General features: G+C 45.8%; 4 protein-coding genes across 5 annotated transcripts in view; 1 reads left to right on the top strand and 3 right to left on the bottom strand.

Moving 5' to 3' along the window:
* The window catches only part of LOC103713360 (U-box domain-containing protein 4), a 2,187-nt gene extending 1,241 nt beyond the window's left edge, over positions 1–946 (bottom strand). Inside the window, exon 1 of the mRNA XM_008800258.4 lies at positions 1–946. This exon is cut by the window's left edge and continues 630 nt beyond it. Coding sequence (XP_008798480.2) covers positions 1–666 — 666 coding nt within the window. The 5' untranslated portion in view covers positions 667–946.
* Positions 947–28,619: 27,673 nt separating this feature from the next.
* On the bottom strand, positions 28,620–30,238 carry LOC103699464 (cytochrome b561 and DOMON domain-containing protein At2g04850). Its single transcript, XM_008781481.3, has one exon. The coding sequence runs from the start codon at positions 30,119–30,121 to the stop codon at positions 28,901–28,903; it is 1,221 nt and encodes a 406-aa protein (XP_008779703.2). The 5' UTR covers positions 30,122–30,238; the 3' UTR covers positions 28,620–28,900.
* Positions 30,239–32,847: 2,609 nt separating this feature from the next.
* LOC103713376 (N-acetyltransferase 9-like protein) lies at positions 32,848–59,762 on the top strand. 2 transcript variants are annotated; one of them, XM_039127394.1, is made up of 7 exons: positions 32,848–33,129; positions 33,222–33,293; positions 36,092–36,179; positions 58,830–58,962; positions 59,056–59,094; positions 59,330–59,395; positions 59,480–59,762. In XM_039127394.1, exons 1-6 carry the CDS (start codon positions 32,907–32,909, stop codon positions 59,381–59,383), a joined length of 609 nt encoding a protein of 202 aa, XP_038983322.1. In that variant the 5' UTR covers positions 32,848–32,906; the 3' UTR covers positions 59,384–59,395; positions 59,480–59,762. The 2 variants fall into 2 exon arrangements, with proteins under 2 accessions (XP_038983322.1, XP_038983321.1); XM_039127393.1 differs by having other exon boundaries at positions 59,330–59,760.
* A 5,087-nt stretch (positions 59,763–64,849) lies between these two features.
* On the bottom strand, positions 64,850–66,012 carry LOC103713361 (cytochrome b561 and DOMON domain-containing protein At4g17280-like). Its single transcript, XM_008800260.4, has one exon. It carries the CDS (start codon positions 65,616–65,618, stop codon positions 65,052–65,054), a length of 567 nt encoding a protein of 188 aa, XP_008798482.1. The 5' UTR covers positions 65,619–66,012; the 3' UTR covers positions 64,850–65,051.
* Between the last annotated feature and the right edge of the window lie 5,228 nt (positions 66,013–71,240).

The raw sequence follows: 71,240 nt of genomic DNA, 5'->3' as shown, positions 1-71,240 counted from the left end.
CGCCGGATCCGCGCTCCGGAGGAGCGGGATCAGCGCTGGGATCGCCCCCGAGGCACCGATCAGCGCCCGGAAATCCGACCGGTGCTTCGCCATGAGCCTTAGCTTCGCAGCCGCCGCCCCCTTCGCCTCCACCGGCGCCGCCACCGACTCCAGGCGCTCCACGCAGGCCCTCACCGCCGGCTCCAAGCTCTCCACCGCCGCTGCGCTCTCCGCAATATCCGAGGAGGAGAATCCTGACCCGAGCACCTCCAAGTCGTCCAGATCCGACGGCGAGCTCTGCGGCGCCTCCGATATAGGGATGATCGAAGCCAGCCGCTGGAGCTCTCCAGATATATCCGAGTTGAAGCTGGAGCACTCGGAGAAATCCCGAGAAAGATCGAGGAGATCGCTGGCGTCCTCCGTGGAGGCGGATTTGGCGGCGTCGGCGGAGCCCATCCCCACCGCGAGCTCCCGGAGCTTGAAATCCACCACGGAATCCGTCAAATTCTCCGACACCGCCGCCGAGTTCCCACTCGCCGGAGCGTCATCCAAGGAGCAATTCCGGTCATCCTTGTATAGATTGCACCTCACCGTCCTCATCGATCGCCCATGGGACTTCTGGATCCTAGTCGAAGAAGAGCAGGGGCTCTGCGACGAAGGGATCTGGGATTCCGCCAGCGATACCATGACTTCCTAAGAAGTCTACCCCGTTCTGACGAGCGAGAAGAGGAGAGAAGGATCAGAAGGGAAATTTCCAAGGGAAATACATGGAGAATGAGCTCCAGTGAGGGGCGTTAATGGAGATATGGGAGGAAGGACGGCTGGACGGGTGGTTGGACGCGTCGGCGCTGGGTAGAGGGAATGGTTTTTATTGTGGGGGCGTGGAGGGAATTGACGAGAATGGGCTTTCGGGTTACCAGTTGACGGCAAGGGTCTCGACGCTCGTGTGCGGATTTGAAAGGCGAGTAGTGCAGTGTTCGGAGTGTTTCCAGGAGGAATCTTTGGGGAGGTGGTGGCTGCCGCTGGATGGTGGGCGCGTGTCCGTTGAATAGGGCGCTTGGGATTGCCGTGAGAGGCTCTTACTCCCGAGGATCCCCTGCTTCCGGTCACACAGCGTCTAACGGATCGTCCTCCACGGATGTTCTACTGACCTGGCACGTGTACTTCACGTAAATATTGATCTGGCGGTGAGAAAGTTTTTTTTTTTGTTGTTAATTAAGCTTAGAAGTGCAAATAGTTCGGATCAGATCGGGTCATGAGTAACCCCAACCCAATTTTGTTTTTTTGTTCGAATCCTAATTTTGGACCCAAATCCGACCAAGATCGGATCAAATCGGGTCTACCACCATAATTTTTGACCTAACAGATCATTCAGGTCGGGTTGGATCCATATATAATCAGGATCCAATCCAAAAAATTTAGGTTCGAGTCAAGTTCAATTCGAGCCAATCCATCTATGGTTTCAGAACTTATGTTTGCACATAGGGCTGTCAACGAGCCGAGCCGAGCCGAGCCTACGGCTCGTTCCATAAAAGTCTAGGCTCTGGCTTCGGCTCGAGCTCGGTATCGAGCGCTGTACTGGGCTTGGGCTCGGGCTCGCTTGGCACAGCCCAGCTCCGGCTTGCGCTCGTAAGGCTCATTTGCCCGAGCCCACCCCGGCGCCCCATCCCCATCGTTCGTCGGAGGAGAAAAGAACGAAGGAAATAAAGAAAGAAAGAAAGAAAGAAAAGAAGAAGAAGAGAAGAAAGAAGGGGGCGGCCGCAAGCACCGCTGGCACGGGCATCGGCCGCGGGTCGGCCGCGAGCACTGCGGGCGCCGGGGGCTCGGTCGGCGGGGAGGGAGTGAAACTTTCACTGTGAAAGCAGGGGGTAGGGGGGACCTCGACGCGGGAACGGCCGGATGGGGCGGCGGCGCTTCACGCTTGTTGCCTCCCCCGCCGGGGGCGACGGCATCGGGGGCGGAGAAGGGAGAGGAGGAAGCGGCGAAGCTTTTCGGAGAGCTGGGATCGGGTGTACGACGTCGTCATCATCGTCGTAGTCGTTGTCAGAGAGAAGGGGGCATCGGCTTCGGGCTTGGGGGCGAGCCGACGAGGAGAACGGAGAAGAAATCGAGAACGGCGAGAAGAAAGGAGGGCCAGAGGCAGAGGGGTAGGGAATGTTCTGGAGATACCGAGAAGAAAGGAGAAAGAAAATAAAAATGGGTTAACGGGTTGGGTTCGGGTTAACGGGTTGAGTCTGAACCCGAACCAATCCAATTCGATTTAAAGAAATTAAATGGATTTGGGTTAGCTCGGGTTGGGTCTAATCTAAATCCAACTGGGTTCAATTAGATTGGGATTTAAATTGATTGAGCCAAATAAAATTTAATTGGGTTGAGTCCAAATTTAATTGGGATCCAATTAAATTGTTAATTGGACTGATCCCTTATTTGGGCTTGTGAGCTGCTCAGGCTCGGATTTAAACGAGCCTCATTTTAGGCTCGGGCTTGGGCTCATTTGAATAACGAGCCGAGCTCGAGCCCGAGCAGCTCGGCCCGTTGACAGCCCTATTTGCATATCCGTGGGCTGCAGCCCACAGGCCCAAATAATTTTACAGATTCAGGTCGTGTCGGATTGGATCGTAGGATTTAAAATCCAAAATTACTCAAATTTCAAATGAGTCAGATCGGGTTTGAATTCAGTAAATCCAGATTCGAGCCGAAAAATGGAACGAGTCTAATTTTAAGGCCCGGCCCGGCTCCACGGATTCTCCAAAATGGATCGAGATGGATCTGAGCGGGTCGGGTCGGGTCTAAGCAGGTCAACCCTACCCATTGCAGCCTTAATTAAAGTTGTTGCCATCTTTTAGAAATCAAGAAAGAGAGTGATTGTCTTTCTATATCATCTACCACATGTGGTCCTCCAGAATGCATGTATCGTCAAAAACGTGCGGTTGTAGAATATATCCAAATTGTTTCTTCCCGAAGGATCGTGATCTCTCACATAGCATCTTGTGCGTCGTTAAGTATGACTTCTCCTGGAAGCTTCTACTTTTTAGTTTTCTTGAAATCAACTTTGATGGCAGTGTTTTGGATCGTGGTGTGAATGGTGGAGCTGAATTTGTTCGGAACAAAGGATCCATGTTTGTGGCTGCAAAAGATGCCGTCTATATAATGTTAGGATCCCATTAGCAGACATAAGAGGAGCCTACGAGGGCTAGGGTTATGCAGTCATAGATCCGAAAGTCTCCAGTTTAATACTTGAGAGACACTTGAGGATGGTTATAAGTTACTTAGCTGATCGGCAGACCCACGCTGAGGACTCCACCACACTTTGGAGGACTTAAGTAGGATAATTAGCACTTTGCAGTCATTTAACGCTATCCATATTTACAAAGAAATGAACAATACGGTGGATTGGGTGGCCTTTCATGTAACTAGATATTCAAGTTCAGTCATTTGGGACTCAGCTAAGGCACTACCTACTTAGTTGCATGATATGTTGCAGGCAAATGCTTGTAGTTGTATATATTTCAGGATCGTGTAATCATGCTTTCTTATCAAAAGAAAAGAGAGAGTGTGTACACGCGCGAGATTGAGAAGATGGGTTTGAATCGATCATATCATTATGAGTGGCTTAAACATCAACAAGCAAATAAAAAAGCAAGTGAGATGCACGTAAGCATGGAAAGAGAAATAAGCTTCGGAATATTTGGTTAACAATTTTACTAAACCACATTCTTATGAAAATTTAAAATTTAATCCATTAAAATAGAAGAATGAGAGAGAAGAGAATTGTATTTCTGCCCGTATGTTACAATGTATAAAAGCAACCTTTATATAAACTAAAAGGCTGACAAAGTTTAGTAAGGCCGACTAAGTTTGGCACAATCAATCGAAGTGAAATTTAGTAACACCGTTTAAGTTTGGCACAATCAATCACAAATCAATCAAGATGAGATTTGGTAAGGCCGACTAAGTTTGGCATAATCAATCAATTAGTGAATTCTAACATATATAGTTAAGATCTCAACAGTGAGGACCCTGCCATCAGCAGAGTTCCAATGGTGGGAGTGCTGCCATTGGATGCCTTTAGATGCATGTAGGACTTGGCTGCAATAGAAAGCTAATTGATAGCAAAATGAGTGGCCCAGATGTGTGTGCCACTTTGCATCTGCTAATTTAGGTGGCAAAAGCGGAGCTCCAACTAAGATTGCAGTGTGCAGTGAGAGGATGCATACAAATGGTTGAGGTGTTGGGATGCATACTACTAGGTTTAACATGGTAGGATCTCTAGAGCTTCTTCAACCCTAGATAGGGTTGGTGGTGGTAATTGTCCTCACATGCTCAAGCAGAAAGATAACAATTAAAGGAGGAACTGAGCTCCTTCCTAACTTAGAAGAAAACTCTCATCAACTACTCTAGTGCCGACTGGGACTAGGTACCCCTACATTGTGGACTTTTTTTTATAGAATGAGACCTGATCAACTGTTCCAGATCTAATCTAGCTAGGGAAATAGATCAATGATTTAGATATAAAGTCCAACTCCAAGCAGTATATCTTACTTCTACTTAAAATCAAATTAATTTTTTTGGATAGAAATTTAAGAGCAAGTAGAGCTCAAGAATGAATAGAAGTTTGAAAGCAATTAAAATTTTGAAAATAATTAATTATTTATCTTTTAAAATTCTATATTCAAACTCAAATCAAAATCCTAATTAAGCATGCGTGCATCATATAAGCAATAAAAGGAAAATCTGTTAGCACAATAACTAGAAAAGACCAGGATTTGGTACCAGGATCTACTAACATAGGCAAGAAAGGCCTAACATTAGCTTCAAAGCTACCCAGCGAGTGGCTAGACTAGCTAAGAAATAATGTAAACTACTAGGCAAAGATTAAACTAAACCCAAAAGTAAAAAAAGTAGAAAATAAATTTGAAAATCTAAAGGATTAGGGAAACTATAGAACTAAACTATCTAAGGATAACTAGTAGCTTATCGGCTCGACTTCACCGTTGCCGAGAACTTCACCAACACAACTGACCGATTGCTATACCTACTAGCCTCGCCATCGATCCCCAGAATCCACTAGGAAATGCAGAATTAATTCATTGGGCAACAAGAAATTGGAGTGCAAACACGATTTAACATGCACACAGGAAAAGCAAACTCCATTGATCAACGAAGATAAGGGGTACATATGGGTTATTATAAGCTACAGCACCCCTTACAAGTGATAAATAAAATAGTTGCCCTTAGAGTCCAAGAAAAACTCAGAAACTAATTAGTCCTAGATTTACAAGTAAACTTGTTGTAAGGGCAATTCTATATTAAAAAAACATCTAAGTTGATGGTGGACTATGGGTTTTTAGAACAGTTCAGATGATAGTTTGTTATTGGATGGGAGTTGACAATAACAAGTTTGTCATTAGATCAAACTGTAATATAGTCCAAATCAAGATCAACTTTAGGTTCTTCAGACGATAAGTTCATGCCATCAAATACTTTGAATGATTTGTAGACTTCCATCGATTGCAATATTGGAATCCGACTCGTACTCAAAGTCTTTAAGGGCTTCTAGAAGGATTCTATTTATTCTAACAGTAACTACCTTGCCATTAGATAGCTTCTAATGGATATTATACCTTCATTGAAATATTCTGAGTTGGATTCAAATCCTTCTGCTTCTAACAGTGAACTTGGCATTGTTAGATCTATTCAAACAGTAACTATGGGGCCATCAGAATGACCTGGGTTCGATCATAGCAGGTCTTCTTCTAACAATGAGCATTGGACCGTCAGACTATTAGTTGCATTCTGAAGGCAAGGTGCTTGCCATCATATGAATTATAGACCTATTGAATGGAATATGATGGTGATCCACTTACGCTTGTTTTGGCTTGTCCCGTAGGGTTAAAAGTTTAGAGTTTCCAAAACTAGATCGTCTCTAGTTCAAATTGAAGATATCCTTTCCGTGTTGAGCAGGAAGAGGATGTGAAAAATCAAATCTTTTGTTTGTTTACATGATTTGTTACTATTGTAATGGTAGCACAACAAATGTATTTCTTAAAAACATGTTTAAAGGTACTGGTGCATATTGCGTTATATTATATGAACTATATTATGGCACCATTAATTGCCCTGATATGATATCCATAATAGGGTTAGTGAAGTCCTATGTATGTATTACTTCAAATCATATAATCTAACTACTTTATGCCAAGAAATGTCTTGATCTTCTTAAAACTTGGGAATAAAACTTTCTAATACACACTTTTCAGTCTCTTGTAACTACTACTTTCCTAATCTTTGGTCTAAGGTTATAGCATATATTTAAGAATGTTTTCGCTCTTTACTAATATTTATAAAATCAATAACATAAGTTTAAAAGGATTCATGGTTGAATAAAAGAGAATGGTTTTGTTTAAAGAGTGATGAGCGAGAAGTGAAATATTAAGATTTATAACATAAAAAATAATGGAGTATAGATAAAGATACTATTAAATTGCATGATAGCTTGTTTTTCTAGAATACTATGTAGACTCCTTGGGTGCTCCTGATATGATTGCGCTCTTTTCTCTCCGTCAGGGAGGATTGGATGACATAAAAATCCTCCATCAGGAAGGATTAAATGACATAAAAAATCCTCTTTTTAAACTAATACATACGATGTGGGGGCATATCACTAGCGTCTCTAACTGAAAAAGAAAAAAAGATAGGAATAGAGCAACATGGGTACTAGTACCTCGATCTTCAAGGACTTTTATTACCATCACACCGTCTGTTTAGTAAAAAGAAAGATAAGGTATAGCCGAGGCTACAATTAAAGTACTATAGTGCTACTCCTATTGGTGAATTAAAGTCTTAATGAGAAAATAAAGCAACAAATTTAAAGATAAAAGCAAGAATAAATTAAAGATAAATAGGTTTCATTGATCAGCGAAAGGATCTCTCTCAACATTACAATTTGATATGGTTTCTATTAATTGTTGGAATAGGTGTCACTACTTAACTTTTGATACTTATCCTTCCTAGTTTATGTCACATGGGCTACTAAAGATATTTATAGTAGTTATCTTTCCTTTACTACCACATTCTGAGCAGTTGTACTACTCCTCATATGTTCTAGGTAGTGTTATGGATAATAGTAAGATAGGTAAAACTACCCCACTCGTATATATTTTGGATAATGGTAAGACGGGTGTAACTACCATTTTTACTCCACTAAAACTTTATTATAGGCTGATAACTCTCACTCCCTAGGTCTACACGATATTAGGCCTACACTCTTGGTCTTTTGGCCTGCACCTTCCTTGGTGCATCATCCTTTAGATCACAATCGATCTAGATGTTGTGTAAATAATGCCTCCCACATCTCATCAATCGAGAGTCAGAAGGTTGATGGATAGATCTAATGCCACATCTATCAGTCTAATCTTTGCCCTTAGATATCATTCAATTTGGCAAATTTGAAGACCATGGAGAATTTAGTATCAGTGGAAAGACTTAAACATGAGCAACAGTTAGAAACTATGGAGGATTCAATAAAGGTAAGATTCATCACCGTACTTGCCTCTTGGCCTATGGGTATGGCAGATACGACTAATTTGGAGGAAAATGTTTCTAGTAGTATGTTTGATTCCCCTCAACATTTAGATTTAGCGTGGAGGAGGTGGCGGTACCCTCAAAGGTGGTTGTCCTCTAACTCTTAGAATAGGGACAAGTTGCTTTGCAAGCTGGTTGAACTATTATCCTCCATCTATTGCCGCTAGAGAATGTTCGATTCTCGTAAAAGGGACCAGTCTCAGCATGATTCCACCAATATTTTTCTTAACAACCATCTGCAGATCGAGATAGATGAAGCCATCTTGAGCTCAAATATAGTCCTAATGTTGACAGAAGTATCATTAATTGCCAATTTGGTCTAATCTCTTTTGTATTTGCTTGAGAGATCTTTTTCCCATAGCATTAGTTTGTAGATTCTAAGAGCTCCACGACATAAGGCTTGACATTTTTATTTTCCAAAACTTGACCTCCAGTCGCGGGAAGAACCAAAGGCGGGCTTGTTTGAAGCAGAACAGAGGGAGCTCATGGCGCGGTTTTTTATGCACCACAAGCTCCTTCGACAGCAAGAGATCTTCTGGAGATAGAAATCGATGATATAGTAAGTTATGGAGGAAGATCGGAATACTAGATTCTTCCATCAATCAACTATTATTTGGAGACAGAGAAACATGATAGATAACATCAAGGATGGCAATGAGCAGTTGATAGTTGACTTTGATCCCATCAAAGGGGTGTTGGAAGAATTCTTTAGATCCAAATGGATGGACCAATCGGGCAGCAAGAGGTCACCTAGCGGACCGGCATCATTGGTGAGGGTCTTAGAGGAGGAGAATCCAAGGTTGGTCAACCTAATCACCGCCTCGGAGGTCCAGGAGGCTCTTTGGTCCTTGGCCGAGGATAAGGCCCTAGGGTCGGATGGTTTTTCTTTTATCTTCTTCAAAAAATACTAGCACATTATCAAGTAGGATGTGATTACAACTATTCATCTTTTCTTCACTCATGCAATGATGCCTTGGGACTGGAAGCGGACCTTCACTCTGATCCCGAAGAGGCAGGGTGCCTTAGAGCTGAGCTATTACCGACTTATCAGCTTGTGTAGCATTCTGTATAAAGCTATCGCGAAGATCCTAATGAGAAGGTTGAAAGGCATCCTGCCCAGCTCATTAGTCCTGAGCAAGGAGCCTTTGTGGGCAGGCGTAGTATCACTGACAATGTTCTTATTGCCTAGAAATTTATATTTGACCAATAGAGAGCTTCAGGTAAGAGGAGTCTGATGGGCATCAAGCTGACATGGAGAGAGCCTACGATAGAATGAGCTAGAGCTTCTTGACTCACTCCTTGGAGAGCTTTAGATTCGACCAAGTGTGGATCAGATGGATTTTGGGGTGCATTTGAGCTTCCTCATTTGCTATTATAGTGAATGTTACACCCATAAAGTTTTTGAGTCCTCCATCGGCCTACACTAGGGATGTCCGCTCTTGCCCCTCTTGTTCATCATCTATGCGGATGTGCTATCTAGAGTGCTCCTATATGCCTCTAAGACTCGGGCGATAGAGACCTACTGGCTGGTGGTTGGCTCCTTTCACATTTCGTATATTTTGTTTGCAGATGATTGCTTGCTACTGGCTTGTGAAATGCGACAGACAACACAAGCTATCCAGAAAATTTTAGAGGAGTACTATAGGGCTTCGAGACAACAGGTCAATTTGGCCAAGTTAGCTATCTACTTCAGCCTGAGGATCAAGCCGCGGCTGAAGGCTACGATCATGGAGATACTGGGTGTAGGTGAGCAGGGGGCACCATGAGGTATCTTGAGATTTTCATTACTAGTCGTCGCCTTTGCAAAAATGATTGCATTACCGTCGAGCAGAGCATCAAACACAGACTGGAGGTGTGGCAGGTGAGCTCTCTATCTATGATGGGTAGGGTCACCCTTGTTCGGTTAGTTCTCATCTTGATCTTAGTTTGCTTGCTGTCCAACACCGTCGTGCCCATGGCACTGTTGAGGTTGCTAGAGCAGTTGTTTAGGAGGTTTATTTGGGGCAGCCGGGAGGGAAGGAACAATACTCACCTGTTGGCATGAGATGTTATCTACCAATCGACGAGGAGTAGAGGGCTAGGTGTTCACTCTTTGGTGGCGAGGCAAGAGATCCTAGAGACCAGGCATGGAGTCAGATTTCTTCTAAAACCTAAAAATCTTTGGTATACCTTGATAAGGGCCAAGTACAGGGACTCAGGCCCCGGGCCTACTTTCTGCACCAGACGCCGCAATTCTTTCATTTAAAAGAAGATTTGTGCCTGCACCCTAAGGGTGCTCCCCTTGACCAGGTCGACAATTAGGGATGGACGAGCTATTGATGTCTTGGAGGATAGACAACTGACCGAGCGGTCACTTGGTTGGTGGCTTACCATGATCGACTCAGGATGTCTAGCCGGATCTAGAGTATATGATTTGATTGTCCCAAGGTAGAGGAGATGGAACATGGACCTAGTTCATCGAGTCGTTGGGGAGTAGCTGGCTGAAAGGGTTCTAGCTCTGCACATACCCGCAAGAGAGACTGCAGATAGGAGGGTATGGAGAGAGACTGAGAGATCGAAGGTTAGTGCCCGAGACCTACAGGACCTTGGCAGGGAGGGGATGGCTCATCAGATTAGCAGAGGCTAGATCTGGAGGTTACGCATCCACTCGTATGTCATCTTGTTTGTGTGAAAGGTGGCATGGGGATGTCTGCCGATCAGGAGCATGCTGGCCAAGAGGGGAGTGAGAGTTACCTCGGTATGCATGTGGTGCCCAGAGGAGGAGGAGACTATCAACCATGTTTTTTTTGGGTGCCCATGGGCAGCTCAAATGTGGGGATGTGCCCATGGGCAGCTCAAATGTGGGGATGTGCCATGGCTCCACCCAGCATGGTGCAAGCCATATACTCGACTGAGGACTTCTTAGGCCACCAGAAAGAGTCCTTGTGGAGGCCCAACACAGTAGAGTGGGGCATTAGATGTGCTTATGTGGCCTATCACATCTGATTGGACAGAAATGCTTGGATCTTTGAGGATAGAAGGGTACACCCGAGTATTGTTGCGGATAGGGCTCTACTTCATGTTGCAGAGGTTACCTGCACCACTGTGGTGGTTTTATCTGGGGCGGCTAGGGACATCTAGGGCTCTCACTCAACTATTACAATGACCAGGATGGTTTTTGTATCTTGGGAGCCTCCTCTCCTTTGTGCTCTTAAGGTTAATTTTGATGGCAATATCTCTTAGGACGGAGGTAGAGGAGAGGTTGGCTTTGTGATCAGAGATTGCGATGCCCGACTTGTTTCGGCAAAGGGGCGATGCACTTTTAATGAGTCAGTATTCGGAGCAAAGTTGAGGGCGGCATGAAAGAGTATCATCTACACGAGGCGAGTTCTTGGGGCGGACAACATTTACCTAGAAGGAGACTTGGCTATGGTAATCAAGTGGATACGAGGCCAGCACATCTGTGATGATCAACACCCACTTTTTTGGAACATAGGTGGGCTCATGATAGACTTTGGCTCCTTTCGGGCCTCTCACGTCTATCGAAAGGTGAATCGTACTGCGGACTGGGTTGCCTCCTATACTGTGCATCATTCAGAAGAAATTCTCTGGAAGAATTATGAGTCTATTTCTTCCCCACTCTATCATATACTCCTTTCTGACTTCATTGGATGCACTCATGCTCGACTAGTGTGAGTCGCCGTTGTATCAAAAAAAAGAGCCAAAACTTGATAGTTAGATTTCTCGAAAATACTGATGATTCCACAATGTAATAATCAATGAACAGATTCATCTACTAGAAAAATAGAATAGACTAATTCTATGATAGTATACGCCGAAACAATATATAGCAAAATGAGATATGGCTTATAGTCACTATAAGAAAATGATCAAGCAACGATAAAATATTTTGCCACGAATTATAATTTACCACTAATAAGTACCATAAGACAACAAAATAAAATATTCATTATGAAATATCATTTAAGTAGTATTTTTAGCAATAAAATTATATTTTGTTGCTAATTTTTGTCATCAAATTTATGGCAACAAATACTTCGATTATAGCTTTTTGGTGGTAATTTTATTACAATAATTTATGATATTTTTGCAAAAAAAATATAAAAAAATATTTTTTATATTTGGCAACAAAATTATGTTTCATAATAGATCGATCTTTATTTTTTGAAGAGGATAATAAATTTTGTCTCATAATGTAGGCTATTTGGTGACAAATTAGTATTTTATCATGCATTCTTCAATGTATAAATTTATGATGAAAATTAATTTCATTATTAATTATCAAATTAGCTATTAGCAACGATAATATTTCATAGTTAAACATACATTTATTGGTGACATATATATTTTTGTCATAGAATACTAACTATTTAATGATAAATTAGATTTTATCACCTATACATTATTGTATAACTTTTATGATGAAGGAGTTTTTGTTGTAAATTGTTTAAATAATTTAGTTTTGATAGTATGCATTGTTAAATATATATTTATTAGTAATATATAGAATTTTGTTGCAGAATATTGACCATTTAATGATGAAATGGAAGTTTCCATCTATATATAATTGTATAACTATAGTTTGCAATAAAAAGATTTTGACTTATCTATTTTTAAAGAACTTTAGAAAAAACATAGATGATCTTATAAATATGTTGAAATTATTTTAAATATTTTAAATAAAATATTTTAAAAATATTATAAAGAATAAAATAAAGTTATTTAAATTTTAATTTTATTAAAAGAAAATGATTGAGTTTTTATGAAAATCATTAATTATTAAAATATGAAATACCATAATATATTTGAAATGATTAAATTTTATAATGTGAATAGGTTTTCAATAAGTATAATAAACTGTAACTTTTGATTACAAGCTAAAGTTGTCATGGTAGTTGTGTAGTAGGTAACAAATTAAGTATTTTAAATTGTAAGCATATATCCAGATCCATATTTGAATTCGATCGAATTTAGAAAAAAATTTCTATCCGAATCTTAATAGATATAGAAATGGATTTGGTTGGATAATATATGAAAATATTTTATCTCTAATATTTGATTTTAAGCGAGGGAATAGTATTGTCACTAACAACCATCTGTTTATGATAAAAAAATTTCATCACCAAAATATTTTATGATGAAAATACTTTTGTCATGAAAAAAATAACTTCTATAGAAAAAATAATGCCCTCAATCTTTAGATCTGACTTTTCACAATAAGATAGATATTTAGGCAACTTCATTTTACTCACATTCAGCAACAAATTATTTTGTCATGAATTATGTATGTGTTAGTGACAATGTTCATTTCATCACAAAATGTTGGATATTTTGTAATGAATCACTATTTTCGTCATTGATAACTTTTAGCGACAAGGCAGTGGCTACAAACCTGGCAAAAAAAATTATTTTTAGAAATAATTTTTTTTGTGGCTAAACGTGTAAATTCTTGTAGTATAAGTATTTCTCACAACATAAACATATCTCTCAACATGTTCCACCATTGAAATCAAAGATAAAATGCACCAATCCATTAGTGTCCTTAGCATAGTGGTTCTTTGCAACAAATATTTTTTATGACTAAATGTATAAATTCTTGTAGTATAAATGCTTTCCACAATATAAACAAGTTTCTCAACCTGTTCTACCAATGAAACCAAAGATAAAATGTGTCAATCCATTAGTGGCCTTAGCGTAGTAGCTACTTTACTTGTAATTGCTTCATTAATATTTTTTGGTAGCGATATGGTGATAGCTATGCTACTATCACATAGGGAGTAAAAAAAAGAGAGTGTTTGCACTCTTTTCTCTCCACAAGGGAGGATCAAAAGATACACACATGCCCTTTTAAAAATGGTACATACAAATGTGTGGATGTGTTACTAGATTTTAGTACCTTAACCTTTAAGGACTTTCGCTTCTGTCACACCACTCATTCAGTAGAGAAAAAGATATGGTGTAGCTGGAGTTATGATCGAAGTACTCTACTGCTACTTCTACTAGTTAGTGTCCTACTATGAAACTAAAACTAAAAAATTTACAGATAAAAGCAAGAATAAATTAAAAATAACCTGATTTCATGATCAGCAAAAGGATCCTGCTCAATATTTTAATTTGATATTATAAGTGGCTCCCATTAAATGCCGGGTTGGTGTCACTATTTAATTATTGATACTTATTCTTACCGATTTGCACTAAGTAGATCACTAATGTCATGCATGGTAGTTATATTCCCTCCACTACTACATTTTGAGTAGTTGTACTACTATTCCCATGTTATAGGTAGCGGTATGTAATAGTAAGATAGGTGAAACTATCTCACTTCTATATTCTAGATTGTGATAAGAAGAATAAAACTACCATTTTTGGACTCCGTTATACTAAAACTTCGTTATAAGCTGATAACTCTTGCTCTTTTTGATCTACACCACATTTATTTGGCCCACACCTCACTTGGATGTAGTGTAAATAGGATCAAAAGTACAAAAATAATGTCTCATTATTTTTTCTATAGAAGAATAAATATCTCCTTTTTCTCCATTTCTTTTCTTTTTTTCAAAACTACTCATATTTTTGGTAATTAGTGAGCGATCTTATTATCTTTTTTCTAAATGCTTCTTAGAACAACTAGTGACGTTTGCCTTATCAATTAAAAGTCAGAAAAGAAAAGGAAATATTTACACTATCTAGTTTATAATCTTATTTAGTTTTTTCTTTGTAGAACTTCAAAATCTATTATAGTTTATAGAATTTAAAGTTAAGAAAATTGAACTATCGCACAATATATGTATCATCCTTGAAATGTGGCATCAAATCTGCATTTATTGGCCTTATCTTTACATGTTCCATAGTATCTCTAATGAATTGCAACAGTTTAAGCTTAAACGGAGTACGATGGGATTATTATACTTCTTAGTAACAAGTATTTATTTTATTCTCTAAAATTAAATACTAGGGTCAACTTTAACTTTTAACACCATACTTATGAATTATTTTCATATATCTATTATGGGGTTGTGGTGGGATTTATTTTAGGTTATGGCTCTTGAAATCTATTGATTCATAGAATTAATAAATTTGGAGTGCTGAACATCTTGCTAACATATAATTTTAATCTTTTCATGTAATCTTTTTACACTTGGTGCATGTAGTTTGATCTTATATTATTCTTCATGACTATAATATCTTTTTCTTAGTTCTTCTATTATTCATCATTAATTTGTACTTTTGTAAAACACCACTAAAAAACTAGAAAATTTGAAACCAATGACCTTTTTTAGCTCAAATGATTGGTTTTATTTTGCTAGTTTTAGATTTATGGGGATACTATTTTAATTACAATGTTTAATGTATATCTTATTTTTTATTTATCTTGATGATATTTTCTTTGAGAAAAATGCAGTTTCTCTATAGTTAAGATAGTAGTTTGCTTTAGCTGGAACTTCATATGATTTTTCGAGACAACAATAGAGAAGAAATTATCATCACTTTTTTTTTCTGGAGGCCATTTTATAATAAAATATTGTAAACTTATTGATCTTTTTTATGGCTTTGACTAGTCCGAGTAAGATGGTTAATATTATAAATTATTCTCAATATTTTTTTTTTGTAATTCAAGGATGATCTACTACTTGAAATTCTTTTCATATCTTTTTATAGTATTCTTGTAAGTGCTTTGTATTGAGACCGAGTTCTCAGGTTTTTTCAATACTAAGGTACAGAGTATATTTTTCCTTCTTATTTCCTTTTTCTCTAGTTGTAGAAATATATTTTTATGCTTTTATGCATGTTGCTGGAAATTGGACCCGGGGGCAATCTTCGGTCGAGGAGAGGGAGCAGCGGGAGGTCACCACGGCGGGGCGGCGACCAGTCGGCGGGCGGCGTCCTCCGTCTGGGGTGGTCGGAGAGAGGGAGCAGCAGGTCCTCACGGCGGGGCGGCGATCCGTCGGCGGGCGGCGTCCTCCGTCTGGGGTGCCTGCAGACAAGCCGGTGGCCGGGTTTTCCGGCGCCGGCCCTCCGACGCTCAAGTCAGGGAGGGGGCAAATAGTGTAGAGAGGAGAAGAATAGTGTTTGTAGGGTGCGTAATTTTTCTCCCACCCCCCACCTAAGGGGCCAAGGTTCCCTTTTATAGGCGGGGGTCGGTTTACCTGTGATGTAACGGGGCGAGGCCGTAGTACGGCTCGGCATGTTGTTCAGGTCGGCGCACGATCAGGTGAATCATTGCGTTGATGTCGGCGGTGAGGTCGTCGTACGACCTGGGCTTGCACGCTACCAGACGAATTACTGCATTGGTGTCGGAGGTATGGCCGAGATCAGAGACTTATCATGGTTGACTAGACTCTGCTGGGCTAACTTGCCGTGGAGAGCTGAGAGTCCGTAGATGACAGGAGCCATGCGCATTAAATGTGGAGTAAGCCGGAGATCCGCATTAATTGTGGAGTAAGCCGGAGATCCGCATTAATTGTGGAGTAAGCCGGAGATCCGCATTAATTGTTGAGTGAACTGGAGGTTTACAGTAGCCATGCGCAATAAATGCCGGGGGGGGGGGGGGGGGGGGGGCGTCAGAGTATGGTCCTCGGCCGGACCTCAGAGGGGCATGGCCGTAGTAGGTGGCTGATAAGGGTAGACTTTGAACATCAGGGTTTTCCTAGGTCGGAGGTCTCGAGGTCGGATGTCTTGAGGTCGGGCGTTCCGAGGTCGGACGCCGACTTCAGCTGTCCAGGGTCGGCGATTGTGCGGCTTCTCGGGGGCATTCGTGTCATTAGGGGGGAAAAGTCTTATTCCCCCAACACTACCCCCGACTTCCGAGTTCGAGCGGCTTGCGGGCTCGGACGTGGGAAGTAAAGTCTATCATTAAAGTTGGGGGGCGAATCTCGTCCGTGCCCTTGTGTTTGTCGGAGTTTTTATGGTGAAACTTGCGCCCTTTGGTGCCTCGAGGTTGCTTTATTCAGTGAACTTATGATGAGGCTTGTATCCTTACGTTTTTCGAGGCGGCTGTAACGGGGGTGGCGCCTCTTGGATCACCGAGGTCGCTTCGTGTGGCGGACCCATGATGAGGGTCCTCGAGCTCGACGAGACGGCGCCTTGATCCTGTGGTCGAGGCTCTCCGTTCATCAATGAGTGTGCTGTTTTGCGTTTCAAAATGGACACGCGGCATGATCTGAGGTCGGACGTTTCCGATCTCGTGTTACCGGATCATGGATCTGGCGAGTTGGAGGCTACATCGGGGCTCCACGTGCCCCAGGGCCTCATTAAATGAGGGGAGCGGGGGTGCCGTCCGCTCGTTCTTCAAGGCGATTCGATTCTGCGGACCCATGATGAGGCCCCGGGATCCGATGGGACAACATTTCGATTTCGTACCCGATTTATTGACCCGGAGTGAATACGGTGCCTCGGCTTTCGAGGTCGACACGTGGCGCGATCCGGTCGGGGGATGGAAACCGACCCCGCCGATCTGAGCGGTCAGGGGGGCCTATATAAACCCCTCGAGTTTGCCCTAAAAGTTTTATTTGGCTGCCTCTTATTTTTGCTATCCTCCTTCCTTGCTTCCTTCCTCAGCCAAACCTCACCGACGGTGTCCGGAGCGATTTCCGGCGATGTCCAGTAGGTCCCTACCCTGTGATTGCTAGGGTTCCTCTTCTTTTTTCCTCCTCTGCTTTCAATCTCGTTTTGTTTCTCTGTGAAAATGGGTCTCGGTCCTGAGGAGGTAGGGTCAAGTTTGTCGGGGGAGGAGGTGGAGTTAATACGCTCCCGATTTTTCTTCCAGCCCGGGTTTCGCCTTGAAACCGCGGGGCCGGAAGATAGGGTGACGCGGCCGCCCCCAGGTCGAATCGCGGTTCACCGCGAGACCCTCTGGGCTGGCCTGCGGTTCCCCGTCCACAGGTTCGTGAACGACTTGCTGGTCGAGTACCAACTCGTTCCAGCACAGCTCGCTCCGAACTCATGGAGAACCATCATCGGGTTCCTCTCCCTGTGTCTCGGGCACGGGATCCCGATTATCGTGGGCGTCTTCCGTCGGTGTTTCTTATTAAAGAAGAACCCGGCAGACGCGGAGTGGCTATACTTCGCCTTCCGAGGCGGTATGTCGCTTTTTCATGGGGCCCCTTCCTCTATTCATGAGTGGAAGGGGAAGTTTTTCTTTTTGGCGTCCGAGGCGCCGTGGGGGTTCAATCCGAGGTGGGGACACCCTCGGTTGAAGACCCTCAACAAGCTTTTCGAGCCCTCGGGGAGAGAGCAGAGGGTTCTGGACTCTCTGCGGGCCCTCGGAAAGGGGTACGACCTGACCGAGCTCCTACGGGAGGACGCCCTGGCGAGCGTGGGTCTGAGCTCGGCGCGCCTCGAGGGTAAGAGCAGTTGCATTACCTTCTTGTCTGTTCTTTCTTTTTGCTTTTATTGGTCTAACACTTGGAAAATTTTTGGTTTCAGACATCCCTCACCTGCCAACCAGCAACGTGTCCCTCTTCTCCCGCCTGAGGAGGCGTGAGGCCGAGGCCGGGGGAGCTATGCCCCAGCCTCGGAAGAAGGCGAGGTCGGCCGGGACGAGTGGCCCCGAGGCGGGGGCCTCCACAGCCGACCCGAGGCGGGCGCGGGTCGTCAGCGACGCGGGCCCAGCGGCCCCTCCTTGCCTTGCCCCCATTGCCCAGCGGGAGGGCCCGGCTTCGGGTTCCTCACAGCGCTCGGGGCCCGAGCCGACCAGGGGCCCTGAAGCAAGCGGCCCCGAGATCCCGAGGCCGGACGTGCCGAGCTCCTCAAGGTACTTTCAAGAGGAGTCGGATGAGCTGGACTCCCCTATCCCCGAGGAGAGTTCAGCTATTCATGATGCTGAGGTCGCACACGCCGTGTTCCGGCGTGCGATGCTTCCGGCGGACCGGGCCGAATTCCGGAACATTTCGCTGGAAGAGGTCGTTGACAGTACCTACTGCAACACCGCCCGGGTAAGTCCTTTTCTCGATTTCCTTAAAGTTATTAGCGAATCCATATGTTTTTAACTCACGATCATTTTGTCTCTTTCTTTACAGCATGTTCACGAGCTCGACACCCTGGTGTTCATCGCCCAGGGATGTCAGGAAGAGACCCGGCGGGTCAGCCGGCAGTTGGAGTCGGCTAAGAAAAGGATCGCCGAGCTGGAGGCGGCTCTGGCCGAGTCCGAGGCTCGGAAGGAGGCCACCAAGGCCGGGCGCCTTGCTATGGCGGGGGCGCTCGAGGAGGAAAGAGCCGCCCACGCCTTGACCAGGTCGGCTCTACGCGCCTCAGAGGCGCGCCTGGGGGAGGTCCAATCAGAAGTCGCGGGCCTCAAGTATGAAGGCGGAGTCTCCCGCCTTAAGATCGAGCAGCTCGAGGCCCGGGAGAGGAGGGCGCTCGAGCGAGCCGAGAACGCCGTGGATCTCTTCAAGGGGTCGCAGGAGTTCCGCGACATGCTCGAGGAGGAGACGGTGGACGGGTTTCTCCGGGGTTTCGAGAACTTCCGGCAGCAGATGGCCCGGTTCTGCCCCCAGTTCGATCTCTCGACGGTCCGTCCGAGAATGAACCTGGGCTACGGGTCCGACACGGAAGACCTTCCTGCCATTTTGACATCCGAGGCAAGATTGTATGAACACGACCCCGCCGAGCCTTCGACGAGGGTGGCCGAGACGGACGGCGTCCCGGAGGCGGCACCCGAGGCCCCTGCCACCGACCCCGAGCCTGTGCCAGCTGAAGGTCCCGAGGTCATCACCGTGGACGACCCCGCGGATGTTGCTGCCGCCGCTTAAAACTTGGCGTATATTTTTTTTCTTTTTTCATTGTATCCGAGGTCGGCTTTTGAATGGCCGTCCTCCAATTTTGTAATTGGCCTTCCGGCCCCTTATCAATGAAAGGTCTCTTTTATTACTTCATTCTTCTTCCTTATCCTTTGTCGTGAATGAGGCCAAAGCCTTAATCTATCGTTCCTCCGACTCTTAACTTTGTATTTTAGTTTTCGAGCTGCTTAACGAAGTCGCCCTTTTTCGTGGGCTATATCTTGGCTTTCTCGGATTCCAGTCATCCCGACCCAAGGGAGCTCTGAGCCCAGGTTTTTTAGAAAATTTTTCCAAGTCCTACAACTTGGATCTTAGAATCGCAGAAGTTGCCATGCCTGGCCTTTAGGTTCTTAAGGCATCGGGGTCGGGCTTTAGCCCTTCGAGTAAGACCGGGCTGGGTCTGTACGTGTCGCTATTCGGGGAGTCTGGTCGGGTTTCCGAACTCGGCTTCCGGATACTTCGTAGGGAGCGCGGGCTAATAGTCGAATTATCGCCGAAGGTTTTCATAGCTATCGTTCTCGGACTCTGCCGAGATTTCGGTGAGCAAGGCTGGAACTTTCAAAGATTGCCTCGGCATCTTTGTGTTCGACTGGTACGCCCGCAGTCGGGATCATTTTCCCAGCTAGACATCGGAGTCTAGGTATGGGGGCCGAGTTGGGCCCTAATTTGTGAAGACTGTATAAGTTGTGGAGATTTGACGAGCGGAGCATGCATAATATTGTTAGGAGATCGGTCTTAAGCCGACCTATTGGAGTAGCCCGACTTTGGGCGAGATGAGACTCCAACGTTGGATGAAACTCCGCTTAGCAGTATGTAGATAAAATTTGACAAGGGGGGGCATCGAGTTAGATGTACCTCTTGCGTTCTTAGAGTTGTGCTCCACATGGCGGAGTTGGTTGCTTCCCTTCCTCGTCGACTTCCGGAGTCATTTTTGACTTGTAAGGGGGCTCGGGCTTCTCGCGGACCCGACGACGCCCACCGAAGTTGAGAGGATCTGGGGAGGCTTTATTGATTTGTAACTCCTTTCGAGGTCAAGGGAGCTTGAGACCCTATGGTCGGACCTCGGGGCGCCCCAACCTTGGTCGAGGAGTCTTGTGTCGGGTCGGCGGGTTTGAGTACGCTTTGCCGACCTGTGGTGCATCCCGAGATCGAGGGAGTTTGGGACTCTACGGTCGATTCTCGGGGCATTCCGACCTCAGTCGAGGGATCGTTCGTCAGGTTGACGGGTCTGGGCACGCTCTATCGACCTGCGATGCTTTCCGAGGTCGAGGGAGTTTGGGACTCTACGGTCGACCCTCGGGGCATCCCGACCTTAGTCGAGGGATCGTTCGTCAGGTCGATGGGTCTGGGCACGCGCTATCGACCTGCGACGCTTCCCGAGGTCGAGGGAGTTTGGGACTCTACGGTCGACCCTCGGGGCATCCCGACCTTAGTCGAGGGATCGTTCGTCAGGTCGATGGGTCTGGGCACACGCTATCGACCTGCGACGCTTCCCGGGGTCGAGGGAGTTTGGGACTCTACGGTCGACCCTCGGGGCATCCCGACCTTAGTCGAGGGATCGTTCGTCAGGTCGATGGGTCTGGGCACGCGCTATCGACCTGCGACGCTTCCCGAGGTCGAGGGAGTTTGGGACTCTACGGTCGATCCTCGGGGCATCCCGACCTTAGTCGAGGGATCGTTCGTCAGGTCGATGGGTCTGGGCACGCGCTATCGACCTGCGACGCTTTCCGAGGTCGAGGGAGTTTGGGACTCTATGGTCGACCCTCGGGGCATCCCGACCTTAGTCGAGGGATCGTTCGTCAGGTCGATGGGTCTGGGCACGCGCTATCGACCTGCGATGCTTTCCGAGGTCGAGGAAGTTTGAGACTCTACGGTCGACCCTCGGGGCATCCCGACCTTAGTCGAGGGAATCTTGCGCCAAGTCGATGTTCCATCGTCCTGCGATACTTCCCGAGGTCGAGGGAGTTTGGGACTCTACGGTCGAACCTCGAGGCATCCCGATTTTGGTCGGAGGATCTGGGGATCACAGACGACCCAACACTAGAAACGAATTATGATTATCAAAATGGGAGAATTATTTGCAGAAAAGAGGCCGAGTCTATTGCCCTGATTGTTTTGAACCCCTAGGGGTTTCACTGGTAGTACATTCGTAGATTCTCGGAGTTCCAGCTTCGCGGGATCAGGGTCCCCTCTAGGGACTTCAATTTGTATGCTCCGGGTCGTTGTACTCGGGCGATTTGATATGGCCCTTCCCAATTCGGGGCGAGCTTTCCTTGCTCGGTCGGTTGAGAAGCCTCGGCTCTCCTGAGGACGAGGTCCCCTGCTTTGAAGAGCTTGGGCTTGACTCTGGAGTTGTAGTATTGGGCCGTTCTCTGTTAGTATCTTGCCATACGGACCCGGGCGACCTCTCGTGTCTCTTCGACGAGGTTCAAATTGCTCCTGAGCTAGGAAGAATTGGTGTCGGGGTCATATTGCTCCACCCTTGGAGAAGGCAGGCCGATCTCTAACGGGATGACGGCCTCAGTGCCGTATGCTAGGTTGAAGGGGGTCTCTCCCGTGGGCAGTCGGAACGTGGTCCGATACGCCCAAAGGACATTGTACAAGTCCTCGACCCACTGTCCTTTGGACCGATCAAGCCTAGCCTTGAGTCCCTGCAAAATAGTACGGTTAGTTACCTCAGTCTCCTCGTTTGTCTGGGGATGGGCAACCGAGGTGAAGCGGTGGTCAATGCCGAGCTCAGAGCAAAATTTTCTGAAATGGACATTGTCAAACTGCCGACCATTGTCGGATATAAGGATACGAGGTAGCCCGAATCTGCAAATTATGGACTTCCATACGAAGTCCCGCATCTTTTGCTCGGTGATCCGGGCCACAGGCTCGGCTTCGACCCATTTGGTGAAGTAGTCGATGGAGACGACCATGAACTTTCTCTGTCCGGTAGCCAGGGGAAAGGGCCCCAGGATGTCGATCCCCCATTGGGCAAACGGCCAGGGGGCGATGATGGAGGTCAGCAGGGCCGAAGGTCGGCGCTGGATATTAGCGTTCCGTTGACATCGGTCGCACTTGCGGACGAAATCTGTTGCATCCCTCTGGAGTGTGGGTCAGTAATATCCTTGCCGCAGGATCTTATGGGCCAGAGCCCGACCCCCCAGGTGATTTCCGCAGATTCCTTCATGGACCTCTCGGAGAGCGTAGTCCGCCTCGGAGGGGCGGAGGCATCTAAGCAGGGGAGAAGTAAATGATCGACGATAAAGTCTATTCTCGTACAAGACATACCGGGGGGCTTGGCGCTTGATTCGGCGAGCTTCTGTCTCGTCATGAGGTAGGGTCCCGTCTTGGAGATAGCAAACGAACCCGTCGATCCAGCTTGGCTCGGAGTCGATGCACATGGCGGGCTCAGGTTCCTCCGTGCTGGGGACCTGAAGATATTCGAGCGTTGTTCCCTTGGGAAGCTCGCTCATGCGGGAGGTTGCCAATTTGGACAGCTGGTCTGCCCTGAGGTTTTCCGCTCTGGGAATGTACTGAATACTGAAGGAGTTTAGGGCAAACGTGAGTTCCCGCACCTTTTGGAGATACTTTTGCATGGATGGCTCTTTAGCTTCAAAGTCTCCCTGGATCTGGTTCACTACCAGCTGGGAGTCGCTGAAGGCTTTTAGGTCCTCCACTTTCAGTTCTTTCGCCAGCTTGAGCCCGGCGATGAGAGCCTCGTATTCAGCCTCGTTGTTCGAGGCTGGAAATTCGAGGCGCAAGGCTTGCTCGGCCATCACTCCATCTGGACTGGTGAGGATGAGCCCGAATCCGCTACCCCCCGAGGTTGAAGACCCGTCCGAGTGTAGGACCCATGGTGGCCTCGGTGCTTCCTCCGTGGATACGGGAGGCAACTCGGGGTCGTCCGGCAGGGTACATTCCACGATGAAGTCGGCGAGTATCTGAGCTTTGATGGCCGGCTTGGGCCGATATTCGAGGTCAAATTCTCCGAGCTCGACCGCCCATTTGGCGATCCTCCCCGCACGATCTGACCTTTGCAATATTTGCTTCATAGGCTGGTCGGTCAGTATAGCTATTATGTGGGCTTGGAAGTTAGGCCTGAGTCTCCGAGCCGAGATGATGAGAGCGAAGATGGTCTTCTCAAGTTTGGAGTATCGGGTCTCAGCATTCCTGAGGACCCGGCTGGTGTAATAGACCGGCTTTTGGAGCTTGTCCTCTTCCCGGACGAGGACTGAGCTCATTGCAACTGGGGAGACGGCCAGGTATAAATAAAGGACTTCGCCCTTCTGGGGCTTGGTGAGCAGCGGGGGAGAGGCCAGAAGGCTCCGGAGCTCTTCAAAGGCTCGCTGGCATTCTTCTGACTATCGGAAGTCTTTCGGCCGCTTGAGGCTCTTGAAGAAAGGGAGGCAGCGCTCGGCTGACCGGGAGACGAACTTTCCCAAGGCGGCAACCCGCCCTGCAAGCCGCTGCACCTCCTTAACTGTTTTCGGAGGCGCCATTTCTTACAGCGCTTGGATTTTCTCGGGATTGGCTTCAATTCCACGTTGGGTGACTATGAAACCCAGGAATTTGCCCGAGGTGACTCCGAACGCGCACTTCGCCGGGTTGAGCTTCATTCGGTATCTCCTGAGCTTGGAGAATGTCTCGTTGAGGTCAGCTACATGGTGCTCCACCGCTCGGCTTTTCACCAGCATGTCGTCCATGTAGACTTCCATATTTCGGCCAATCTGATCTTTGAAAATTTGGCTGACCAGCCTCTGATAGGTGGCTCCAGCATTCTTCAGGCCGAAGGGCATCACCTTATAGCAGTAGGTGCCCTTGTCGGTGATGAAGGCCGTCTTTTCCTCGTCTTCCGGCGCCATTCGGATTTGATAATACCCTGAAAAGGCGTCCATAAAAGTTAGCAGTTGGTGTCCTGAGGTGGAGTCGACGAGCTGATCGATGCTCGGGAGGGGGAAGCTGTCTTTCGGGCAGGCCTTGTTCAGGTCGGTGTAGTCCACGCACATGCGCCATTTCCCATTGGCCTTCTTTACGAGGACTACATTGGCGAGCCAGTCCGGGTAGGAGACCTCCCGGATGAAGCCGGCTCCGAGGAGTTTGTCCACCTCCTCGGCCGCAGCCCGTTGTCGTTCTGGGGCGGAGCCCCTTTTCTTCTGCTTCACAGGTCTGCTAGTTGGCTTCACCTGGAGCCGATGGACCATGACCTCAGAGTCAATTCCTGGCACGTCCGCGGGCGACCAGGCGAAGACGTCAGCGTTGTCCCGCAGGAAGCTGACGAGGTGGTCCCTCTCGCAGGCGCCAAGGCCGGAGCCGACCTGCACAGTTAGCTCAGAAAAATTTTCTCGTAGTGGAACTTGAACAAGAAGCTCACCGGGCTCTACTTGCTTCTTTCAAGGGGTGTCCCTCGCATCGAGGGTTTCTATGGGTAATGAGGGGCCCGTTGGCTGAATCGTTGCCCCGGTTGGTTGCTTTACTCCGTGGGCCGCCATGTAGCATTGCTTGGCAACCCGCTGGTCTCCACGGACCTCGCCTACTCCTTGGCCGGTGGGGAACCGCATGAGCAGATGGCGGGTTGAAACTACGGCTCGAAGGGCGTTTAGCCCTGGGCGCCCAAGGATGGCGTTGTAGACCGAGGGCAGACGGACCACCAGGAAGTCCGTCCTCACAGTGCTCTCCCGGGGAGCGAGGCCAACTGTGACAAGGAAGCTAGCCTCACCTTCAACTGGGACTGAATCCCCTGTGAACCCAACCAGTGGGGCATTAATTCTCCGGAGATGTCCTTCTGGCAACCCCATTTTTTGGTAGGCATGATAATACAAAACGTTGGCTGAGCTTCCATTGTCAACTAGGACACGCTTTACATCAAACCTATTTACAATCATAGAGATGACCACAGCGTCATCATGAGGGGTCTCGACCCCTTCTAAGTCCTCGTCCGAGAACGAGATGACTTCATCAGTGCGTGGGCGCTTCGGGGGTGTTCCCTGAGCGGCCGTTCCTGCCGAGGCCCTCCCAATCATGTTGATGGTGCCGGCAATGGGCCTGTTGTCGTTCGGATTCTCGGACGGTATGGTATTCTCCGCCGGCCTCCTTTCCTCATGTCGGTTCCTCACGAACTGGTTGAGTACTCCCCGACGGATGAGTGCTTCTATCTCATCCCGGAGCTGGAAGCAGTCCTCCGTGTCATGCCCACGGTCTCGATGGAAGCGACAGTACTTCCTGGGATTACGGGGAACTCCCGTGTCTCGCATGGGAGGCGGGGGTCGGAAGAAATTCCGACCCTCGATCTCCATCAGGATCTCGGCCCGGGGAGCATTGACAGGTGTGTAGTTCTCGTACCTCCCTGGGTACGTCCGAGGCCGTGGCGGGGACCTCGGTCGAGGAGGGGTCCTCCGCTGAGGCCGTTCCTGCTGCCGTGGTGGGCTCCTCAACCGGGGGAGATTCTTCTCTCGGCGGGGCGATCGGCTCCTTTGTCGGCCGCGTTCCTCGCGACGCTTTTTCTGCTTCTTTGAGGCGGGCTCAATCGCTCCCCGCTTGGAGGCAACCGCTTCCTCGGCCTTGACATACTTCCGGGCTCGGGCCAGCATCTCGGTGAAGTCGGCCGGAAAGCTCTTCTCGATGGAGAAGAGGAATCGGTAGGAGCGAACCCCAGTCTTCAGAGCCGACATGGCTATTGACTGGTCCAGCTCGCGGACTTCCCACGTGGCGGCAGTGAAGCGGTCCAAGTACTCCTTGAGAGATTCCCCCTCTTTCTGTTTGATGTCCAAGAGGGAATCCGACGTCCGTCGTTGGCGTCGGCTGGCAGCAAAATTGGTGGCGAACTGCCTGCCGAGTTGCTCAAAAGAGGATACCGTGTTCGGCTTCAGTCCAGAAAACCAAAGCCGAGCGGTCCCTCGGAGGGTTGCTGGGAAGGCCTTGCAAAGTATGGCCTCCGAGGACCCTTGTAGGGCCATGAGGGCCCGATAGCTCTCCAAGTGGTCGAGAGGGTTGGTGATTCCGCTGTAGGGCTCCACCTGAGGCATTTTGAACTTCGCGGGAACCGGCTCGTCCTCGATCTGGCGGGAGAAGGGGGACTTGGTAGTGAACTCAAAGTCTCCCTCTTGCCTCGCCTTCTTGCTGTGGAGCGCCGCAATCTGGCGCTCCAGATGCTCAACCTTTCGGTCGAGCTCCCCCGCCCGCGGAATTGTTGCCATGATCTGTGCCGGTTCGCGGTGGTCTGGGGCTGACTCAGCCTCAGAAAGTTGGGGTCTCCTGTCGAAATCTTCCCCCAGTAGCTCTCTCTGGGGGGAAGTCCGCTCTTCGTTGTTGGCTCTGGAGGAGCCATGCAAATTTCTGGCCTGGGAGAACCGGGCCGTTGGGAGGAAATTCCGGCAGGACCTGGGCCTGCGGGGGAAGCGTCGGTAAAGCCTCCTCGCGCCGTAAGCCTTGGACGGCGGCGGCCAGGGCCTGGACTTGCTGTACCAGGGCATTGAACTGTTCCGGCTGGACCTGAGGAACTGGGTCAGCCGGAGTTGGAGAATTCTGGATGGAGCGTCCAGAACTTTGCGGGGGACGCCGGGAGATGTTGGAGGCTCCCTTGCTTCTCAACTTCATGATCGCTACTCGGTCCCTTCCTCTAGCGCCAACTGTTGCTGGAAATTGGACCCGGGGGCAATCTTCGGTCGAGGAGAGGGAGCAGCGGGAGGTCACCACGGCGGGGCGGCGACCAGTCGGCGGGCGGCGTCCTCCGTCTGGGGTGGTCGGAGAGAGGGAGCAGCAGGTCCTCACGGCGGGGCGGCGATCCGTCGGCGGGCGGCGTCCTCCGTCTGGGGTGCCTGCAGACAAGCCGGTGGCCGGGTTTTCCGGCGCCGGCCCTCCGACGCTCAAGTCAGGGAGGGGGCAAATAGTGTAGAGAGGAGAAGAATAGTGTTTGTAGGGTGCGTAATTTTTCCCCCACCCCCCACTTAAGGGGCCAAGGTTCCCTTTTATAGGCGGGGGTCGGTTTACCTGTGATGTAACGGGGCGAGGCCGTAGTACGGCTCGGCATGTTGTTCAGGTCGGCGCACGATCAGGTGAATCATTGCGTTGATGTCGGCGGTGAGGTCGTCGTACGACCTGGGCTTGCACGCTACCAGACGAATTATTGCATTGGTGTCGGAGGTATGGCCGAGATCAGAGACTTATCATGGTTGACTAGACTCTGCTGGGCTAACTTGCCGTGGAGAGCTGAGAGTCCGTAGATGACAGGAGCCATGCGCATTAAATGTGGAGTAAGCCGGAGATCCGCATTAATTGTGGAGTAAGCCGGAGATCCGCATTAATTGTGGAGTAAGCCGGAGATCCGCATTAATTGTTGAGTGAACTGGAGGTTTACAGTAGCCATGCGCAATAAATGCCGGGGGGGGCGTCAGAGTATGGTCCTCGGCCGGACCTCAGAGGGGCATGGCCGTAGTAGGTGGCTGATAAGGGTAGACTTTGAACATCAGGGTTTTCCTAGGTCGGAGGTCTCGAGGTCGGATGTCTTGAGGTCGGGCGTTCCGAGGTCGGACGCCGACTTCGGCCGTCCAGGGTCGGCGATTGTGCGGCTTCTCGGGGGCATTCGTGTCATTAGGGGGGAAAAGTCTTATTCCCCCAACAATGCATATTTAAAAACTTAACTTAGGTGTTTAATTAACTTAATCTGTATTTATTAGCAATTCTTGTAAGAAGGACCACTCAATCTATTTTTAAAACAATATTTCCTCAAAAGATCTAGTTTTTTCTTCCATGTTTCTAATATCTTGACTTGATAATTAAATGTCCTTATCTGAATTATCAAACAGGATTTCAAAATATAAGGAATATTTAATATAGTTGGATTTCAAAATATTTTATTTTTTGATGAATTTTAACTTCCAAATAGCTTTTTCCTTATTTATCTCTCTTTTATATTCTAAGTTCATATAATTGAGTCGCTTAATTAGCAAATGATTTCAATATTTAATCTGAAATTTGAGATAGCATCCTCTCCCTCTGCTATTGTTATCCTTATTAATGTCTCTCTTGTTCAACCCAATTTTTACATATATAATCAATATAGTGATTATGTTAGTTCTATTTTACTAGTAATTTTTTCATAATACCAATTTCAGACTTCACATTAATTTTTTTAAATGCATGGTACGTAGAGCACATGCTTAAGAGAAATAGAAGATATTTTTTGTTTAGGTATTCGTGATCTTGTCCTCACATGCCAAAGTTGGACAAGTGAGCATGCTTTTCTATTCTAACTATATATTGTAAATGGCCAGATGGATCTCCTAGATAAAATTATGAAGATTAATGGATAAATATGTATTCACATGTTTTTGCCATACATGTTACAATACAAATAATATGATTTTCTCAAGATTTATTCATTCATGGAAAACCTCCAAAATGATCTGAAAATTTGTAAGAAACTGAAGGCATTCATTATGGCATATGAAATAGTTTGTCAAGCTCACTTAAACAAACTTGTGAGCAGAACTAATATCAGTACAAATCCAAAACACAAATAAGAAAGCCCAAAGGAGATCAAAAATGCTTCAACGTTTCTCAGCAAAATCTGTCACCTAAATGCTTATACTCCCCTTCACCGCCTGATGCCCCTCCACTCTCCCTTCCCTCCTGACCTTCTCCTCCTCCGCCCTCCTACAAAACACCACCCACGCGTTCGCCTCCAACGCCACGCACACCCCTACCAGCGTCGACAAAACCAAGCAGTATCCCAGCTTCCAATACGACCCGCCGAGCTCCATCACCTCAAAGCCCTGGAAAACATTCACCACCCCTAAAACGACACATCCATACCCCACAAAGTGGTGGTAGGACTTCCAGTACTTCCTGAACCTATTCGTGGTCTTTGGCCGGAACAGCAGCGCCGCCGCCTGCAGCCCCCCGGTGACAAACGCCGCCACCCCGAGCCCGCGGTGCAGCGTATATGTCACCCCCGGCGACGCCCTCCCCATTATAATCCCCATCGAGAACCCAGCGGTCCCAAACAAGAATCCGACGATCTGCACCGCCGCATGGCCGTAGAACCACGTGGGCCGCACCGACGTGCACTGCCTCAGGTACCGCGCCACCGTCACCCCGACCGGCAATAGAAACCCCCATGACGCCGCATTCAGCACTGCATGCGTCGACCGGAACCAGCTCGGCACCGCCGGGCCCACTTCCGTGGCCGTCGAGACGACGTCGATGGTGGCTCGCGACGCGAGGTCGGACGGCGCCGTCGGGTGGATGGTCGGGGAGTAACCCTGCACGTAGAGGCCGTGGTTCCACACGTGGTTGATGCGGGTGCGGTTGGGGGAGAGCCGGAGGGTGGCGAAGATGTGGAGGCCGGCGCCGTCTCGGACGGAGCTGTCGCTGCGGAGCATGGCGGAGGAGGAGAGGAGGGGGACGTCGAGGGGGCGGGAGACGAGGGGGGAGCGCTGGAGCTTGACGCCGGGGTCGAGGATGAAGGGGAGAAGGAGGAGGCCGCCGGAGGTGGGGTCGGAGAAGGCAACGAGGGCGCGGGTGCCGGTCATGGCGGGGGAGTCGGGGTTGAGGCCCCACGCGACCCAGCCGGAGGGGGAGATGAAGGTGCCGGAGAAGGCGAGGTCGAGGGTGGCGTTGTGGGGGTGGTAAGTCCATGCAAGGGAGGCGCCTTGCGTGGGGAGGTTCATGCATTTTTGATAGGTCTTGATCGGGGTGGAGGTGGTGCACCGGGCGGCGGCGGCGGCGGCGGCGGCGGCGGTTAGTGAAACGGAGAGGAAGAGGAGGAGTACTGGGAGGAGTAGAGAAGGGAGCATGGTGGTAGTGGTTGTTGCTGCTGTTCTTGAAAGGGGGGGAGGGAGGGAGAATGTTTACTGTGGAATAGATTTGTGCAATGTTCTTGCGTTGGTGGAGTAGGGTGAGAAAGGGAGTGTGGAATGAAGCATGTCTTGTAGGGGAATTAGCTTTGAGGCTAAGCGAAGGGAGAGTGCGCATAGTGGGGTTTGGTTTGGTGGGTGCAATTGAATGTTTGGAATTTTCGGATTGTTATCAAAAGAGTGTTAATGCAGGGGATGATGGGGGTGGGGGAATGATTGTTGTTGCTTTTTGTGCTTGGCTTTGAAGGCAAGGTTGGGTGCGGGACCTCAGCCATGGATTTGTGGGGTTTGTGATGGGGGGGCCCACGAAAGGCCATGCACAGAGCAATAAGCATGATAGCAACAAGAAGCATCATTTAATAAAAATAAATTGGAATAGTTTTTCGAGTAGTTTAATAAAAACTTTAGCTTAATGTTAAACATATGAATTTAATAGAAGATTATGACTGAATATTATATTGATAATCTTCATATATAGTGTTCTCAGAAAAAAAAAAAATCAAGTTGAGATGGGCCAAAGAAAGATCTAGCCCAGCCCAATAATCTTTTGGTATTTGAATCTAAAATTTAGCTGTTTGGTTAATTTTAGATTAGTTTGCCAACGATTTACAGGCCAATATGTATCGGATTATGGAAATATATGCAAGAAAAGAATTTGTCGAAACAACTTCAACATCAAACTTAAATTGTGCAACATCAGTCCATAAGCATCTAGAATATTATTTGGACTTGAAACTTGAATTTGCCTAATGATATGATAATTAGCATGCACTATGTTGTGCCTATGCTCTAGCAAATTACTAGCTTGTTGTGAAAATACATCAAATCGATTCATGATACTCACTAGGCAAACACTTAAAGCAAGAAACCTCCTAACCTTTTTCATTTTGACAACATCCCATGACCTCTAGTTCTCTCCAATACAAGCTTTGGCACGCAGAGTGCTCACCAGCTCAAAAAGCAACATTAGTCAATTATACGTCAATGATGGTCCAGTGTATCTCACACTTGGCTGCTATCTTTAACATACACCACGACGCAAAAATTACAACCCTAGGTAAATCATATCCCCAGTTTGGTCCAGCATTCAAACAATTAGCCCCAACTAAGATTGCATCTTATTTAAAGGGTGTCAACTAGTATGGTTGGCAGCAGAGTTCAGATTCTTTCAAGTTTGGTGGCTGAACTTGATAGTTTGGCTCATGATCATGGTTGTCCATGCCTCGCAGGATAGTTCTTGATGCATTTGGGCCCACGCTATATATTATATAATGCTTCTGTAATACATGGGAACATCCTGCGATATATGGATGACCATTCAGACTCTTGGTAGCCTGGTCTTGGAGTACCACTAATTTGAATTTGTACCGTCCTACCCTCCATTTCTATGTTGTTTCCTCCTGCTATAACTTTAGAAGAAAGGAAAAATTTGCATCCCGGGGTTCATGTATTTCTCAACTTGACTTGATTGAGCGCAGCCTGCATATCATCGGGACTTATTTGGGTCAACAAAAAAATGAGCCAAACTCAACCCAAACTGGCTCGATTTAGAAACCCGAATTATATAAATTTATTTATATTTCACTCTAAAAATCTTTCCTGATTCATTGAATAAATTTTTATTTAAACTAATTTCTTCATTTTAACTATATAACAACCATATTTCACATCTATTTTCATCTAATTTTATTTGAATGTCCATATTTTATTGTTTGTTTTGGCAAATTGTTATTCACAACACTTTGAAGTATACCAGTATATATCTCATTATCGTAGGTTGAATTATCTCTTTTTAGTTTTATTTAATTTTTAAAATAATTTTATATTTAATTATTAATTGTTATATTTTATTTAAAAAATAATTGGATTCTTTACTTAAATTGCAAATCCAACTTGTCCTACTCCCAATCCGAACTCAAACATTCCAGGTTGGGTCCGTTCATAAGATCACAACCAGATTTAAAGGACCTACTACATCTAAAATTTTTTGCAAGAACTTAACCCGGCTTGACCTGACCTGATTAATGAATGGTCTTTTATTCAAGTCCAAAGTCACGATGTGAATCTGAAAAGAATTTTTTGCATGAATACTCTTTTAAAAATTCAAATTTACGTGAATATCCTTTTGAAATTTATATTTATTTCTATACCTTTATAAAACACTATTTTTGCACAAATGCCCCTAATATAATGATTTTTCTAAGACCGTTAATAAAAATCATATTTATTTTAATTCAAAATAAAATAAAGTTTTGAAACTAGTTTTTTGTCCCCCACCGTGATTGTCTTATAAATATCTGGTTTTGCAAATCTACCCATTAAAGATTCTAGTTATTTTAATTTGAAACCATTAATTTTTTTTAATGACGTTAGATAGTATGGGTACATATACAAAAATAAAGATTAAAAAAAAAAGAATAGTAAAATCAATATTTTACGAAGATATATATTTAAATATTAATTTTGAGAATAATCGTGCAAAAACATTCATTTGCCAACAAACAGGGAATTAAGCCTGTCCGGGTCGGACCCGAGCCGTTTTGAAGTGCTAAGAGCAATTCTTCGGCGGCGTCGGATCCGCAAACCGTAGTCCAAACCAAGAAGCTGGACCGGCACTCCGCCCTGACGTGGCTCATTTTAACTTCCCCAAACCCAGCATCGGCAATCGGTTGACTCGTTTTGTTCTGCCGAGATACGATCACCATCGGTGAACGCTCGGATTGCCATGGAGCTCGGGGAGACGGCTCGGGAGGGGAGAGGGCAAAGAAAAAGCCTAGAGACGAGCTTGGAGGGCAAGAAGGTGGTCCTGGTGCCATACATGGAGGAGCACGTGCCTCGATACCACGAATGGATGCAGGACCCGTCCCTCCTCCTCGCCACCGGCTCCGAGCCCCTCACCCTCGATCAGGAGTACCAGATGCACCTCTCCTGGACCCAAGACCCCAACAGTAATCCTCTCTCTCTCTCTCTCTCTCTCTCGGGTTTGTCTTCGTTGCTAAGTTTTTGAATGCGACGAGATTGAGGGCTGGGTGTGCTGCAGAGCATACATTTATAGTGCTGGACAAGGAGTTGATCGAGGGTAGCTTCGTCCATGGAGATCCCCACGTTGAAGGTTGGAACTTTTAATTCACTTTTTCTTTTTTTGGTTGGTGGATTTTATGTCGTTGATTTTGTTTGCTTTGATTTTGTGTTTGTTATTGTTGGTTTTGTGGAGTTAATTTTGGAGAAATTTATGTTATTTGTTGAAGGAGTTGACCTCTAATGACTTGGGAACTTTCTTCGAACAGTTAGATTGAAGTTTGTGTTGTTATTTGGGTTTATTTTTATGGTAAATACATTTTTTGGTCTTTCTGTTTGAGTGGTCTTTTTGGTGTTGCACTTGGTGAAATAGAGAAATTGCTTGGGATGGTTGGATTTGAAATATTTGATTTGCTTTTATCCATGTTGAAATCAATTGTCGACATACTTAAAACCTTGTTTTTATAGTTGGGGAAATGCATTACTAAATATCTGATGCCTTTTTTGTTTGTTTATTTTGTTGATTTAGTCTGGAGTATGGAGCTAGGGAATGGGATTTTTTTGTATACATGATGAAATCTTTTGTTGGTTATGTCAAATATTTGAAAAGTTATCATCTTTAGAATTTTGATGATAGCAAACCATTAATGGTTGCTTTAAACACAACTTTCCACCTAAAAATGAATGGTCAGTATTACTGGAGATGATAAGGTCGGATGACAGACTGTGTGACACAACCATAGAATTTTAAGTTAAGAGCTGCTTTAACAAGAAGCAAAAAAATCAAATTTTAGGCACCATAACATAGGTGACAGCATTGCAAAATATTCTCATTAAGTTGTGAGTTCAGCTCATGTCAATTTGGATAGAATATCTGGCTAATGGGGGTGACATGCTTGAATTCTATAAAATTTTGTGTTGAGCAGGATATAAAATGCTATGTTTTTCATTAGATTGATCCGGATAAGCTTGAGGTGGTAAATGATGAGGGATGATCCATTTTGAAGGTTAATTTTCAGCTAAGGGTTGGTAAAATTTTATCTCAAAATTAATTTCTCCATCTTTTTTTTACAAGCTGTGTGGCAGGTGGATAGGAAGCCTATAACTTCTTTCTATTTCCCCACTTTGATCGATTCAAGCAAGATGAGATTTAATCAGTTAATTTGTAACTAGAACATATAGGAATTGGCTTTGTTATTGGCTTATTATTTCAAGAATAGTTGTTTATTAGGTTGTTTTGCTAGTGTAAGGTGTCTTCCTATACACATCATTGACCATGTATCCATTGCGCAACACTTACCCTTTTTATTTTTCTTGTTTCTAATAAATTGTTGTCAAAGAGGATCTAGACTTTTTATCCCATCACTTTACTATTTTACTAGACAATTTCATAGGTTTTAGACTATCATTTTGATGAATTGTTTAAATAGATGTCCTCTATCAGGTTGAATTGGTGAGGCCTGATACTTTTATTGCCACTAAGTGACATGACTTGAAAGTGAAGGCTAGGCTTAAAAGAGAAAGCATGAGGGATCCTAATCAAATTACCTAGATAAAGTCACATGAATTTGCCTGCAATTTTCTTGATCTTGTCATGAGTTGGGTCAGTTGTTTCTAAAGTGGTGGAAAGAATTTAATTGATTCTGCTTGGTTCTTTATTGTAATCTCAGTTCATGGCTTGGTTTCTTGGAAAGGTCAAGGCAAACTTTTGACAAGAAGACATGTTCTCTTTTACACATCGCTTGGTTCTTTATTGTAATCTCAGTTCATGGCTTGGTTTCTTGGAAAGGTCAAGGCAAACTTTTGACAAGAAGACATGTTCTCTTTTACACATCCTCTGAGTCTGTAAATTAATCAACAAATATGGTTCCTAAAGCGGTGATAGGAGATCTGTTGGTTGAGATGATGTAACTCTTTAATCTCCGAGGTCCCAAGAGGTAGAATATGGTATGCTTTGTGTTATGCTGAAATGAAGAGAGATAGACCAAAGACGATGACACCTCCCACCTCTGCAACGTTTGCCCCTTCTTTTTGGATGGGGGTGGGGGAGGGATTGCAAAAGCTAGTTTAAGTGTCAGAAATGGATGACTGACCTAAGAAGACTTTGGTAGAACTTGTGAGAAACAATTTGAGGATATTATAATATCGTTATTATATCAGGGAAACTGACCTTGGATGTCTGCGGATAAATAAGGAATGATTCATTGCATGAACCTCATGAAGATGGGACTTGGCACGTTTTTATGTCTGGTTGCTAGGTGATATAAGTATTACGTATGAATCAAATTTTGTATATGGATCAGAATATTTGGAAGAGGGTTTATGAGCATAAGATGCGAATGGTAGCTTTGAAGGTCTAGAAGCCAATCTATAAGAAAAGTAACAATTAAGATGGATATAAATAAATCACCCCATGGGAACTCAAAGACACACTGATGGAGGATAGTGTGAGGGAGAAGTGCTTGAGATAATTCCGCTGAGAAAAATGATCCGTGGTTGATGATCTTGTATCTTGGAGTTCCCTTCAAGTGTCAAAAATGGATGATAGGCCTAAGAAGACTAATAGATTAGCGAAATAGAATTTAAAGATATTTTTGCTACAGGATAATAGGAGAAGGTCACATTTACATAAGCAAGATGCACTAAACAGATCTCATGTAGATGGGATCAGGCATATTTTTACTGACTATTTGGTTGGTGATCTTTGTGAACCCAAAACCCATGTGCTACTCGAAAGAGGGCAATTTAAAATTTCAGTACAAGAATGACATGATTAGTTTTTAATGTCTTATACAAATTAGTCTTGTTTAAAACTTAAGGTACAAACTTCTTGTTGCTAGTTCAGATTTTTGTTTTATCTATTTTTCGCTGATCAAAAATTCATTTCTACAGCCATGGTTGGTGATGTGAATATATACATGAATGATCCAGATGACCTACAAACAGCAGAAATTGAGATCATGATAGCTGAAACAAAAAGGTAATGATGCCCTAAACATAATCTTTTGTCCAATTTCACTAACAAACTAACACGTACTGTTAATTTATCCGACATTTTCTATTTAAGCATTGCTGGCATGGCCTTATCTGTAGCATCTGCTGTCTTAACTTGTCCCGCATGATGTGTAATTAGTTGGTCCATCAATTTCAGAAACATTGGATATTTTCAATTTGACTGATTCAGTAGATCCATTGGAAATGCGCCAGTTTAAATATTGAATGGTATATTAAGCCTAAGAGAAAATAAGTGTAATGGTGTACCAGATCTTGGATATTATGATAAATATGGATTAACTTTTAATTTCTAGCCCATAAAAAATCTGGTTCTTATTAGAATTTGTGGAGACTGGATTATGTAGATGAGATGCACTCAAGACATGCATGGATGAATCTGCGTAGATCCAGATTTTTGTGCCACTTGGACAGCTTTTTTTCCTTTCCGCTCTTTCCACAAAATTCAGAGAATGAGATTCAGAAATATCCAACTAGTGCACCTTGAGGGGTAATATCTCTCTTGTTGTGGCCATTAAGCTACTTCAAAATCTTTGACAAAGTTACTGTCGGGTAGTTGCTTTCCTGTGAAAGCATGTGAAAGGTTAATAGGTTCCCCAACTTTCTAGAGACATAAAAGGCTCTGTATTCAGAGCTATAATATTCAAAGTTAGTCCCTGATTCATCACTATGATTGCTAAAGTCATACACATTAGCAACATCCATGTTGTGTGGTTCTTTGAAATTATTTGTGAGTATTGATCCTTTTGTCTGAAAGATGATGTAATAGAGCTTAAAAGGAGGGTGTGGACTCCATAAGAATCAGTACAACCAGACCCCTAACATTATTCTGATATGTAGTGATCAATATTTTTCCTAGGGTGCCATGCTTGCTTTAGAATTGTGATCTTAGTTGGGCACACGCTTCTTAATACTTAAAACTCTTCCTTGAAAGACATCTTTTATTGCTATTAAAAGTTGAATACAATCTCATTTCAAATGATACATGTTTGTTTGTTTGTTTGTTTGTTCTTCTTCTAAATCCTATATTACAATATTTCTTTAAAATGAAATAAACCAAATAGATAGAGAGATTGGTCGAAAACTCAGTCATGTGATTACTGACTACCTAAGAATGCATAACTGGAGCTGTTTGGATACTTTGATTAAATATACAAAGTAGTGTATTTTTAATTAGATATTTAGGATAGATATAGTATCAATAGAGTATTCCACCATGTCCTCTGAAAACATTATCTATTGGTTGGTCAATTAGAGCAAAGGATAGCATTATTTAAGAGAATAACTTAAACAATGTTTAGATCTTTTTCCATATGCTCAATAGGATATCATCTTCTTCTCTCAATTTTTTTTTTGCCCTTTGGTTGTGGGGGAGGGGGGATATCCAAGACTACATTTATAAGCTACAAACTAAGCTTAAGATCTAGTCAGCCCACTTGCTATATCGCATTGGCGATACCTCTTGAAGCCATTGGAAAAATATTTCGATAAAATGAAATAACACGAGCTATGATACACATTCTTGCATGCCTTTCAATAAAAAACATATAAAGCGTACATGTACAATATGCTGCTATGACACAAAAATTAAAAAAATATATAATACTAATAAATATAACTTTGTGTACTCAAGCTATGTGAAAAGGTTTACAAAATACAATAGAACACATTTACTAGTTTACTAAAAATAGAACAAATAATGTAAGATGGTCCACTTGTTGCTTGCAAAACGATAAAATACAATCTCATCCAACAATCAACAAACTAAGCAACATGTGATAATCAGGATATGGTATCATTTGAAGCATTTCTATCTACCTCACAAAACCTTGCTTTGAATTGTCTTCATCTTGTCCATTTCGGAAGGAGAACAAACTAATGTATAGATATCCTTGATAGAACCAAGCAACATTGGATGCATCTTTACTAGTGCATAGAGCACAAGCTTTAATGATTCCTCACACACTCTAGGGCCATGTTTGGTTTGCAAGAATTGGGGGGTGGCAATAGGTATCGATTTCCCATATAGTCCACTCCCATGTTTGGCAGCTCATTTTGGTCATGGGAATGCTAAGTCTAAAGGATATTGGATTCCTTTAAAAGAGTAAAATGATACCTTGGGGGGCTTAGATATTGGTTTTTCTAAACTTGGATATGTGTCTGAGTTACAATAAAAGGAGACTTTTATACATGGTATGCCGTACCGGCCTGAATCGGACAATACGGGGCATACCATACTGTACTGGTTTGGTACCAATATCTAGAACGGGTGCCATATCGAGTGTCGGTATACCAAAAAAACTTTGTATTGTACCGTACCATACCGATACTATGCTAGTGTGGCACTAGTATGGGGTTCGGTACCGAGACGACGAACCTTGCTTTTATGTATTATATTATTATTATGAATTGTTTATTTTGTTTATTGAAAATATATTGCAGCAATTTATTATATATTAAATATTATTATATTATATATTATATCATATTAATATTGTTTCTTATATACTATTTTTAATTATATGTTAAGATATGTAATATTATATATATTATATTCATCTTATTTATTATTGATATTATGTTATTTTTATGTTATCAATATAAATATTTTATATTGTATATTATATTTAATAAAATATTACATTTTATGACTTATTATTAGTAATAATATTATTGTATTCAATTATATTGCTACAGGAATAATATATTATAATTATTATTTTATTATAATATAGGGTTATAATTTTTATAATTTTGTATTTATGATTTTGTTATATATGAGACTGTTTATATTTGCATTATTTTTGTAATTATTTTTATACTATCAATATTGGTATTAATATTAATTATGTACAAATATTATATTGATATGGATAATACTAATTATATAATATTATCATGGAAGACCAGCAACTCTTATTAGATTAATAACAATATAAATATATATTTTATACTATATATCATATTAATAACATATTATATTTTGCATTATATTGTCAATAATATTGTTATAATATCATAATGCATGGCATAGGTTAATTTCATTATTTTATTATCATTATAGCAAATTTAATATTAGTTTGAATATTATTATAATATAATATTATATTAATATTAGTAGTTTAGATATATAATGTTATATAATAGAACATTAATATTTTAAAATAAGATTAAAATTTCTATATTCCTATTAGTAATATTTATATTGTGAATAATAACATTATGGGTATTAGTAACATACTATTGATAATACAACTTTAAAAAATAATATTAATAATAGTAATATTGTTAGTTATAATGATATATTAAATTATTTGCTGCCGGGCTTTCTTCATTCCTAGAGATTACCTGGACTGATCTTGCACAAGAACTGAAATCAATCATTCTTGATGATTCCATGGAATATATTTCCCAGGATTGGGGAAGTCAATCCTGATTTCCATTCATAACAACAAACGAAATCTGCTTCAGCTGTTTCTATGCGCTCATGGAACCAGTCCTACTGGTAAGCAAAGATATAAATAAACAGATAGACATAAATAGATACATAAAAACAAAAACTCAGAATCCTAAGTGAATTAGAATGCCCATCATGAACCAAAAAAAGGGCTGCACTTTCTATATTTTTCTCAGAAAACAAGGCATATAGAGCCTGATAATTCCATAATGAATAGCATAGTTCAGTTAACCATCTGATTTATGTCTCATGTAAAGATAACAGAATTAAGTTTCAATAAATAAGTTATTTTCACATGTTTTGCGATTAGCATATGCCCCAGGTAACTGAACTACACATTTTTTCACAATTTTGATTGGATAGTTGACGCCTTCATGCATAGGGAATATATTCAGACAATGTGATAACCAGAACTTAGATCAAGTCTCCCCTAAAAATTACAAATTACATACATATTACTCTTTTGCTTAAAATGCATAAAAATGGTAAAAAATGAGATGGTAAGTTATTTCTATTTATATGATCATTTGTGTGAAATTGGACAATTGTTGCAAGTGTCCTGCTTATCAATAGCATTCCTTCAATCAAATGTCTCTTCTATAAGACTAGATGCCTAGCAGCAGTGACCTCAAATGTAGCAATTTGCATTGAAGGTTCCAATGGGCTGATAAATGTTCAGTTCATCCCAAAATTCTCTCAGTTGACAACAATACTCACTTAATGACTTGTTTTCCTTGTTGCATCTTGAAAATCTGCTCATAAATCTCATATACGTGAGATATTCTTTTCTGAATGAATACATCTCCCTTGCAGTCTTCCAAATCTCCTTAGCTGTATATAAAACATGAGATTGCTAATTATATGTGGCTCCATGCTATTTCATAACAATGTCATAACTTGACTATTTTCTTTTTTCCACTCCACTTTTTTCATTATTGGAAGGATTTTTGGTAAGACACTGATGCATCTTGTTTGCTTTCAAAAATAATTCGATTTCTTTCGCCTATTGAAGAAAGTTTTTGTTCTTCATAACTTCCAAGTGTCATCTGCTATCCAAGAATATCTTCCACGGAGATTCCAATTTTCTATCATTTCCATCTCCCAAGTACAGTATTTCAACCAGAAATAATAGATGGCCCTGAAGGAGTATGTGAATAATAAAGAAACTATTTCAGAACAGGTCATAAACAAAGCAAGATTTATGAGACAAAACCAGCAATTCATCTACAGAATTCTGCACTTCAAATGCAGCAAACCACTGTTCTGCTTATCTGAACTGAAAGAAAGGTTTTTCCAATCATGCTACCGTCCAAACAGACATCCACATATGTGTTTTTGTTCTCAAGAACAAACCAGCTCATTGCTGTCAACATCCGTCATCTATACAACCCTTTTTCAATGGCATCACTTGCTTCAATTGAGAAAGAATGTTAGAAAAAACTCATAGAAACTTCAATGGAACAATTGAATCCCACATATGATTTAATATGTCTTCCTTTCAGCACAACAGCATTTCTACTTCATACAGATCACCGAGATAATTTGGGAATCAAAGGATTAGGGTGTGAATGATCAACCTGATCAAACCTGGCTCTAATACCATGCTGAGTCATCAAATTACCCCAAAAGCTTAAGATAATAGGGAAAGAGGCAATAAGGTATGCCAGGCTTAACAGTAGAATCATGTAATTGGTTCTAATTTAGAGCATACAAACTATAAGAAAATGAAATACTTGATGTCATTGTTAACAATGTAGGTATAATAATTTGCCTTAAACTTCCATTTGTGTTTTCAATATCTATGTTGATCAAAGTGCTTACACATAAGGACTCAAATCTTGAGGATTGCTACCATACTAATGGCCAGTCAGTATCGAATGATTCTCAATATGGGAGCAAGATGCCTCAAGACACCTTGTATAAATAAGCAAAACAAATAGAAGAAGCATACAAGGAGTACAAGGTTGATATGCCTTGATGTGCAATGTAACATGTGCAATATGGCCTTGGTTCACCCATTACTGGTATGTTCTAGCCCTTATTCTACTATCTTATTGTAGTAGGGTATGCATCAGGTGATATTGGGTGCTGGAATCAGATGTCGACCCTTGCTTTCACATGTTGAACCAGTAACTAGGTTCGTTTTTCAGACTCGTGTCGTAGAGGAAAACAAATCAAACCTGCCTGAAAAAAATCAATTTTTTTGAAGAGAAAGATGAGATAAGAGAGAGATAACTGTAGGAGCCTACTGTAAGCATAAGTAGAGGTGTCGTTGAAAATCTTGAAGATGGTGATGATGATGTTCGTCTCCCCATCATACTAACATTCCAAGAGAATGGAGTACCTTACCTTCTTATCGTCAACAACTTTCCTTAGCTTTGCCTTTTTGACCATATACCCTAGGGATTATCTACATATCCATTTTGTCTTGAAGAAAGGCCATTTGCTGGTATTGACATCTGTTGCTGGTGGTCCAAACCGAGAACGATTGGCACAGCGGTGTGAACGGGGTTCCGTTTGAGTTGCCTTGGTTGGTGTTGATTGCGCTCCACCTTCCACCGGGAAACCTGCAAGCAAGCCTCGCACCACCACTGGGGTAGTGGGGGCCCTCCGACGATCAAGTCAGAGGAGATTGGAGAGAGATAATAGTAGCAAGTAAGAGAATGCTCTGGAAGTTCTTGCTTACCCCCCCTTCTCCCCCCCAGCCGCATATATACCAGGCTGGGGGGTCCTTTTGGGGGGTTGATCATCGTGTAGCACGATGGAGCTGCCACTGACATGGCCGTTACAGGGCGTCGTGGGGCAGCGCTGGGTACGGCCATGACAGGGCGTAGTGGAGCTCCGCTTTGTACGGCTGTTACAGGGGATCGTGGAGCAGCGCCGGATACGACCGTTGCTGGGTGTAGTGGAGCAGAGGGCCGCGGCGTGCCTCTGGGGAATAGCCTGTCGTTGTCGAGAGATGTCCGACTCGGGGTCGGGCTGCGGAGACGAAGATGTCCGACTCGGGGTCGGATTGCTGGATCAAGGGGCTGCCGACTCGGGGTCGGGCTGCGGAGCCGAAGATGTCCGACTCGGGGTCGGATTGCTGGATCAAGGGGCAGCCGACTCGGGGTCGGGCTGCGGAGCCGAAGATGTCCGACTCGGGGTCGGATTGCTGGATCAAGGGGCTGCCGTAGTCTTCCTGGGCGCGCGTGCCGGTCACGTGGGGCATGGTGGCTAAGTTCCCCCGTAACAGTAGCCCCCCACTTCCGAGCCTGGAACCAGAAGGGGAACGGGTGAAGGGAGTGATGCTTCGAGATTGCCGCCATCCCTCGGAGAGGCGCGCGCGCTTCGAGCTCCCCGCCTTCTTTATGGCGTATGGCGGTTGTTGCTGACCTGGCAGTCTGAGGATTTCGGCGGACATCCTTCCTTAATGGCGTCGATTCGCCTTTGGGGCGCGAGCGACCCTTCGGCAGCTAGGCGTCCTCTGGCGTCACCGAGGCGTCACCCACCTTTCCGCCTATTTAACCGGGGGCCCTCCTCCGTCCGCCTTTCTTTTTACAGACATCTTCGAGTTTCTCCTTTGCGCTGCCGTCATTGCCGTCGGACTGTTCGCTTGCTCCTCCTTTGACGCTCTCGGAGCCGTTCTTCCTTCTCTTCCGGTGAGTTGCCCCATTCTTCAATTTAAGGCTCTCCATACTTTCTCCTTTTGTATTAGTGTACTCCAGTCGTTCCGGTCCTTTCCCCCTTCTTGATCCCGTCCTGACCGTAGATTCACTGGCCATTAGGGATGGGCGAAGTGAGAGCAGACCGCATTAAGTCGGAGCTGGTCGCCGAAGACCTAGATAGGTTCGTGGCTCGATACCACCTTCCCGAGGCCTGCAATGTTACGCTCCCGGGGCCTGAGGAGAGGATGTCCCATCCTCCTCCAGGGAAGGTTGCCATCAATGAGGGCATTCTTCAGGCCGGGTTCCGCTTTTCCCCCTCGGACTTAGTCGTTCAGGTGCTTCGGGGTTTAAGAGTGGCGCCGACGCAACTGGTGCCGAACTCATGGCGCGCCCTGACGGCCTTTCAGGTTCTCTGCCGCATGCACGAGGTTCCCGCCACCCTGAATGTCTTTTGGGAATGCTACGGCCTGAGCGGCCACCCCCAGGACAAAGGGTGGTGGTGCTTTGCGGCGCGGCGAGGGTGCGGCCTCGTCAAGGAGGCTCCTACCTCCATTCACGGCTGGAAGGGGCGCTTCTTTTTCGTTGACGCAGATCCCTCTTGGGGAATCAGGGCAACCTGGGAGACGCCGATGAAGTCCCCGATTGGCCTATCGAGGTTGTCGAGGGAGGAATCCGATGGCGTCGCCGTCTTGAAGGGGTTGGTTGCCGAGGGCCGGCTCCCCCCGGTGGCTCGCCTTATTTCCGAGGATACCTTGGTGAACGTCGGTCTGAGCTCGGTCCCCGCTGACCATGAGCCCGCCACCATTTCTTTTTTAGCTCTTTTCTCCTCTTTCGTCTCGTTCTTTCCTTCAGTTTCTCAACCTCCCACCACCTCGTCTTTTTTGCAGAGATCGACGACGTCATGCAGTCGGACAAGGCAACGGCTGTTGGTAGGACGTCCCTACTGGAAGCAGTCCGGAGGAAGAAACGAGCTCCTCCGAGCGGGGCCCCACCGGCGAAGAAGTCCCGCCGGCAGGCGACTCCGACGCCGACAGACGGGTCCGGACCCACCGATCAGGGGGACGCCGCGGGCGCGGACCGGCAGTTGACGCTGTATCAGCCCTCCGATGCCGAGACTACCGTTTTTCCGGAGGCATCACCCGGGCGCGCCCGAGATGGACGGGTCGGACGTGATCGGTCCCCAGCCCAGCCTTCGACTCGGTCGGCTCCGGATGATACGAGGAGGGACGCGCCGAGGCCCCGGCCGAGCGGGACCCTGTCAATTCCAGGGGCGGTCCCCGCCCCGAGCATGGTCAGCATGACTCTTCCCCAAGCGATGGGTAAGGGTAAGGCTGCAGAACCACCGTCCGACTCCGAGGAGAAGTCGGGGTCGGCCTTCACTTTCGCCGGCGCCCGAAACCTCATCGAAACGGTGCTGCTGGAGAAGGACCGCAGGCAGGTCCGGGAGATGAGGGTCCCTGACATTGGGGTTGCCAGCTGCGTCTGTCTCATGTCGGTGAGTGTTCTTTTGGTCGCTTTCATCATTTATAGGCTCTGTTGATCCCCGCCTGACGCCCTCGTTTTTCCTATCTCTTAGCTCGCCCAGTACATGATCCGCCTGGAGGAGTGCTACGAGGAATAGGCGAGGCTTCTGGCGAGGGCCGAGAGCCAACTGAAGGTAGTAGAGGAGGGAGGTCAGGCTGCGGCGGGGAGGACGACCAGGGACCTCGAGATGAGGCTCCAGATGGCCGAAGAGCGGGCACTCGGCTTCGTCACCCTCGAGAAGCAACTGTTGGAGGCTCAGGAGCAACTCAAGGTTGCCTCGGGTCTCGAGGGCGAGATCAAGAAGGCGGAGGAGCGGGCCGAGAAGCAGTCCCGAAAGGCTGCCGACTACCGGGAGAGGTGGGAGAAGGCCCAGCGGTCAGCCGACAACGCCCGCAACCGAACCCGGTCTCTTGAAGCCAAGCTGGGCGAATTGGAGTCGGCCTTGGAGAAGTCCCGCGCGAGCGACCAGGAGCTTCATTCGCGCCTGGAGGAGGCTGAGGCTGCTCGCATTGCTGCCGAGGCGAAGCACAAGGAGGCTCAGGCTGATCTGCTGAGGGTCTCCTCCGAGGCGGACGACCGGATTGTGGCGAAGGTCTTGGAGGCGAAAGCTCAGATTATGGAGCGGGCAGAGGCGGCGCTGGCCGAGAAGAGTGCGGAAATCGGGCGTCAGACGGTACAGGCTTATCGTCAGTCCGCCGAGTTCACCCGTGATATGTCGGAGGCGGTACAGGCCTATCGTCAGTCTGACGAGTTCGTCCGTGACATGTCGGACGCGGGGTCCGACTCCTTTATCTTAGGCTTCGAGGAAGGCCTAACAAGGGTGTCGGCTAAGTACCCCGAAATTGACCTGAGTGGGATCTCTCTTCTAGACTCCTCTCCGGCGCCATTGCCTGCTGATTCTCCAACTGCCTCCCTACCCCCTGCGGACGTGCCCGGCGTTCCCGACCCGGGGGTTCCTCCAAGCTGACCTTCTGTATTTTTGTTCTTTTCTTTGTGTGTTGTCGTTTTGCCAAGTTGTATGGGTCTCGGCCCTGAAACAATGAAAGTTAATGCAAATAGAGTTTCTTCATTTCACTTTCGTCCTTCTTCTTTTTAACTCTTGGTAGCGTCTCGCTGACTCCCGACTCTTGAAATTCTTCTGGCGCTAGGCCAGGTATCTGGGGGTTAGGCCTCAGGGAATTCTTCCGGCGCTAAGCCAGGCATCCGAGGGTTAGGCCTCAGGAACTTCTTCCGGCGCTAAGCCGGGCATCCGAGGGTTAGGCCTCAGGAAATTCTTCCGGCACTAAGCCAGGCATCCGAGGGTTAGGCCTCAGAAAATTCTTCCGGCGCTAAGCCAGGCATCCGAGGGTTAGGCCTCAGGAACTTCTTCCGGCGCTAAGCCAGGCATCCGAGGGTTAGGCCTCAGGAACTTCTTCCGGCACTAAGCCAGGCATCCGAGGGTTAGGCCTCAGGAAATTCTTCCGGCGCTAAGCCAGGCATCCGAGGGTTAGGCCTCAGGAACTTCTTCCGGCACTAAGCCAGGCATCCGAGGGTTAGGCCTCAGGAAATTCTTCCGGCGCTAAGCCAGGCATCCGAGGGTTAGGCCTCAGGAAATTCCGCTCGTTGGTCGGCCAAGGTTGGCGCAAGCCGAGGCGACCGGTCGGGGCTTCAGGCTAATTTGCTCCTGGGATGATCATCGGGTTAGCCTGGCATCCGAGGGCCAAGCCTCGGGAGATTCCGCTCGTTGGTCGGCCAAGGCTGGCGCAAGCCGAGGCGACCGGTCGGGGCTTCAGGCTAGTCTGCTCTCGGAATGATCATCGGGTTAGCCTGGCATCCGAGGGCCGAGCCTCGGGAGATTCCGCTCGTTGGTCGGCCAAGGCTGGCGCAAGCCGAGGCGACCGGTCGGGGCTTCAGGCTAGTCTGCTCCCGGGATGATCATCGGGTTAGCCTGGCATCTGAGGGTTGTCAGGCCTCAGGAAATTCCGCTCGTTGGTCGGCCAAGGCTGGCGCAAGCCGAGGCTACCGGTCGGGGCTTCAGGCTAGTCTGCTCCCGGGATGATCATCGGGTTAGCCTGGCATCCGAGGGCCGAGCCTCGGGAAATTCCGCTCGTTGGTCGGCCAAGGCTGGCGCAAGCCGAGGCGACCGGTCGGGGCTTCAGGCTAGTCTGCTCCCGGGATGATCATCGGGTTAGCCTGGCATCCGAGGGCCGAGCCTCGGGAAATTCCGCTCGTTGGTCGGCCAAGGCTGGCGCAAGCCGAGGCGACCGGTCGGGGCTTCAGGCTAGTCTGCTCCCGGGATGATCATCGGGTTAGCCTGGCATCCGAGGGCCGAGCCTCGGGAAATTCCGCTCGTTGGTCGGCCAAGGCTGGCGCAAGCCGAGGCGACCGGTCGGGGCTTCAGGCTAGTCTGCTCCCGGGATGATCATCGGGTTAGCCTGGCATCCGAGGGCCGAGCCTCGGGAAATTCCGCTCGTTGGTCGGCCGAGGCTGGCGCAAGCCGAGGCGACCGGTCGGGGCTTCAGGCTAGTCTGCTCCCGAGATGATCATCGGGTTAGCCTGGCATCCAAGGGCCGAGCCTCGGAAAATTCCGCTCGCTGGTCGTGCGCCTGTCGCTTGCCGCCCGACGGGATTTCTCCGTGGCCAGCTGCGATCGTGTTTCTCCTCCTCTCCAAGCGTCGCCTGGGGAACACCAGATGGGCATTAAATGCTAATTGAGGGGTTACCTGGAAAATCGGATCGCCAGTTGCTGCTTGCGAGGAGTGTCAGTTAAGCGGCCGCGATACGCGCGTTCTTCGAGGCGGATGCGGCCTGGGCGCGAGCGGAGATATGTGGACCTAGGGGTACAGGCCACCCGGAGTGTCCTGCATAAAGAATGCGATTAAGGAGAATAACGCTTAGGAAATCGCGGGAAGATACGCCTCGAGAGCCGGATCGGCTCCGGATTCAATGCGCCCGCATTTATTGGAGCCACCCGCATCGGAACGACCGGGGGGCCGCAGTTTGGCTATAAATATAGGTGCAGGTGCGATGGAGCCTGCCAAGCCGGAGCTGTTCAGGTTGCCATGGATCGTGGGCCTCCTCTCCGGCGCATGGTTGAGAGACCCCTACCGAAGGAACGGGAGGCGCGCCCTTCGCGACTTCCGCCAACTAGCCGTTTCATCTGGGATCAACAAGGAGGTTCTCCCCGGCGGAACTCCGCTCTAGGCGTTTCATCCGGGATCACGTCTCCCCTCCTTGAAGTTCAGCCTCCCGATTGAGCTCCGCACCAGACGCTTGATCCGGGACCGCGCCTCCATATGCTCTTCTCCCTTGTATCCCTTCTCTCCCCTAACACTGGGGAGGACCGGAATATCCCTTGGAGGTGGCGTTCCCCTGGAGGCAGCGGGAGCTTCTTCTGCGGCGGCTCCTCGTCTTTTTCGTGAGGCGTGGATGGCGCCTCTGGGTAGGAGCAGTGTGGACTTCTCCTTCGTCCACTTCTTCTTCATCCGCGCCGGCTCTTCGTCTTTTTCGTGAGACGTCGATGGCGCCTCCGGTTGGAAGCACCCACTTCCGGTGGGATTGCAGCCGCTTCGGATGGAGGTTTCGGGATCCCAGATCTTCAGCTCCTCGGAGTCTCCACCTCTTCTTTACTTTCTTTACACCCTAATTCCCCTCTGGGAATTCCTTGTAATCACACGAGCACGCCATTGTAACCAGAAATTATTGAAATGAAAAGTGTTATACATTTTTGAACTGTCTTTCTGGCATTGTTGTTCTACTGGTAATACATCCGCAGGTTAGCGGAATTCCAGCTCCTTGGAATTTCTCGACCATCTAGGGCCTCCAACTGGTAGGAGCCAGGTCGGTTTACCCAGCGAACCCTATACGGGCCTTCTCAATTTGGCGCTAGCTTCCCACCTTCCGCAGGTTGAGATGCTTTAGCTCGCCTTAGCACCAGATCTCCGATTCTGAAAAGCTTCGGTCGGACCTTGGAGTTGTAATATCGGGCCACCCTCCGCTGATACATCGCCATCCGAACCTGCGCCATTTCCCTCGCTTCTTCCAAGAGATCCAGGTTCCCTCGGAGTTGCTCCGAATTGGCCTCGGGTCGGTGCGCGGCCACCCGAGGTGAGGGGAGTCCGAGCTCCACGGGGACAACGGCTTCCGTGCCATAGGTTAGGCTGAAAGGCGTTTCCCCGGTAGGGGTCCGATGCGTGGTCCGATACGCCCAAAGGACATTCTCGAGTTCTTCGACCCAAGCTTGCCCCGTCCGACCGATTCGCGCTTTGATTCCTTGGAGGATTGTCCGATTTGTGACCTCGGCCTCGCCGTTGGTTTGGGGATGCGACACAGATGTGAACCGATGCTCGATCCCGAACTCCTCGCAGAAGTCACGGAAATGCTTGTTGTCGAACTGTCGACCACTATCCGAGATGAGGACCCGAGGTACCCCAAATCGGACAATGATGTTCTTCTTCACGAACTTCCGGACTTGCGCCTCCGTGATAGTGGCCAGCGGCTCTGCCTCCACCCACTTGGTGAAGTAGTCGATTGCAACAATCAAAAATTTCCGCTGAGCTGAAGCGACGGGGAATGGTCCGAGGATATCCATTCCCCACTGGGCGAAGGGCCAGGGTGCAGTGATTGGTGCCAAGGGGACAGAAGGGACTCTCTGGACGTTGGCGTGGCGCTGGCAGGCGTCGCATTTCCGTACATGATCCTTTGAGTCCTCCAACAAGGTAGGCCAATAATAGCCTTGCCTCATGATCTTGTGCGCCAAGGACCTAGCCCCCAAGTGTGATCCGCAAACGCCTTCGTGGACTTCGCCGAGGACGTAGGCCGCTTCCGAGGGGCGGAGGCACTTTAAGAGGGGGGCGGTGAACGAGGTCCGATACAGCCTCCCTTCATAGAGTACGTAGTGGGCGGACTTCATAACAAGTCGCCGAGCTTGATCTTCGTCTTCAGGGAGGATCCCTTCGGCGAGGTAGGCGACAAGCGGGTCCATCCAAGACGGCTCCGGATCAATCGCCATCACCGCTCCAGCCTCGCCGATGCTCGGGGCATCCAGGGTCTCCAGGTAGATCGCCCTCGACAAGTTGTGCGCGTCTGCGCCCACTAAGCGGGACAACCTGTCGGCCCTGGCATTTTCACTTCTTGGGACCTGCTGGATGTCGACACTGCCGAGGTCGGGAATGAGTGCTTGCACCTTCCGGACGTAATTCTGCATGGTCGGGTTCCGGGCCTTGAACTCCCCACGGACCTGCCCGACCACCAGCTGGGAGTCGGTGAAGACCTTCAGGCGCCGGATGCCGAGCTCCTTGGTGAGTTTGAGTCCCGTGACTAGGGCCTCGTACTCCGCCTCGTTGTTGGTCACTGGAAATCCGAACCTCAAGGCGTACTCGGCTATCACTCCATCAGGACTGGTAAGGACCAGCCCGGCCCCTCCATCTTCGGGGTTCGACGACCCATCGATGTGAAGCGTCCAAATCGGGAGGTCGAGGCTGGGTGTTTCCGGCGACCTAGGTTCCGCCTCCTGCACCGTGCACTCAGCGAGGAAATCCGCGAGCGCCTGGGCCTTGATGGCGGGTCGGGGCTGGTAGCGGATGTCGAACTCACCAAGTTCTACTGCCCACTTCACCAGCCGTCCCGCATTCTCAGGATTGCTGAGGATCTGCCGCAGCGGTTGATCGGTCAAGAGGGTGACAGAATGGGCCTGGAAATAGGGGCGAAGCCTCCTGGTCGCGGTCAGCAGCGCGAAGGCGATCTTTTCAGCCTTCGTATACCGCGTCTCGGCATCCCGTAGGACCCGGCTGATGTAGTACACAGGCTTCTGGAGCTTTGCCTCTTCCCGAACCAGTACCGCACCGACTGCGGTTGGGGAGACCGCCAGATAGAGGTAGAGCATCTCCCCTTCTTGCGGCTTGGACAGCAGGGGAGGAGACGCCAAGTATTCCTTGAGCTGGTCGAATGCTGCTTGACATTCGGCCGTCCAGAGGAAGTCTTTCGGGCGTTTCAACACCTTGAAGAAAGGTTGGCAGCGTTCGGCCGATTTTGCCACAAATCGTCCGAGCGCGGCGACCCTCCCAGCGAGCTCCTGAACCTCCTTCACTTTGGTCGGAGGGGACATATCTTGGATGGCCTTGATTTTGTCCGGGTTGGCTTCGATCCCCCGCTGGTTGACAATGAAACCGAGGAACCTCCCGGCCGAAGCGCCAAAGGCGCACTTCGCTGGGTTCAGCTTCATGCGAAACTTCCGCAAGGTGGCGAAAGTCTCCTCCAGATCCGCGATGTGCTGGTCTGCATGGCGGCTCTTCACCAGCATATCGTCCACGTACACCTCCATGTTCCGGCCAATTTGCTCTTTGAAGATTTTGTTAACGAGGCGCTAGTAAGTGGCGCCAGCATTCTTCAGACCGAAGGGCATTACCTTGTAACAGTACAGCCCCCGGTCTGTTATAAAGGCAGTTTTCTCCTCGTCCTGTGGAGCCATCATTATCTGGTTGTAGCCGGAGAAGGCGTCCATGAAAGACAGCAGCTGATATCCGGAAGTCGCGTCGACCAGTTGGTCTATCCGCGGAAGCGGAAAGCTATCCTTGGGGCATGCCTTGTTCAGGTCGGTGTAGTCGACGCACATCCTCCACTTTCCGCTCGCCTTCCGGACAAGTACGACATTTGCCAGCCATTCGGGGTAGCTGACCTCCCTTATGAATCCTGCCTCCAAGAGCTTGTCTACCTCCTGGTCGACCACTCGGATCCGATCCGGGGCACAGTGTCTCTTCTTCTGTTTTACCGGTCGGTGGGTCGGGTCGACATTGAGGGCGTGAGAAATGACCTCCGGGTCGATTCCAGGTACATCGGCCGCCGACCAGGCAAACACATCGACATTGGCTCGGAGGAATTCCACCAACCGGGCCCGAGCTCCCGGGTCGAGATTGGCGCCGACCCGGATCGTCCTGTCCGGGCGACCTTCCTCGAGGGGAACTTCGATCACACCCTCGGCCGGCTCCCCGTGCCGCAAGGCCACCTCGTCTCTGGCGTCGAGGGACTCGACGCTTAAGGCTTCTACGGGCTTCTTCCCTTTGAGAGTTGCTAGGAAACATTGCCTTGCGGTCGGTTGGTCACCTCGAACCTCTCCAATCCCGGCCGCCGTGGGGAACCGCATGAGCAAGTGGTACGTAGAGACCACCGCGCGAAGGGCGTTCAGTCCGGGTCGTCCGAGGATAGCGTTGTAGGCCGAGGGAACACGGACGACCAAGAACCCGAGCCGCACCGTGGCTTCTGCGGGTGCAACGCCCGCAGTCACAGGCAGCTCAACGACACCTTCGGCCGAGATAGCGTCACCAGTGAATCCTATGAGGGGGGTGGATGTTTTGTGCAACAATTGTCTGGACAAGCTCATCTTTTGGAAGGCCTCGTAAAACAAAATATCAGCTGAGCTTCCACTATCCACAAGAACACGCCTTACATCATAGTTTGCCATAGTGAGGGAGATCACCATGGCGTCATCGTGGGGGGTCTGAACCCCCTTTACATCTTCATCACAAAAAGTGATTACATTACCGACCCTCTGCCTCTTTGCGACGGCTGCCCCTGACGCTTCAGTCGAGCCCCCTGCGTTCCTCTCGGGCCGGGGGCAGCCCCCTGCGATAGTGTGGATCACGCCCGCGACGGGTCGATTCTGCTCTCGAGGCTCCTGAGGGGCCGGGTCGGCCGGACGCGGGTCTGCGGGAGGACGTCGGTCGTTCACATATCGACCGAGGCGCCCTCGGCGGATGAGAGCCTCGATCTCGTCCCGAAGCTGGAAGCAGTCTTCGGTGTCGTGGCCGTGGTCCCGGTGGTACTCACAGTACGCCCGAGAGGGCCTCCTCCCAGGAATCTTCTTCATCTGTCTCGGGACCGGGAGGTCCTCCCGCCCCTTGATTTCCATGAGGATCTGGGCCCGGGGAGTCAGGAGAGGAGTGTACCGGTTGAAACGTCGGGGCGGAGAACGAGGGCGTAGGGCGCCGTGGTTCCTCGCCGGCGACAGGCTTCTGCGCCGACGTTGAGGCGTCGGGCTCCTCCTCTGGCCTGTTTCTTTTCGCCTTTTCTTCCCGAGCTTTGGAGGGATCTCGGCGGCCTCCTTGCTCCGGTGGGCGGCCGCCTCCTCGGCGTCCGCATACTGGTTCGCCCGGGACAACAGCTCCGGGAAGCTCCGCGGCAGGCGTTTGTCCAGGGAGAAGGTGAGTCTGCCCTTTCGGAAGCCACGCTTCAGGGCTGAAAGAGCCACCTCCTGGCTCAGGTTCCGGACTTCCAGCGTAGCCTTGTTGAAGCGGGTAAGATAATCCCGCAAGCTTTCTCCCTCGTTTTGCCGGACATCAAAGAGGGAGTCGGAGACCAGTCGCCGCCGGCTACTGACGGCGAAATGGGTGATGAAGAGGCGAGTAAACTGGTCGAAGGACTGGATTGAGTTAGCCTCCAAGCCGGCGAACCACGCCCTTGCCGGGCCACGGAGGGTCGCCGGGAAGGCCTTGCAGAGGAGAGGATCTGATGCTCCGTGGAGGAGCATAAGGGTCCTGAAACTCTCGACGTGATCCCGCGGGTCCGCCGCCCCGTCATAGGGCTCGATCGCCGGCATTTTGAACCCCGGCGGATTCGGGGTCCGCAGGATCCTCGAGGCAAGCGCCGGCTGGGAGGAGATCTCCAAGTCGGCGAAGGGATCTTTGGAGTGGCCCTTCAGGACCTGGAGTTGTCGGTGGAGATCGTCCACCCGCCGGTCCAGGGAGCGCGACCGATGGGTGGGAGACAAGGAGCACCGAGAGGGGGACCGACTGGAGCGCGGGTTCCTTGAGGACTGGGGGGTCTGGGAACGCGCCCGGGCCCGCCTCTCGTACCCCGCGCAGCTCCGATGGGAAGGTCCCGGCAGAATGGACCGTGCTCGAGAATCTTCCTCGCGCCGGCGCTCTTCCCCATGGGAGAGGAAGGAGCGCGGGTTGAGGAGGACAGGTGAGCGCTCAGGGAGCAGCGGCTCCTGGGCCCGCTGCGGCGCCCGAGACATCACACCCTGCAAGTTCTGCACTGCCTCCGCGAGGGTGCGAACCTGCTGGGCTAACTGGTCGAACTGAGCGGCTTCGACCATCTGAATGGGAGGTGGAGCGGTGGAGTGTTGCTGAGAATGTGTTGGAGACGCAGCGGCCTCCCGGCCGGAGGCGCGAGAGGCCCCGCGACCGGAGGCATTGGAAGCTCCACGACCACCTCGCCGTGCCATTACGATCGCTCTGAGATTCGTCCCTTCCTCTAGCGCCAACTGTTGCTGGTGGTCCAAACCGAGAACGATTGGCACAGCGGTGTGAACGGGGTTCCGTTTGAGTTGCCTTGGTTGGTGTTGATTGCGCTCCACCTTCCACCGGGAAACCTGCAAGCAAGCCTTGCACCACCACTGGGGTAGTGGGGGCCCTCCGACGATCAAGTCAGAGGAGATTGGAGAGAGATAATAGTAGCAAGTAAGAGAATGCTCTGGAAGTTCTTGCTTACCCCCCCTTCTCCCCCCCAGCCGCATATATACCAGGCTGGGGGGTCCTTTTGGGGGGTTGGTCATCGTGTAGCACGATGGAGCTGCCACTGACATGGCCGTTACAGGGCGTCGTGGGGCAGCGCTGGGTACGGCCATGACAGGGCGTAGTGGAGCTCCGCTTTGTACGGCTGTTACAGGGGATCGTGGAGCAGCGCCGGATACGACCGTTGCTGGGTGTAGTGGAGCAGAGGGCCGCGGCGTGCCTTTGGGGAATAGCCTGTCGTTGTCGAGAGATGTCCGACTCGGGGTCGGGCTGCGGAGACGAAGATGTCCGACTCGGGGTCGGATTGCTGGATCAAGGGGCTGCCGACTCGGGGTCGGGCTGCGGAGCCGAAGATGTCCGACTCGGGGTCGGATTGCTGGATCAAGGGGCAGCCGACTCGGGGTCGGGCTGCGGAGCCGAAGATGTCCGACTCGGGGTCGGATTGCTGGATCAAGGGGCTGCCGTAGTCTTCCTGGGCGCGCGTGCCGGTCACGTGGGGCATGGTGGCTAAGTTCCCCCGTAACAGTAGCCCCCCACTTCCGAGCCTGGAACCAGAAGGGGAACGGGTGAAGGGAGTGATGCTTCGAGATTGCCGCCATCCCTCGGAGAGGCGCGCGCGCTTCGAGCTCCCCGCCTTCTTTATGGCGTATGGCGGTTGTTGCTGACCTGGCAGTCTGAGGATTTCGGCGGACATCCTTCCTTAATGGCGTCGATTCGCCTTTGGGGCGCGAGCGACCCTTCGGCAGCTAGGCGTCCTCTGGCGTCACCGAGGCGTCACCCACCTTTCCGCCTATTTAACCGGGGGCCCTCCTCCGTCACGTGGGGCATGGTGGCTAAGTTCCCCCGTAACAACATCCATTGAACAAATGAAATCTTGGAGTGTGGGAAACTCCACCACGTGGTGGCAGTGGAAGGAAGAATGGAGGAGCTAGGTTTTGGATGATGGGGTTCAAATCTAGGGATTGGAGGAGATCATTTGGAGGTGAAAGGAGGATTTGTATTGAGGAATTGGATGATGGAGGCAAGGGTAGGATTATGTATGGTGTCTCCAAGAGAAAAAAGAAGGGAAGGGGGTGGAGAGGGGAGCCGAGTTGAGGTGGAGAGGCTGAGATAAAATTTCGAGCCAGCAATGGCATTGTTGAAGGCGGAGGGAAGAAATGGGAGGAGAATGGAGAAAAAGAGCAGAGAAAGGGAAGAAACTCATTACTCTTTGGGCCCAATGGGAGGTCTTGTGTGATAAGTTGCGATCGTGAGTAACATAAACCACCTCTGAGGTGAAATAAATTAGTTGTGAATAGAGAGACTTTTGTGGACCTCTTATCCTGTTGAGTAGTTATGTTGAATGCATTCCACTTTCGAACTATGGATAGCAACTATGTATTCTGTAATCTGTTCAAAATAAACAAATTTAGTCTGTAACTTAATATCCAAATAGGCCCTTAAGATAATCAAGTTAGGCCAAATCGTCAAAGTAGTCCATTACACTTTGTTATTTGATGATTAATAAGTAAGCAAAAGAGTCATATATCTCAAATGTTATGCTTAACAGCAGTTAGGGATTTGATTTTGAGCTATCAATATTGACACACAAATACTAAAAATGTGCATGAAGAAATAGTGTGGTGGCACTTTTTCTACCCAGACCCACCAATGGACTGAACCAATCCAAAATAATGGTTCTGGTTGAGGGCATTTTACAATTTGAGTTGGTATGAGCTAGTCAAGACCATCCCAATTATAAATGGGTCAGGTATGGGTTTGGTCCTTCGAACTGATGGGTCACCATGGGTTCAAAAGATCCTTAAAATCCATCCCCAAACTTGTAGAATGGTAGTAATTATGTAATATACTGTCACAATCAAGGATTGGTTTGAATGATTAGGAAGGCTGCATAAATAATGGTTAAGAGAATAAAAAAATATATCGAAAAGAGAAGTGGAGGGAATGGAGTGTTTAGGTACTGTAATGTTTTCTTCTCCACTTTAATTCCTTCACAATGTTTTCTCACTTTGTTTGGATGCCCACCCTAGATCCCTTTTCGGCTGTTTTTTGTTGTCAATTACTAAGGTATATAATTGACAAGCAAAAGCACTAATTGGATTGGTGGTTTGGGTATAGGTTAATATAAAATCAAATGTGTTGGCTATGGGTTTATATTTTTCAACCTAATTATAAATGGGTCATGTATATGGCGAGGATTTTTTGGCCCAACCCTAATTTAACTCCATAGGGGTCCCATCTTGATCCATTGCCACCCATATTAGAGATAGATGGCCAATCCTAGTAGCATGAATCAAGAAGCTGCATTATCATCAAAACATCACAACACCACATGATGCTAACATTGGCCATAAGGCCAAGTCAAACACTAGAGCTAAGGAGGCATAACTAGAATACAAAAGATGTCGTGAAGGGATAAGTAACAGCAATACAATACTTACATTGGTGGGGAAGGGGAAAAGGGGTGTAGATGCTTGAAGTAGTAAATGAATACCAAGCTTGAAGGCAGGAAAGTAGGCAAGGACCATAAGAGATAAAACGAGATGCAGGTCACTAATTATGAATAGAATTTGATGAAACGTAAGAGATATGGAGTTCTTTTAGAAGCTGAGTTAGAGACATGGAGAGAGAGAGCCAGAATAGAGCCTATTATGATTCAAAGGGGTGTAGGCTAATAAAATAGTGAAGACAATTGCTACAAAACCATAAACGAAGCTCCACTAAGTCAAAAAGAGTTCGATCACACAAAATATTTAGAATAAGAAACAGGACATTGGAAAGTGCACTGTCTAAAAGTTAAATTTGAATACTGTGACAGGCTAAGAGGTTACTCAAAATTCTGTAAACTCAAATGAACCTCAATGTACTTATGTGAACTGAGATAGATAAGACAATGCTATAAAAGCGAGCTAAAGGACTAAACGATGTGGTGAATAGCGCTAGAAGTGGCCATTTTTTACCTGATGATGAAGGATAGAACCTATAATGTAGATTTCATCAATGATTTGAAGATATGACTGCAAATTTAAAATCTTCTCCCTGAAACCAAAATCAGGCACCCATTATATTTGGGATCCAAGTTTGCTGGAAGCAGTTTGCACTCAGGTTGCTGGATTTACCAGGTTTTTGTGCTGTGAATGAGTTTATATATGCTGAGGTAGGGAAAATATGATCACATTCAACATTGTTGATCTACTTTTGGATGCTGAATCTTCTGTTCTGCATCTTAAATTCTGGTGGCAAGAATTCAGCTTAGAAAAGGCCCTAATAAAAGTGATAAACAATTGATAGAGCAAATATACATGACCAAGAAATGTTCTTATTATAATTAGAAATAGAACACACTGAGGTTCTAATCTGGTTTAAATTCTACGCAATGTCCAGTTCTTACTGGTATCCTGTGTTGGATGCTGAATTTTTAGTCTCTTCCAAATATCTCATGCAGATGCAAAGCTGAATTTTTTTGTCTGCTCCCAAGACCCAAGCTGAACCATTCCAACCTTAACTTTAATTTTTTGTGGATCACACCAGATACTATTTTATCTTTTCTCTTATATATTTTACATCCATATAACCAAATTAAAATTAACTATAAATTGTTGGTGTCCAAATTTAATTTGCTCGGTTCCTAATAATTGATTTTGTTTTTGGCTGCATATATGGTCTTAGATCCATGTAAGGAGAAAATGATATTTGTAAATACATTTTACGTAAATATAGAGTAAGCAATGCCCTCTTACATTTTTTTGCACATATAGTTCCTATATCTTCCACTTCTGTTTTTCCTTTGTTCCTACTTATTCACCATAGCTTGACCATCTAAGTGCTTGGAATTCCATCCTTGATAGAATTTTAAAGTCATAGAACAGCTAGTCTTTTTCTTTTTGTATGACATTTTGATCTCTTAAATCTTCATTAATGTGCTTTGATCAACTAACCTTTAGAAAGAAATACATTTCACCCAGTCTGCTGTATTATGCATTTTAGATCATATACCTTGCTATAATATTTTTAGGTCTAGATAATTTCGAGAGGCATCTTTGTCCAAGATAACCTCAAAAACACAGTTGAATATTATATAATTTATTAGTTGGATCTGACAATCAGAGAAAGCAGAACTGCCATACTATTTTATAAAATTGTACAGTGGAAACCAATTATAGTTTTCTCATGATTGGTTTTATCCATCACCCAAATCAGACTTGAATTTGGTTTAGCTCATCGCAGGTTAATACTTGGTGCTCTTTCAATCACCTCTGGCATGCTATTTAACATTTCTATAAGGAACAATGAAGCATGGATGAAAATAATTCATGATTATAAACAAAAGAGTATAATAATAATTTATGTATGTGTGAGCATATATGTTGGGAAAGTTATTTATTTTTCTTTTACTTTCTCTTTCCTTTTGTATTCTTCAAATATGCCACAATGATTTTAGGCTTCTAGTTTGCTTAGTTTTGGTCAGGTTTCTTATCCTTTTTCACTTGCTCTACTAGCCGTGGCAAGGGGCTTGGAGAAGAATCAGTCTTGTTGATGATGGCATTTGCAGTTGAGAATTATGGAATTCAAAAGTTCCGCGCAAAAATTGGAGATTCAAACACAGCATCACTTAATCTCTTCCGGAAATTGGTTTCCCCTCCACTCTGTCCTTTTAACCAAATTTATATATATCACATCTTATGTTAATTGTTTTAAATTTCTCATGGCCATGGGTGAATGCAGGGCTTTGCTGATGCTTCTTACAGTGAAGTCTTCAAAGAGGTAAGCATCTGGAATATGTTTTAACGCCACTTATTGAACAAAATCACTATCTTTTTGGTGACAATTATAGACCCAGATCCTGGGTCACAAGGAATTCCTGATTTCAGTACATTAGTAGAACTTGCTGGATGTATTGACATCTCTAGGATTGGCTGCTGTTCAGAAAGTTGCAGCATTCCTGATCCTTGTACCTGTTAATAATGTACTCGTTTTTGCTTCTCATTTTTTTTGACAGGTGACTCTGGAGTTGCCTGTGACGGAGCAATTCTTTAAATGCCTTCTAACTTAAACAAGTAAACTGGTAAACTGATCCTCCGATTGCTTCCTTTAACCAATTTTAACTGTTGATCATATAATAAAAATTCAAAATATATGCTTTATTCAGAAATCCACCTTGATGGTGAACATGAGCTTGATTCAAATGTTAGTAGATGAATATTAACATGCATCCTTTACGCATGGTGTGTATGCCACTGACATCTTGCCGCAAAGTATCACTCTTCCAATATGAACTTGATGCAGCCTACCCGATAGGCTTTAGTGATGCTAACAGGATTTTTGCCACTTGAGTGATGAACTATGTTTGTTACGAACCACAAGGATTATGCCAGGATTCTTTATGCCCCTCAAGTCAGGCGATGAATGTGAATTGTGATAATTTTGTTATACATGTTTTATGGTGTTATTCTCTCCATATCATTTCAACCTAAGGTACCTTCATAGTCATTTTCAAGTGGCTAGAGATGGATGGGCATCGAATAGTCTAGCAGCTCATAACTCGCACCATCTCATGCGGAGTGGGATGCAGCAATAGCGTTTAAAGAGCATTCATCCGCATGGACAAACATATTATCGAAAATGATGGGCAGAACAACATGTGTCCCATACTTACCAATACATAAAATGATTCGTGTTTCAGTGTATTGAAATTGTATGAAATTTCTTGGTCTCCTTTTACTTGTAATGTTAATTCATAAAATATGAGTCATTTCTATTTCTATAATTCATATACTTATGTGATAAAAGGGTAGGCAAAGGTGTTGAGATGCATAGAAGATTGCCATTTCAACTATACAAAGACATGATAGTCATTTTCGTGGAGACCCATATTACTCTCGAGTTCATTTAATAGGACTATACATGATGTGCTGCCATACATACTCGAGTTTGTTCCTTTGATTCATACATATGATAACATTAATGAACTTGCTTTGTCAAATTCCACTTTTAAATCTTATGATTCGTATATGGAATCCAATTTACGTATGAATGCTATTCAGGTAGATGGGTGGGAAAGACAAGGGTTGCAACTTGGATGGCCATGAGGCAAACATTAAATCCATAAGGTTAGGTAACAATGACAAGCATCCAATGAGTGCATCTGAGCATGGTGGAGATTAGCAGACTGTTTGCAGTTGTCTCATGAGATATTCTTGTCATGATTAAGGTCATTCCCTATCCAGACCAAGGTTTTCAACCCTATTTCCTTCCATAGCAAACCTCTCAAACACCATGCAGACATTAGTGCAATCCTAGCTGACCTTGACTTCATCATGGACGTCCCAAACGTTAATTGCCTTCCCCACCTCCACTATCCTGTCTCGCCATGCCCCCACATTTACCCCCTCTAACAACTAGGTTTACTAGATTTTGGATGGTAATAGAAAAGGAGTTAAATTTGCCATGATGAGGGGTCAAGCAATGGCGACCCCTTGGTATAGGTTGGCAAACCAAGTCAGTGGTGATATGGGTGACAAAATTTGATCTGGGCCTACCAAGCCGCACGAACGCCTTGAATAAATGAGTTTGGATTTTTTTTTGGGTAATAGGGTCTATTCTATGTAAACTCGAAATCAACTTGATTACGAATGGATGGGTTTGAGTCTAGCCCTAGACTCGATGAATCACTCGAGGTAATCGAGTCGGGAAACCAATCAACTCCTGAACCTCGGATGATTAATAGTTCTCCCTTTTTTTCATGTAGTTCAATTCTTCTTTTGAAAGAAAGAAGGGTCGTAAATAGTAATGTAAGGATAGGCTATAAGGTTTCAGGATATGATAACGGATTTTAGCTAGTTTATCATTTATTAGTGTTTGTTGCTCGTGACCTTCCATCACTATAGTTTGCTTTATTTTTTAGCTGTATATCTGACTAATGAGTGAATTTAAATAAGTTGGTGGGTGGTTGTGAGTTCAGATATTATAAATATGTTGGTTATATATTTACTTTTTTAAACTCGATTATAAATGGGTGTGATATGGTTTGAGAAGTATTTTTCGGTCTGTTATAAATCCAACTTGATTCGACCCAATCACCACCCCTAAGTAGATATATTTATTGGAGGGGGTAAAGACATACATATTGAATAGGAAAGTGATGAAGGTGAAGTTTGAGATGGCAATCGAGAAGTTGGAGTTGGTCAGGATCCTGCTGAGGGGCCCCCTTAGTGTTCAAGAGGTTCACCGTGGTAGGAAATAAGATTAAATACCTTTTTGTTCCATTTAGTCTATTAATATTTTAATCTTAAAGTGCCACACTAGCATGGCTTACGTGTGGCAAAAATCTAAGTTTTCACAATGTAAATAATCTAACTCGTACCCTAATTGAATAAGGGCGATTACCTAGAGTCAAAAGCACATATGTACTCCCTACGCTCCCGCGTTAGCTATTCAGGATCCAAATATGGCCCTAATCTTGAAGCGTCCCACCTTGAGCACCATGGGGTTCAGCAATGTAGAGGTTAGTTTCCATAGAAGCTTAGTATGGTTGATAGAAAATAGATTTCAAGCATGCTAACCATCTGACTCTATAGGAACATGCTATTTGCTCTTGTCAAAAAATGCTGGGCGTTGATTGGAACTATTAGAATCCAGGTTCATCGTCTCGGTACCGGACCACATAGCGGTACCATACTAGCATAGTGTTGATATGGTACAGTATGGAATTTCGGTACATCATTCGTATCGGATATTGGTATGGTATATTCTGTACCGTCTGATTTGAGCTAGTATGACATATCTTGATTAGAATGATGGACTATTTTAGACCTTTGATGAGTCCAACTTGTTTATTTGATCCACAATCTCCTTCATGATTTGAGTATCCCACCCTGATAGGTCCTAGCCTTAGTGTCAATCTTGGGTTCGAGTTGTATCTTTTGCATGAAAGAATTATTGATTTTCATTCGCGATGTCAATCGTTGGATTGCTCCCTGCACAAAACTCAAAGCACTCCAACTTCTTTCTTCAATCCATCTGCTCAAATCTCAAAGCAGCTATCTACTTGCAAAAGAAGGTGAATCATTCTTTGGCTTCAAAGATACAACCCAAACCCATCAATCTGAGGTTTGAGCAGCGCGGGAGAGAGAAGGTGAAGTGAGATTGGAACAAAAGAGAAGGGTTTGGCTTGGTGTTTAATAGCAAAATTTTGACTACTTCCTAAAAATCATTAATAACTTTAGAAATCCAAGTGTTGTTTTTAAAAATATACAATCTTTTATTCATGAATAAATATTTTAGTAGTGCACATGCATGGGCACGTGAATCATAATTAGTGTATGGTAAATACAAATATTATAACAAGGATGTAGCACAGATCTTATAATCACCGGCCACATTGTTTGTCTTCGTGCCTGCAGACTTTGCAAATTGATGAGGCCAATATTATTCCTAAAGGTCGTGTTTTTCTGTTCTTTATTATTCTTCTCTCTTATATTTATAATTAAATAAATAATCATACAATTTTTTTTATAATAACTTATATTTTTGATTTTATTATTTAATAATTGTTTTTTTTATTATCCAAATTCTTTCTAGGATTTGAAGTCCTGAATTTTCACCTCTAGCCAAATGCTCCAGGATGCTGAAGCTGCGACCATGCACTTTACAATGCTGCAGTAAATTCCCACTGTTAACAAATACAACCCTCTACTCTTTATTTTTTTAAAAAATGGTTTTTCAAATCATAGGCCAGGCCTCAAGCCTAGCTTATATTCATTTTTAGTCGAGGTTTAAGCCAGGCCTATTTTAAATTTGACATTCTATGCCCGAACCAGACCTATGATCAGATCTAATCTTGAAACAAGAAAAACTGCCCTTGCTAAATGTAGGTGCTTATCAAAGTCACATAAATTTTTAAAAAAATTAAAGTCAGATCGGAATCCCATTCTTTCATGCTTCCTCTCATATACATGGAACGGAATGCCCCAACAATAGTGCACATTTACAGTATACACATTCATCCTTTGCTAATGAGTCCACAGTCCTCACTAATTAACTGATGATTTGTATTTAAGTGGGCAAGGGCACATTGAAGTTAGGAAGCTTTGCCCGAAAAAAGAAACATTTGTGCATGCGGAATTTGGTTGTTTCTTTCCAATTCCCAAGGATGTTTTGATGAAATGAGACTTGTCCCGCAGGTCGAATAGAATTATCGCATCTATGAGTCACTTTTCCAATGGTTCTACTCCATGCCCATTTTTGACCGTTGGAGAGGATATCCTGTGAAAAGGGGATAATAACCCTGCACCTTAGAAAGGATGGTGGCTATGTGGATTTAAACAAATCCTTGAAATAATTTGGAGTACTTCTAAAATTTTGGACTAACAGCATGAATGTGGACACCATCATGGCAAAGGACCAGGGCATTCCCCGCAACCGAAACAATGTTCAATTGTTAAAAACCAAGAAGAAAGTTCCAAATGGAAACACCAACTTTTTTTTTTTAACAAAATCAACTCAAACTTAAAAGGCAGCCAGTTTGCTTTGTCCCAGGTAATAACCCAAATGTTTCTCAGAAGTCAATCGTCCATAACTTAACAAAGGGATTTCCAATCACAACTTGCAGCAATGATCACAGAGGCAGCAGAAAAGTGGAAAAAACCTTATAAAATTCAGGTGCCTTGTCATCATTGAAGTGTATTCCCTCTGCTATTTCTCAATTGGGATGGTAGTTCTTAGAATTTTTGTTTTTACCTCTCAGCATACAGGATTATTTGAGAAGTCTACCTTGTACCTTGTCAACCCATGGAGACTTTTGAATCCCACCACCATCCTTTGATGCTGCCCCGAGGTGGTCCATTAATCCCATCCATCTATCACACCATCAAGTCCCAAGCAGCCATCCTACTGTGGTCATTTATCCAACACTTTGGTGAATTCTAGTCACCAAACACACCATTAATACATCACTCACCATCCATCATTTGAGGGCTTCCATCATCGGGCCATGGATACCACGGTCCAACAGCTACTTGTTGAAACGGAGAAACGAGGACTCGGAAAACAATATTTTAAACTAAGGAGCGTAGAGCAAACCCAACAAAATATGAAATTAATTTACGATGCATGAAATGTGTCGTGATGGATCGGCATAAGCGGCCAATTTTGTTTTTCTCCGTGTTGCTTTCCATAAATTGAAGTTAGATATACAAAACAAGACATGCTTGATGCTATGTATGCTTCCACACCTCCTAACTTTATGCTTTATATTAGTATGCTGCGAAAATTGGATGCAAATTAGACAAAATGCTATCTTTCACTTCATTGTATGATAATAATTACTTAGATTTCTGTTTGTATTGCCAGGAGTATTCAAACCAGTAACACTTTTGGTGCAGGACGGAGGTAGGGAAGGAGAGACAGAGAGGAAGGAGAGAAGAAGAGGGGAAAGGAGAAGAGAAAGGAGGGGGAGGAGGAAGGAGAAGAAGAGAAGGAGGCTAATTTTTATTCATCATTCATTAAACCCTAAACATGAGAGTGGACCTATATATATATATATATACAGAATCACAAAATAACAAATAGACCCCTATAAATAAAACAATTCCAAAAAGGTCCTAAAATAACTTGGAATCATATATTACGTGCATATATCATAAATCTTCTAAAAGTTCCTCCAGATGTAAAATAGTTATTTAGATATTGAATTCCCTCCCCAACCGACCACGGTTCGACGACTACCCGGAGAGGAAATTGGTGCTTCCTTTGGATTTAATGTTGTCGCCGGTCGTTGCGTGGCCGACGGGCACCCCTCCGGTGACCTGCCCGGCCTGCCACACGGTGTTCAACGTCGTCTTGTTACCCGCGAGGGCCACCGTCGCATAGATGGTGTACGCACCGTTGGAATACTCAGCCTCCCGGCTGTAGACGGTGAAGCTGAGCTTGCTGTCGCGCACCGAAGGACTGTAGCTGTTGAAGACATAGGAGATCACGGTGACTGCGCCGCTGGAGTTGTGGAAGGCGAGGAGAGCGTTGGCGCCTATCATGCCGGAGCTGGAGGGGTTGATGGCCCAGGCGACGAAGCCCGAGGAGTTCTGCGGCGCCCGGTAGGCGATATCGGCCGTGCCGTTGGAAGGGTGGTAGGTCCAGTGGAGGGTGGCGCTGAGAAGAACGAGGGAGCTGCAGCGGTCGTAGAGTTTGTTGTTGGAGAAGGTCTCGTTGAGGCAGTTCTGGGCGGAGGAACGGAGGAAGAGGGAGAGGAGGAGAGGGAGGAGTAGGATGGCCGGCCTTATGGTAATGGCCATTTGGACTGGAATTATAAGCCCAGCCGATAGAAACTGAGCCCAAAGATGGCTCTTTTTGGTCCCTGGTTGCCCTGCTACCGGAATCTGAGAGATACTGATAAAAAACCGATTTTGATTGGATTTTGGGGATCAAAATAGCAGATTTAGACTACTGGAGTGTGAATTATGGATCAGAGAACGGGGGGATGAGGACAGGGAATTGTAGAAAAGGTTTTTCCTAACAGGGGAATACTAAACACCAGAGGTTGCGATCAGGGGATCCAATTAACAAGCAGAGGAGAGAAGGAAGCCAAGAAAATATGAGCTGCACGCAGAGATTGCTATGGGGAGAGATGAAGCAGGGGAGGGGATGGTGAACGTTATATGGGAAAGAGGAAACGTGGGGGAGTTGGGGGTTGTTTTTTCGTTGGGCGTGTGGAAGCCTCTCTCTCTCTCTCTCTCTCTCTCTCTCTCTCTCTCTCTCTCTCTCTCATAAATTAGTCTTCTTGGCTGAGCTGAGATGCCTGACCTTTTTTTTTAATAGTAAAATTGGCATTTCATATAGATCTCACATAGATACAGCCAGTCAAGTCTAAATAAAAAAATGGTACAAGGAAAAATAAATATCATCAGCCCTAGTCCAGATAAAATCTCTGGAGTATCGAGTAATGAAGGAGGCAACCCAATCTGCAACTCTGTTTGCCTCTTGAAACACATGTGCTACTTGGAAGGACTCTATCTCCCTAACCAGTCTGTGAGTCTCCCCAATCAACGGGTGGCTATCCCCGTAACGGTCCACTTCTTGTATCCAATCAATCACCGTAGAAGAATCACCCCGAGGTATACCCTATCGGCTCCAAGTACTCTGCTCGCATAGGAGATGTCCTCGTAGGCTACCCGAAGCTCCACCTCAATAGCGGTCAGGCCGAGGGTGCGCCGACCCCCCCGCCACAACCAGTATGTCATGATGGTCTCTAATCACAAATTCTACTTCTCTATGCACTCCATCCGCCAACATGCTGCCATCAAAATTAACTTTGAGGTAACCAAGGGGCGGGGATACCCAAGAAAAGAGGACAAATCAAGGCACCGTGACAGCGTAATAAGTATCCCAGATGTCCTTGGCCATCCCAGAGGATCTTGATGTGGTAACCGTGGTGATCTCTGCAACATGACGAAAGGCCCTATCTACCACTATCCTGGGCGCTGACCTATTGCCCTCAAACACCTGAGCATTCCTGTCAACCAAATGTGATAGGCCAGGTATGCCCTCCTGATCCCCTCCTCAATAGAGCTCGGTCTCCTCATGGGGTCTCTCTGTCCTCTGCTGACTCCAATGCCTACGGGAGAGGAGTAGAGGAGCACTCCCAAATCTGTACTACCCTGGGGCACATGAGGATGACATGGGTAATGGTCTCCTTAGAGTCTGGGCACACCTCACAGAATAGAGTGGTCCGTACGACTCATCCTACTAATATTCTTCTGGTCGGTAGGCAGCCCCATGCCACTTTACATACGAACAGTGCCACCCACAGATGAATCCGCATCCTCCAAATCAACCTCCATCGATCTGCTAAGCTGGCTCCCTCTGGAACAGTGCAAGAAGGTCCCTGGATGCACCCTAGATCGCCCTGTCGGCACCCGTACCAGTCTGTCAGGCTTCCTTCGGGACGGAACAAGAATGGCCAAGATCAACTCCGCCAAAAGCTCTCCGAAAGCCTCCCAGACCAGCCCCTCCCTCCATCTACCCTCATCAGGAACAAGTAGATCACAGACCCTGAGTCCAGCTAACTTGATCGTGTCCACCATGGTCGTTAATCGAAAAAATCAGCATCTCTGTCACCCAACTATCCTCAAGAATATCAATGGACTGTCTATCGCCGATGGCCTGTCTGATCGTTGGAAGCACCAGTGGAGCTCTGGTACACATCTCCCTCCAAGTAGCCTTGACTTTCCAAGAGATGAGACAATAAGGTGAGAAAAGCCTGGAGTCTGCACCGGCATTTTTGCTTTCTATCTCCAGTGTTCAATTTTTCTCTCCCTTAGTATCTCTCTTTCTCTCTAAACCTACCTTGATGATGCCGGGCCATGGATGCCAAAGTCCAACAACAAATCCAACAAAACAAGAAATTAATTTACGAGGCATGAAATGGGTTGGGATAGACCGGCGTAAGAGGCCAACTTTGTATGTCTTAAATGGCAGGTAGATATACAAAACAAGACATGGTAGATGCTATCTATGCTTCCCCACCGCCTAACTTTATGCTTTATATTAGGATGCTGCAAAAATTGGATACAAATTTGACAAAATGCTATCATTCACTTCGTTGTGTGATAATATTAACTTACATTTTTGTTTGTATTGCTAGGAGTGTTCAAACCGGTAACCCTTTTGAAACCTAAGACTTCGAATCATATATTACATGCATATATCATAAATTTTCTAAAAGTTCCTCCAGATGTAAAATAGCTATTTAGATATTGATATATTATATGGATACAGTGCAATTGTGAATATTATGATACAAATAAAAGCATATAATTTAGCATGTCATGGAGATAGTTCCTTTATCTTGAATGCCCTATTTAGATTTTAACTAACTGTATGATTAATTTTATAAAATATATCCACAAAATTACTCTTCTGATAACTTATTCTACTTGTTAAGTTAGATTTCTATTAATAGTTATTTTATTATAAATATATTTATATGATATCTTAGTTGATATATTATTAATAGAATATTCTGTTGGAGATTTAAATTTATAAAAAAAGTAAATTTAAAATTAAATAAATAAAGAAGCCTTATACCGTAAATTTTTGATGGTTTAAATACTTTCAAATACTTATCTTTTTCTTCGTGCGCTTCTTTCACATGAGTTGCGATTCTTGGAAAAGAACGGTGGTTTCCGAATGGGATGCGATAGTTTTGAAACATCGCGACGTCGAAAACATAGCATCTTATCGATCATCGGATAGAATCTATAAAAAGACTTTAGATCCAGCATCTCGTAACAAGAAAAAAAATCCCGATGCCTCCCTCTCTCATTCATTAGTGCTCTATCTCCTCTTGGGAGGTTCTTTTACAAACAGTGTTCTTCCATTCTTAAAATTTTTTCTCTTTCTATCCTTTCTTTTTTTGGGCATCTGATTGAGTCAATCGAGTCAAGCCTCCCCAGTGTTGTGTTCGTTAGAGAAGGATCAGACTGAGTTGGGTTGTTGTATCTTGAGGACGAGATCACTATCACAATAGAAAAAAGAAAAGTTTCTCACAATTTTTAATGCATATACCGACGCTTATAAGCATATGTAATTTTATTACTGATACTTTCTAAAGCATCATAAAAGCATCGGCAATGTAAAGCGTTGACAATTGCCGATGTTTATTAGCGTCGGCAATACTTCTTTTAACGACGCTTTAAAGGATTGTTAGAGTTATTTTTTTAAAAAAAATATTTAATTTTTTTTTAAAACTCGCTATATATATTTACTAAACACATACACAATAAAAGTCATATAATAATATATATCATAATCAAACGGATTAGTCAAAATATTCATATTATCAAATATGATTGCATTTGTACTGTCAATTTACATTTACAATGTGCTTCAAAAAATATAAAAAATATACATATAAAACTTCTAAATAAATAGTCTAAGAGCTATCAGGGGTTGATAGCATTATCATCATCATCATCTCTATGAATAGATGAAGTATCAGGAACCTACAAGAAAAAGATAGAAACTTTAGAAATTTAGAATATGAAAATTATTAAGCTCATACAAAAATATATTATAATTATGTAAAAATATTCAAATATATGTAGTTATTTATTTGAGGAGGGGCAAACCTATGCAATATATATTCAATCTGGTCAAGCAAAGCTCTCAAAGATTGTATCTCTATTTGATGGCTCTGTCTCAACTCCTCCATATCTGTATGATAGCTCTGCCTAATCACCTCCATTGTATGATGGATCTGCCTCATCTCCTCCATCTCTGTATGATAGCTCTGCCTCATTTTCTCCATTACTGTCTTCAGACTACAAACCTCTGTAGTGCTACTATTTTATCTAGCATCTTAGGTATATCTGCTCATTGCAGATAACTGAGTGTGGGTAAATCCAACGCTATAACCCCTCACTTGACCATAATGCTCTGGGCCCATCAATTTGGCGAGTACCTGATTTTCGACGCAACTGGTCCGTCGGATGATGATGACTCTCCGACATGCTCTGAAATAAGGATGATAACCTTATCCTATATTTCTCTCAATAAAAAATAATCGCATATTAATATTTAAAAAATGAAACTAATAAAACATTATTGCACAAATCAAAGATGAATACATACAACTATATCTCTTGACTTCTTCCTGACAAAGTTGCCATCTCGGTCGGTGTGAGTCATCTTATAGAACTCTACCTCACCAGGCTTCCTCCCATGCTCTTCCATCTACAACAAAAAAGTATATTAGCAAGCTATATATCATCCATGATACGTTATACGAAAAAAGCATATCATTCCACTTCGTATAGTTGAGCGGACACAACTGACCCTTCCGCGCAGTCGATCCTAAAAAACTTGATAAAAGGCTTCCAGCCCTCTTGTTGGGCTGCTCCAATTCATTGCATCAAATGATAATCTTCTCACCCTCATGAAGCTGCCATGCATTCCTCGCTCGAGTGGATCCCCATCTCGTCCTCACTCTCTCCTATCCATCTACGAAAATATAATAAAATATTCATTAAAAAATTGAAGGAAAATGAATTAAAATATTTAACTTGTAAGAAAAATTAATATATGAACTTTCAATCAAATTATCCTAGAACTGCAAGTCATCCATAACAACCTCCTCACTTGGGTAATCAGTAGGACTCGTGCTGCTGAGGCTCGTGATGCTTGGGCTCGTAGGGTTGCTGGGACTGCAAGGACTGATCAGAAGATGATCACACCTAAGACTGCTTGAACTCCACATCTCTGAATCGTTTTCCTCAGTGCATGTTACCTATTATGCACAAAAATAATTAATATCAGTTAAATGATAATTTAATACTAAATGAATTCCTAATAAGAAATAATATTTATTAACTAAAGATGATAAGAAAACACAATAATTCTTTCAATATATACATCATAAATTTTTCTTATCATTAAGAAACAATACTCTCTCATTCAACATCTGTCCTAACCAAACTCGTTGTAGCATTTAGTTCATCAGTTGGCACAATATTATAAGCCATACACTGAGTATAAGTCTCGTCATCCTCTTCTTCCAACCTTTTTTCCATATCATACAAGTTTCTAGATTTAGTCTTAATGATAACAGACCAATCTTTATCTTTTGAATCTTGCATAAAAAATACTTGTCGAGCTTGAGATGAAAAATTGAATGGGTCATCTTTCAATAACACACCAGTATGTATCAATCTTGAAAAATTTACAAGCGTGAAGCTATCTATGTCTTGCCTCAAACCTCTAGTTGAGTTTATATCCATCCAATCATATCAAAATAATACTACCTTAAAATTTTCATAATAATCTAGCTTATAAATATCTGTTAGGGCACTCTAAGGAGGTGAAAGAGGAGGAAGAGGGAAGGAGGGGAAAGAGTTCCTTGGAGAGGAGGAGGAGAAGGC

This window comes from Phoenix dactylifera, chromosome 6, assembly GCF_009389715.1.
Source record: "Phoenix dactylifera cultivar Barhee BC4 chromosome 6, palm_55x_up_171113_PBpolish2nd_filt_p, whole genome shotgun sequence".
Lineage (NCBI taxonomy): Eukaryota > Viridiplantae > Streptophyta > Magnoliopsida > Arecales > Arecaceae > Phoenix > Phoenix dactylifera.
This window is presented reverse-complemented; position numbering and strand designations above follow the sequence as displayed.

What these genes read in the sequence shown, in the direction of transcription:
- LOC103699464 (XM_008781481.3), bottom strand. Translation starts at nt 30,121, where the DNA reads ATGCTCCCTTCTCTACTCCTCCCAGTACTCCTCCTCTTCCTCTCCGTT.
- LOC103713376 (XM_039127394.1), top strand. Translation starts at nt 32,907, where the DNA reads ATGGAGCTCGGGGAGACGGCTCGGGAGGGGAGAGGGCAAAGAAAAAGC. An exon ending in TTAATCTCTTCCGGAAATTG is followed by an intron (nt 58,963 to 59,055) that starts GTTTCCCCTCCA and finishes GGGTGAATGCAG; the next exon opens with GGCTTTGCTGATGCTTCTTA. An exon ending in ACAGTGAAGTCTTCAAAGAG is followed by an intron (nt 59,095 to 59,329) that starts GTAAGCATCTGG and finishes TTTTTTTGACAG; the next exon opens with GTGACTCTGGAGTTGCCTGT.
- LOC103713361 (XM_008800260.4), bottom strand. Translation starts at nt 65,618, where the DNA reads ATGGCCATTACCATAAGGCCGGCCATCCTACTCCTCCCTCTCCTCCTC.